Below are 72,089 nucleotides of genomic sequence, written 5' to 3'. Positions count from 1 at the left end.
ACTTCTGAAGCTCTGTTACAGTGACAGTTGGGTTCTTGGTCATGTCCCTAACCAAGGCCAGTTACTCAGCTTTGCCGGTCGGTAAACTCCAGGAAGAGTCCTTGTGGTTCTAAACATCTTCCATTTCACAATTATTGATGCCACTGTGCTCATGGGAACACTCAAATCTTTAAAAATGGTTTTATACCCTTGCCCTAATCTATGCCTCGCCACAATTTTATCGCAGAGGGCTAAAGAGTTCCTTGAACTTGGCTTGGTTTTCGTCCTGAAATGAATTATGGGACCTTATATAGTACTGGAATAGCAAGGATCTTTGTTTTTGCTATACACTGCAGACAATTGAGTGTGAGGTCAAGACAGATCTGAATTTCAGCTTTTATTCCCTGGTATTTTTATCTAGATTTGTTAAACAACTTAGGACATCTCACTTTTGTATCAGACTACCCAATTTTTAGGTGAGCAAAGGTATTCTGATAGGTGTTTCTTGTTGCCAAGATCCTGCTAGATTGATTGGTTAGACAAGAAATAGTTCTGAATGTCTGCTCTTGGTTTTAGCATTGGGTTTTGCCTGTGAAGACTGCATTTGTGTTAAAAAAAAAAAATCCTGAAAAAGAAAGAAACTGCTGGTGTACTTAGCAACAGAAATCAAACTGGTTGACGAAGGGAAACAACAGCAGTTGATGACAGAAACATTGTGAGTGCTGTGAAGAAAAAACCCAAAACATCAGACATCACAAAGAATCTCCACAGGGCAGGGGTGAAGGTATGTCAATCGCCCATTCGAAGATGATTTAGAGAGAAGCAATATAAAGGTTATACCACAAGATGCAAACCACTCATCAGTAGTGAAGGTGAAATTATTTGCAAAGAAGTACAGTGATAAGCCACAACAGTTCTGCAACAAAGTTTGAACCTCTACTAAAGTGATGGAAAGGCCAAAGTGTGGAGAAAGAATGAATCTGCTCATGATTGACAACATACAAGCTCAGCTGTGAAGCACAGAGGAGGAAGTGTCATGATTTGGGCTTGCACTGCTCCTCAAGTGGGCTCACTAATCTTTATTGATGATGGAACTCATGATCCCCCCCCCCACCTCCCTCATCACTCACATGACTTTGTCTCCTTCTTTGAAAAGAAGGTAGATGCCATTCGCAATTCCTTCTCCCCACCATCTCCCCCTGCTGACCCTCCTACCTTCCCTGAAGAGGGCCAGAGTCACTCCCCTGCTCAAAAAACCTACTCTTGACCCCTCTGCTCTGAACAACTACCGGCCTGTCTCTCTTCTTCCCTTTCCATCTAAAACTCTGGAACAGGCAGTCTGCTCTCAACTGTCCACTTATCTTCTCCAGAACAATCTCCATGATCCCAATCAGTCCGGCTTCAAGAGTGGCCACTCCACTGAGACCACCCTGCTTGCAGTCACTGAGGCACTCCACTCTGCTAAAGCCAAATCCCTCTCCTCTGTCCTCATCTTCCTCAACCTGTCTGTCGGCCGCCTTCGATACAGTCAACCATGAGATTCTGCTCTCATCGCTGACTGGGATGGGTGTCACAGGATCTGCACTGGCATGGTTTTCCTCCTACCTCTCTGGTCGTTCCTACCAGGTGACATGGAGGGGCTCAGTCTCTGACCTTCACCCCCTACAAACTGGAGTCCTGCAGGGCTCAGTTCTTGGTCCTCTCCTCTTCTCTCTATATGCCATGTCTCTTGGTTCAGTTATCTCTTCCCATGGCTTTTCTTACCATTCTTACGCCGATGACACTGTGCTTCTTCCTCTACAATATACGCCGTATCCATCATCTTCTGACGGAGAAAGCCACCCAGCTCCTAGTCCAGGCGCTCATCATTTCCTGCCTGGATTACAGCAACTCCCTCCTAGCTGGTCTTCCAGCTTGTGCCATCAAGCCCCTCCAGCTGGTCCAGAATGCTGCAGCCCGTCTGATCACCAGTCAGCCCAGGTCGGCTCATGTCACCCCGCTCCTCATTGGCCTCCACTGGCTTCCTATTGCCGCACGCATCCGCTTCAAAGCCCTAGTGTTGGAATTTCAGGCTGCTAACGGGACTGCCCCACCTAACATACATTCCTTAACCACTCCCTACTCCCCAGCTAGACCACTCCGATCTGCCAGCTCTGGTCGCCTTATGGTTCCCTCACTACATGCATTCTGGTTCCTCAGTGGTGGAATGACTTGCCTACCACTGTCAGGACAGCAGAATCCCTCACCCTATTTCGACGCAGACGAAAAACACACCTCTTCAAACTGTTCCTTAAACCTCCCTCCTGATTTAGAAAAGCATCACAAAAAGAATGCCACAGTTTGGTGATGTCAATGGGCCACAGGTTTGATGCAGTTATTGCAAGCAGGGGATATGCTACCAAATATTAAGAGTTATTTACTTTCATTTACTGACTCTCTGTTCCAATAGTATTGCTCATCTTAAAAATGGGTGGCCTAATACCAGGTGCTATGTTCTCAGTATGTATTTTAACACATCTAGGTGTAAATACCAGGAAACAAAAGCTGGAATTCTGAACTCTTGTCTCACTTTCACTTTATTATGGGTTATTGAGTGTAGATTAACGGCGGGATGGTGCAGTGGGTAGCACTGCTGCCTCACAGCAAGGAGGTCCTGGGTTCAAATCCCGGTCGGCTGGGGCCTCTCTGTGTGAAGTTTGCATGTTCTCCCCGTGTCTGCGTGGGTTTCCTCCCGGTACTCCGGTTTCCTCCCACAGTCCAAAGACATGCAGGTTAGGCTGATTGGAGAGTCAAAATTGCCCGTAGGTATGAGTGTGTGAGTGAATGGTGTGTGTGCCCTGTGATGGCTGGCGACCTGTCCAGGGAGTATTCCTGCCTTTCGCCCAATGTATGCAGTGCAAGGAACCTCGGTGTGGTGATGGACAGCAGACTGTCCCTCTCCGAGAACATTGTGGCGGTGACCCGGTCATGCAGGTTCTTCCTATACAACATACGGAGAATCCGCCCCTTTCTCACCCCCTACTCGACCCAGCTCCTGGTCCAAGCGATGATTCTGTCCCGCCTGGACTACTGTAATTCCCTCTTGGCTGGCCTCCCAGCGTCTGCCATCAGACCCCTCCAACTCATCCAGAATGCAGCAGCTCGTCTGGTCTTCAACCTTCCCAAATACTCACACGTCACCCCCCTGCTTACTTCCCTCCACTGGCTGCCTGTCATGGCTCGCATCAAATTCAAAACATTGGTGCTAGCCTTCCAAGCAGTTAAAGGGTCTTCCCCAGCTTATCTACAAAAAATCATCAGACCCTACACCCCTGCCAGACCTCTTCGTTCAGCCTCCACAGGCCGCTTGGCACCTCCCCCTCTCCGAACCTCCACATCACGCTCACGACTACTGTCTGTTCTGGCTCCACGGTGGTGGAACGAACACCCGTTGAGGTCAGAACTGTAGAATCTCTCCCCACCTTCAAGCGCAAGCTGAAGACACACCTCTTCAAGCAGCACCTCTCCCCATCCCTCCCTACCTCTCTGTGAACCTTAATTGTTGTCTCTGTGACTTGCTTTGTGTATCGGTATTCTTAGTTGGCTAGGTAAGCAGTGTTTGGATAGTTAACTTTGGTCACTTTTGCTCTGTTTGCTTGTTTCTTTGTTCTCAAAAAAAAAAAAAAAAAAGGCCCTCATCCTTATCTTTGTTGTACAGGTAGCAGTTGAAATTGTACTTCCCTCTAGGGTCTTTCAGCGAACTTATCCCTGGTTATGGGTATGCACTTTGTTGTACGTCGCTCTGGATAAGAGCGTCTGCCAAATGCCAATAATGTAATGTAAAAAAAAAAAAATAGGCTCCAGCCCCCCTGCGACCCTGTTCAGGATAACTGGGTTAGGATAATGAATGAATGAATGAATGAATGAATGAATGAATGAATGAGTGTAGATTAATGGGCAAAAATGGCAATTTTATCCATGTAAAATGAAATCTACAACACAATAAAGTGTGCAAAAGGTGAAGGGGTTTGAATACTTGCCACTGTATTATACTATTTACAACAAATGCTGATATGACATAACCCTTATTGCTTTTGAGTATTTCAAATTGATGTTATTCTGTTATTTATTGACTATGTATATTTATAATATCTCATGTCTGCTGACTGTTTGTATCTTACAGCTGTCATCTTAAATGTGTTGGGTTCTATTAAATCTGTCTGTGGCTTATTCAACTTTTTGTGTAGAATAGATCTAAAAGGTGCATATCTGATACCATCTCATGGTGCATTTTTGTAGCAGTATTGATTCAATCTGTTTGCATTCTTAAATTGCCTCTCTATATGCAGTTTTCCACGGTTGGTGTTGGATGCGGCATTCCTGACATGCACACGGAACACAAAGTGTCTTTAAAATTAGGTTCAATATGTGGACCAATTTTTACCATGCCAGACAAAATATATTCCCTCCGGATTAAGAAAAAATAGCACTCAATGTGCTCCTTGTTTCAAATGAAACTCTGCTATTTGTTTGTGACCAGCAGTCACCACATTCATCAAAATAGAAAAATTACAGACATTTTAAAGTTTGCCCAAGCACTATACTATACTATACTAGGCTATGACTAAAATGATTGCTCTAATATGTGTCTGTGGATGAATGAATGTGGATGAATGACATTCTCAGATCATTTATAATAATTCAGCATTCCACATCCAAGACATGAATAATAGAACTAGCTTCTCACCAGTCCCGGGAGGCTGTCTGGTTTGAGTTCCTTTCACAGGGCAAAGTGGCCCTGCACTCAGCCTTGGTCTCAGGCCACACGTAGAACCCGTGTCTGGTTTGCTGACTGTGCTCAGGGCATGACCCAGGCTCTGAAGTGGGAGGGGCACTATCATTAGTCAATGACGCATCTTCACCTGGACCAATCAGTTTCCTCCAGAGGGCTTGAGGGAGCACTGTGGAATACCTATGTGAGATATCTGGATACTCTCTGCATGCAACCTCATTTGACCGAAGATGAATTCTGGCTTCAGAAGGTCTCGAATCACCTGCTCTGTCTGAGCAACACCTGCTGATGTGTTCACCTGCACCTGGAATGTACAGCCATAGCTGTACATAGGACAGAGCATTGGGCATTACAAACGCATGCCTCAAATAACATGTAAAAGCCACAGAAACAGGCTACATTGTGCTGACACAATCTACTCAATTTTGGATTAATTGGAGTGCATGTGCATAATATTATTAGCACCTGAGTCAAATACGTATTAGAAATACTGTATATCTTTAAATATTAGTAAGAACTTGAAACACTCCAGCCGATCACCTCATCTGAACATTTCTGTACATTGCTTATTTTTACATTGTTTTTCAAGCAGGGTGTTTATAAAGGGTTACAGTATTTGGCAGTGTAGCATAATTGGATTCGATTCCCAAGAGTGGAACTGCAATTGTGCCCTTGTGCAGGGTAAAAACTCCATTGTTTCAGTAAATATCCATCTGTATAATGGATTGTACGTGAAAAAAATTTAAGCTGCGTAACTCACTCTGGTTCAGAGCATCTGCTAAATGATAGTAATTGTGTGCAAAGAATGAACACTCACTGCTAATAACCTTCTCTACTGTGAAAGTGGATAGGGATACCATACCTGTTAATTCTGGTCAAAGTCAACTGCAATAGAAGGGGGTGAAAATGGAAGTGTTATTAATGGTGAAGAGGACTAGTCATTACATGCTGATATATATACCCTTGTTAACTGCCATTCAATAGCAAGGGCATGACACTGATAATCAGAGGTTCCTATATGAGGTTATATTTGTAATTTGGAGGAGAGCTCACTGTGGAAAATATCTGGCGAAAGAGAACTATTCAGAACATTACAGAACATTCACTTTCAGTGTCACCACCCACACTGAATGAATCTCTCCTGCCTGTAATACAGCAGTATTCTATGACAAAGGCACATATTCACCTTGTTTTCAACCTCTGGGGTCTTAAATTCCATCTGCCTGTAAGACACAACACCTGGTAGTTACTGTGATGCTTTAACCATGGCTATAACTTCATGACAGACATATGTTGCAATATGTACAATATAGTGCATTCTCAAACATAGCTACAGCATAAGATGAAACTTTATGGCAGGAAACGATAGAGACACCCACCCTTGGACTTCAAGTTTGATCACACATACCTCTGGGTCCTCGGCAGTAGTTTGAAGTTTAAAACCTGCATATGATTCCCTGGCAAAGCAGTAAGAAGCTGAGAGGAGGGAACAAGGGAAGGTGATTGGTGTCAATAAGAAAAATATCAGTGCACACAAGTGTAAATCCTGCCCGGTATAAATCTCTTACCCAAATCTGAATGATCTTTCCAGGGTCATAAGCAGCTCCGGAACTCACAGTCACATTCAGGTTGACCCTGTAAAAGGTATCTGAAGCAAAACCCCAAAGCAGCACATTACAGGATAAGATCATGTTCATAACCGCTTTCCATCCGAACAGGTACAGTAAAGAGATTGAAAATGATTTCAGATTTGCAATGTGGCTTCAACACTGATTCACCCACTATATACAGAATAAACTTAACCTAAACCACTTACTAAATGTCATTTTGAATAAATTATCAAGAGTCATTCTTCCTCCCCTTTGTTATTTAATTCTGACAGCAAAAAAAGCAGAGCACAGGGGTTAAGTGACAGCATAATGAACTAAAGCTTTCACCTCGAGGGCCATGAATTGGTCCTTGTGTGATGGATGGGAGAATGTGGGTGGAGCCAAGGATGGTGGGTCCACTACTTGAAGGCCGATATTCTGTTTAGAAAATGCGGTGAATTAAGCCCAGCTTTTTAATACACAGTAATATACGGTGCCCTCCATAACATTATGCACCACATGGCACCGAACACTATGACAAGCCTGCTTTCTTCTTTGTTTTTTTATTTTTGCAGGACCATAAAAACTAAAGCGACTTCAAAATCATGGACATCCATCCGCTGAAGTCACAGAACTGTCTGTGGTCACTTCCATGTTTTCCTATTGGAAGTAAATCTGAATCTGTGCTCTCCACTGGTGTTGAGTGCCACTAAACAAACACTTTGAAACTGTTTGTATGCAGTGCCATATTCGGCTGTTGTTTGATTTCACAGAGTCTTCCTTCTCCCACTGCGGAAGCTATAACAAAAGAGCCAATGGGATGAGTTTGCACCCAGTGCTCATGGGAGTTGTAGTATCATGCAGTACCACTGCAAAGTGACTATTTCAGATGCCTTTTGTAAACTACCAATCTCACTAGAGAATCCTAACAAAATCTCAGTGGACTAAAGAACTCTGCCAGCTCTTTTAGGTACTTTTTTAGCAAACTGTAACCTGGCCGTGCTGTTTTTACAGTGTAGCCTCTGTAGTTCATGAAGTCTTCTGTGGACAGTAGTCACTGGCACATCCACTCCTGCCTCCCAAAGTGTTTCCGATCTGTCGGACAGGTGTTTTGTAGAGGGCTTCCTTGGCCTACTAAGCCCTTTGCAATTTCTGAGTTCACCAGTGCTCTATTTCTTCTTAAGGAGTAGATTTTTGTAGCTTATTCATTATGTTGACAAACAGCATTAGCAGACTCCAAAGGCAATCAAAAGCCTAGAATCAAGACTAGATACCTAAAGTGCTCTGTGAAGCAATTTGTCCCAAACATTATGGTACCCTGAAAGGGGGACTGTTTATAAAAGCTGTAATTTTTCAGTCAACAGCTTTTACTTATTTTTTGTGTAAAGAGAAGCTTTTTTCAGCTTTTGGACTATTGGACAGGACAGTATAGAGAGAAAGGAACAAGAGGAGGGAGATAGAGGGAAAGACATATGAAAATATCGGGCGGATAGTGCTGTACAGGCATAGTAGTAGTAGTAGTAGTAGTAGTAGTAGTAGTAGTAGTAGTAGTAGTAGAAAGACAGTATTAAAAGGTATACTGACCTGGGTCCATGCTATTGGCGGGAGAGCTCAGAGAAGTGGCTTCCATAGTGAAACCTTGTGTAACTGTCACAGGGGGGAGGTCAGTCACAGAGGTAAATGGCTCTGAAAGAAGAGAGTATGAGCAATGGCCAGTCATTAATCATTATTCCACAGATGTGCATGATTCATATCTTTTATCTTTAATTATTGAACATTGATTTTACACATGAATAAATGCAATTTTTTAAATTAAATATTATTTTGCATTCATACATGATACACTACAACCTGACTAACAAATTAGCCCTGAAGAGGGTCTTCGGAGTGCGGCTGGCATCTATCTCATCAACTATCTCAACACTTACCAACAGGGTTGATGACGATGTTGCTGGCTTCTATGGTAATCGTCCAGTTGTAATACACCACGATGAGCAGCTTGAAGACATTTGTCTGGACTTCACTAACATCAGTGCTGGGAATAACTCTCACATGCACAATGCTGTCAAAGCTGGTAACATCACACAAAAACAAACATGGAACACTTACCCTACAACAGACCCCATTATACAAGGATTCCAATATTCACAAGCAGGAGTACAAGAGGGATGAAGGTAATGATGCCACAACCACCTCTTCCTTTTTCAATGTGAAACATGGTTTACCGGAAGAGCATAATCAAAAGCATTCTCTGGTTATCCAAGGCTACAGGCTATCTGGAGGACTCAGATTTTGAAATATTCATTTAAAAAAGCTTTTAATATAGCAGTCTAGTTGCTTGTTTGTGAAGTCATCAAATGTGTTAACGGAAAATAAAATTAAACAAAGTGGTGCTGCAAGTTACGACTGTTTGATAATGTATTCCAGTGAGGGAAAACATAATCTCCTCGGCTGATTGGTTTCTATAACATTCTTATATGCCTAGGGAAAAAGTGTAAAAAATGTTTATTTCATATCACATTACAACACTCATGAATCTTACTAGCTTCGGACAGGTGAGATCCTTGATTCTCTTCTTTCCTGAAAAATTGAAAAAATGCTTTTTAAAATATGAATCAACATCTCTAAATATATTTTTATTGGTGAATAAACTGTGTTATTCATCTATCAAGCATTTCATCAATGGAAATGGAGGTCTTACCTGACCTTCTTCTCGGTCTGTCGTATCAGTATCAATACTGTCCCTTGAGTAAACCGGGCTGTGTGAAAAAACAAGAAATTCAAAACGTGCTTTCACCTACATTCATAAAAATACTTCCATAAAAAAAACCTTCCATAAAATCTCATCTAGTCTATAAAATTGAACATGGCATATGGCATATGGGGTGGTAGTGTAACAAAATGTTTAATGAACCGGGCTCGTATTCCAAAGGTTGTTGGTTGTTGGCTGAGGCACTGTTGTATCCATGAGCAAGGCGTTAAACTGGGAACGTGCTTCAGCATATATCCAGTAGGATGAATGGATGTTATTTAAGTGTAAGTGTCTTCAGTCAGCCAGAGGTCCTAATAGCCTCTTTATCAAGCCCCCAGGTGACCTGAATTAACCATGTAAAAAACTGCTTTAATGCATCCATTGCTGTGCTACTCATGTGCTGTGTAACAACGAAAGCAAGCAGGACTGAAGACATGCCTTTTGCATCATTTAAACTTCAATCTGTGTTCACTTTCCTTGCTGATACTGCACTTATTAGATCAACTCATTGTTTTTCAGTCTGAATTAGAAACTGAATTGTATGATCACTTGACTGTGTTGGAGTGCCTATGGAGGATGACCATTGAAATAAGTATAAAGCCCAGCAGGTCACATGGTGGAGATGAACTGGTGGCCCAAAATATAATGCATGTTTACATTCACTGAGAAATGTACTATTTTCTTACCTTGAAAAAGATATAGACACACTGACCACAGACATGGTGGGGTAGTTGTTACGTGTTTGCTGAAGCTGAAAACCATCAAAAAGTCACGAAATTTGTCAAAACGATGTATGTATTTGTTGCATGCAATAATGAAGTTTGCATATCAAATCTGTTATTTTTGCATTATCTGATATTAATGCATATCTGATATTCTTACCCAGTTATTCACAATCACTTTGGCAGCTTGGGTATTTGTGGTATCACCATCCCAGCGGACGATGAGAACCGTCATTTGAATTTCAAAGAAAGACCAGGCTGAAATTAAATGTAAAAATATTCATCATCAGAACAAATCAATAAATCAGAAATCAATTGTTAATAATAAATGTTTTTCACAGAAATGAATATAAAATCACCTGTGCTACATATCACTCTTATAGGATCCAGTTACATATATTGGGCCTATGGGCAAACGTATGGAAATATATGTACATATGTCCAGAGGTCATCATCTAGACCAGGGGTCGGCAACCCTGGTCCTGGAGAGCCACAGGGTGTGCTGGCTTTTGTCGTTACTCAGCACTTAATTGATCGATTAAAGCAGTGGATTACACAGTTAACTCGCCTCACCTGGTTTCTTGGGTCTGAATCAGTTGCTGGTATTAAGGCGAAAACAAAAACCAGCACACCCTGCGGCTCTCCGGGACCAGGGTTGCTGACCCCTGATCCAGACCAACGTTACAAAACTACATTTTGTCATCAGCCAGCAGTACTCATTGTGTCAATATGACAATACAGACACACTGTACATGGGAATCGTCCACACAATATGTGATGTCTTTACATGACAAGTACACAGCAACAAGACTAACGTGTTGCTGGATTTGTACTAAATATTATACTTTTCAATTTATAAACAAAAAATAATACAATATTCTAAAGAAAGTATTCCATTTGTCAAAACAAGCACTGAAGGTCAGACATGGTGAGTGCTTTCTGTATGAATTTTCACTCTGGCTGTTCTTTTATCTCCAAATCAGCCGTACAAAATTCTCCTGAAGTAGGCAATATAAAACTGCTGCTTTCAATATTTAAAAAATCACATTCAAAATCTGAACTGAACAAAATAGGAAGATATGATGGCATTTATTTTCTGTGGATCTTTCTAATATTAATATTTGAAAAAATAATAATTTCTTTAAATACCAATAGGAAAGGAGAGAAGAACAATGAAAAAATATAACTGGTGTGACAGAAAAGAAGTGAACTCCATGAGGTCATGTTGAGAACAGGTGGCAGGCAGCACAGGGGTGTGGAGCAGAGGAGAGGACAGGCAGAGAGGACAGGAGCTCCGTGGAGCAGAGGAGAGGACAGGCAGAGAGGACAGGAGCTCCGTGGAGCAGAGGAGAGGACAGGCAGAGAGGACAGGAGCTCCGTGGAGCAGAGGAGAGGGCAGGCAGAGAGGACAGGCGCTCCATGGAGCAGAGGAGAGGACAGGAGCTCTGTCTCACCGCACGTCAGCCCGGCGTTGAGGATGGGTGGGCAGCCGCTGGTATTCCAGTCAGTGACGCTCCAGCGCACCACCTCCCCCTCAGTGCAGCTCTGGCCTGACAGCTGCTCGCGGCTGCGCTCCTTCCCCCACATGCGGAACAGGGACACGGCCCCCTCGAACCTGGTCCCCGTCTCCACCTCTATCTCCCGACCGTTGAAGCCGTGGGACATGCCCAGGGTGAGGACGCCGTCGGGGGGCAGGTGCCGGGGCTGCCCCTCCCCCGGCCCGAACACGGAGGCGTTGAGGAGCAGCTTGTGGTTGACGTAGAGACGCAAGCGGCTGCGGAACCCGGACCAGGTGAGGCACACGGTGTGCCAGGCCTGTAGGGGAAGGCTGTAGGATGCGGTCCACACCTGCCCGAAAATACACACCTGCAGGCCATCCGCTGTCCCCTTCAGCCCCAGCTCTATCCGTTCCTCGCCCCGCTGCTTGTACACGAACGCCGTCCAGCCCGGCGATTCAATCTGCTTCCACATGCTCAGGCACACGCTCACTTCTTCCAGTGCAGGCACGGCACAGCCTGCATTGAGCTGCCAGAAGCTGCACCTTGGGTCCATGAAGTCTACCTTGTTCCCCCATAGGCTGGAGGTGCCTGACATGGTCACAATTTAGGTACCAAGAACAAAGATACATTTTTAAGAGAATCATGCCTAAAGCATTTTGTACAGTCTTATTATGATTATGAAGAATCATGTAAAGTAAAACTCATTACACGCTCAGTGATCACATTATTAGGTAGACCCGCTTTTTGATGCAAATATTTAATCAGCCAATAATGTGGCAGCAACTAAATGCATAAAAGCATGCAGCAGTGGTCAAGAGGTTCGGCTGTTTTTCAGACTAAATGTCAGAATGGCGAAGAAATGGTATCTAAGTGACTTTGACTGTGGAATGTTTGTTGATGCCAGACAGGGTGGTTTGAGTATCTCAGAAACTGCTGATCTTCAGGGATTGTCACATACAACAGTCTCTAGAGTTTTCAGAGAATGGTGCGAAAATCAAAAAACATCCAGTGAGAAGCAGTAGTACGGGCAGAAACATGTTGTTAAGAAGAAAGGTCAGAGGAGAAGTCCAGACTGATTGAAGCTGACAGGAAGGTGACAGTTACGCAAATAACCACACATTACAACAGTTGTATGCAGAACAGCATCTCTGAACACACAATGCGTCAAACCTCTAAGTGGATAGGCTACAGCAGCAGAAGACTTAATAAATCTAAAAATAAGTATAATAAATACCTAATAAAGTGCTCACTGAGTGTATATTTGCACACATGATGTGCTGTTCCATAGTATGTGCATAAGTTAATAAATAAATAAAACTGAAACATAAACACATAAAAGAAGAAATGTGTTCCAATATGAACTGGACTGAAAACATTATGTTGTTCAGACTTATGAGTTTGAAATAATTCTTGGAGTTATTTAAGCATGTACAAAAATGTATTGCGAATTTAACCTCAGCTAGAATACAAAATAAACAAAATATATTAGATTTGTGCAAATAATACATGTGCAATTATTATATGGAACGGCCTCAGGAATTATTGGCCCTTAATAAAAGCAAAAAGATATGTTATGATCAAACATAACTATATACTTTTATTTAAATACATTTCCTCTCATTTTTCATTATGTTTCATTGAGTTTTTTTTTTAATGTAAAAATGATTGGCACCCCTAACTAATATTGTAAATAAAATCAAACAAAGTGAAAACGTCAATAATATTTTACTCAATTTAGCTAATCTTGGTATACAGGACCTATATTATGTTATTCCTTAACTTCCTCTTTCACTAGAGTATAAAAATGAAGAAACAAGAACAGACAAATCTAATTGATCATCACAAGTCTGGTTATGGGTACAAAAAAAAATACATAAACAGTTAAACAAACCACTTAGCATTATAAGAATTGGAGAGGTCACCAAGTCAAAAAAGAACCAGAAATTGGTACCTCCATACCAAAAACTCCCTTTGATGGGTGGCACGAAGGCAGCCCTTACTGCGCACAATAAACAAAACCAAGCATCTGTAGTTTGCCAAACCTCATTGGAATTATAACTGGAAGAGAGTGCTATGTCAGATGAGACCAAAATGTTATGTTTTGTCCACAAAAGAGGAATACATACAAAGAGAATCACCTCACACCTACTGTCAAATATGGCAGTGGCATATTTTGGAGATATTTGGCTGCCGTAGTCCAGTGGGCACTACTTAAGATCAATGGCATCATGAATTCAGTCCATTTTGGCAGAAAATCAGGTTGTCTCTGCTAGGAACCTGAGTCATGGTCACTGGTAGATTGTCCTGCTGGACAATTACTCAAAACATGCATCAAAATCCACACATAAATGGTTAAATGAAAATAACATGCATGTTCTGCATTGGCCATCTCAGTCTCCAGACTTAAATACCATCAAAAACCTGTGGTCTGAACTGAAGAGGGCAATCCATAAGCACAAACCCAAGAATATCAATCGAATCTGAAAAGTTCTGCATGGAGGAATGGATAAGAAATTCCCTCAAAATGTGTTCTCGAACCTTATCACAAATTATAGGAAAAGACTGTCATGGTTGTCATCTTTGCCAGGGGTGTTTGCAAACGTATTATACCAAGGATGCCAATGTGAATCTGAAAACTTTTTTTGGGGAAATATATTTTATATTTGAAAAATGTAAAACTTTGGTTGAGTCCATTGAATCAGCACTCTACTTTACACATTTCTTAGTTTACAGTATTTTTGTGCATTCTGCATTTATCAAGGGTGCCAATAATTCTGGAGCTCACTGTATATATTTTCTGATAGAACATGTTTAAAGAGAAGATAGTATACGATGACTCACCTGAGTCCTGGAGACACACACAATTCATCATCCAGACAGAGATAAAGATATAACTGCATTTCCTGGATGTCTCCATGACCAATCTTAGCACAAAAATAAAATAAAATAATTTAGCTTTAGTACATTCAATCCATGTATAAAATCCGACTTTATATTGAGTAAACATATTGAACTCATTCTGATATTGACCCTTGTTTATGGTTGCCTATTACATTTTAAAGCTCTATAAAATGTAAAAACAAACATGAATTTAGTTCAAAGAAATCATGAATCTACTGTTCTAATATAGCAAGTTTCATTACCTACCAGTTTATGAGTCATCTGTATCTAAGTGATGTATAACTAAATGAACGAAAAGATCAACCTGCTGAGTGAACATAACCATTTTAATGTTCATGTATGCCTCCCACATAAAAATATAGGGTTATCATTAGCAATTTCTTAATCTTCTTTCGGGAGACAAATATTTCAACCGAGGAGTACAAATGTGAACATTGTAACATGAATTTAACAGTTAAAAAAATAGGCATTTGACAATAAAGCCACTTCGAAAGAATACTCATAAGAAAGTTACAATACCAGAAAGTGCGTCAATCAACATTGAATCACAAATAAATGAAAACAGCTTTAAGGGAGTTAATTCCGGTGACTGATGAACTTAACAAACGGTGTTCATATAGAAAAAAAGAAGCACTGGCATTTCATTTTCAATCTAAATGAAGGGAAAAATGTTGTCAGGTAATACATTAATGTTGTAACGTAAACTCGCCGTGTTTCGATTAGTTCACCATGTTCCGAACAGCGCAACTTTCATGACGAATAATTTAAAAAAGCAACTGTAATCATAAACCACATTCCTCAGGAGAAAAACTAACGTTACATTTGAACGTTAACTTCCCCGTGTTCTGGTGAGTTTACGTTCGTTCCTGATTTTATACTTCTTTATGGAAAGCAGGATACATGCATATCACATTGATCGTATTTATATGCTGTATACTCTATGCTATATACAAAATGCAAAAGCTAATTAAAGTTTCACTCAATTATTTCATTCAATTATTTTAAAAAATCAAGGAACATATTGCATAGACTAACAAAACCTACTTACCAAAGAGAAACTCGCGTGTGTAGGATATCACCTTGGCACAAAACCACACAGCGTAATTATAGAAAAATAAATCTTGCTCCCAAATTAGCAATGGGCTGAATAATTGTGAAAACGACTAAACATCGTAACTCTTATCTTTCAGATGTTGATCTGCGCGCCACTTGGGGTTTCACGGTCGATTACAGCGGTTGGCTGTGATGCCGGTCTGCCGGACACACACCTAGAGACATTACTCTGTGAGGGCAGCAATGAGTCCACCCCCTCAAAATATTTCCACTATAGTTATTCATTAAACATAGGTTTGAGGTATTCATGCACAGTATGACTTTACTGTGTTGTTCACTTACCGCATGCACCTAACAATTCAGTCATCTGTACATCAAAATTAAATATAAGTTCCATATGAGGAAATTGATCACTACAGCTGTGAAGTGTTAGGCTATATCGCTAAAACACAGCAGTAAGGTTATGGTTTTTTTTAAGCACCTTGTGCTCTATTGCGCCACTGTGATTTAATTGGGCCGATACTGAGTTTGTTTGTTTGTATCGATTAAATTCGGCAGCTATATAGGCACACTTGATATATAGCCTATATACACTCACTGAGCACTTTATTAGGAACAGCTGTACACCTATGCGATTATGTAATCAGCCAATCGTGTTGCAGCAGTGCAATGCTTATAACCATGCAGATACGGGTCACGAGCTTCAACTAATGTTCACATCAATCATCATAATGTTGAAAAAATGTGATCTCAGTGATTTCGACCGTGGCATGATTGTTGGTGCTAGACGGGCTGGTTTGAGTAACTGCTGATCTCATGGGATTTTCACGCGGAACAGTTTCTAGTTTACCCAGAATGGTGCGAAAAACAAAAAACATCCAGTGAGTGGCAGTTCTGCGGACAGAAAGCCTTGTTGATGAGAGAGGTCAGTACTGAAGGACCAAACTTGTCGAAGCTGACAGGAAGGTGACAGTAACACAAATAACCACACATTACAACAGTGTTATGCATCTCTGAAAACACAAGAGTCAAACCACTAAGCAGTTTTGTTTCACATTTTCCCTGCAATAGCGGCACCTACTGTATTGACCAAGTGTATAATAATAATGTTGCCTCTAATATGTTTATTTATCTACTACATTTCAAATAATGGCTACATTTAGAAGAGTAGACCTACATTTAAATATACAATTATCTCATCTTTACCACACTTTCAAATAATATTAAGAAGTGCTTTCCAAATCCAGTCCAGCAGCAGGCTGATGTAGCTATTGCCGAATCAGAATGTTATCCAAACAATTGGCACTGTTAGGCTTAAAAGGCCTTTTCCTATACAGCTGCCACTATCATCACATACAGCACAGCAATCAACATCCTCCAGTAATTTCCTTTATTAACACATTTCTCATTAAAGTAAACTGTGATATCGGTATATCTCAATGCATTTTATCCCCACTATAAATACATTACAACAGGGTTCCCAAACTGTGGGTCGGGACCCAATGTTGGGTCGCTCGATTTCAGGATGGAGTTGCCTGAAAATGTTGAAAAAGATCAAATGTAAATTTTGTCTCTTTAAAATATTTGAAGGCAACTACATGTTTAACATTACAACAACCAAACTATAATAAAGCAATGAAGCAGGAGAGGTTGTGGTATATTTCCAGTATAGTCATGGCTAAAGGGTGTTGTTAGGCACAAGATGTGTGTGGGTGGGGTGTTGAGGTTGTGTAAGTTTGTGAACATTAATTTGGTAATGGTAATGGTCTGCATTTATATAGCGCCTTCAATTGATGCTTTTCATTCACCCATTCACACACCAATGGTGATTGGGTGCCATGCAAGGCACCATCCAGCTCGTCAGGGGCAATTGGGTGTCTTGCTCAAGGACACTTCAACTCACCCTGGGCGGGATCAAACCAGCAACCCTCCAACTAGAGCTAGATGACTGCTCTTACCTCCTGAGCCAATGTTACCCCATTGAGAAGTCATGTTCAGCTTCATGGCTGAGGTCAATGATTATTCGGAATTTTACTGCAGAAAGACAAGTGGTACTGGAGCTTGCTTGTGATGGGCATACAGCTGTCAGCTCTAACAGCATTCTCTGTAATCATAATGCAAATGTATGTACTGTAGGTACAGTGCATTAATGCTTGCACCTAGGAACCATGCTGAATAGATGATGTAACAAAAATGAACAATCAGGCAGGAAAGGAAACAAGCTGACAGTATGTTAAAGACTGGAACAACTAATGATAAAAAAAAATAATAATAAATTAGACACCAAGTTTTGCTTTCTTTGCTGTCTGGTCACAGCTGATTAATTCCACAATTGAAACACCTTTATGAATTAGGTTTGAAGTGTTTGCTTAACAGTTTCTTCCATTCTTTTTTCTTCTTGGCTCTATGGGATTTTGTGCTTTTCCTGAGAAGAGGCAGAGATAACAAGATACTGCACGGTACCTTATTGTAAAGTAGTCATGTTTCCCTTTGGTGATCTTGGTCTCAGTTGAATGCATTGTTACTGTAGCTAACTGTTACTGCACATTGATTCAGGGGGGGAAGGCAAATTCCTTTATGAGTGGTTACTTTTTCTGTGTTTGTGTAGCCTGTTCACTGGTGAAGCTGTCAGCAGAGCAGCTGTGGAATGTATCAGCAATCCTTCATCTTCAGGTGGATGCATCAATTCTAATTGTAATGCATCATTGTGATTTGCCCGTCATTTTTTGTCAGATAAATAATTGTATAACTGAAAAGTGAGTATTGGTTATCTCTGGTTGAAAGGGGATTACATACATTACATTTTAATGTAATTATAAATTAATCTGCCTTGGGGAGCATGAGTTTATTTCCAATTTGGCATGGTTCAAATGCAGAATATACACCCAGTGAGCAATTTATTAGGTATACCTGTACACCAGCTTGTTAATCCAAATATTTCCTCAGCCAATCATTCAGTAGCGACTAAATGCATAAAAGCAAGCAAACATGGTCAAGAGGTTCAGCTGTTGTTCAGACCAAATTTCAGAATTGGGAAGAAATGTGATTTAAGTGACTCTGACCTTGGAATGGTTGTTAGTGCCAGACAGGCTGGTTTGAGTATCTCAGAAACCGCTGATCTCCTGGAATTTTCACACACAACAGTCTCTTGAGTTGAAACTGACAGGAAGGTGACAGTAACGCAAATAACCATGCATTACAACAGTGGTATGCAGAAGAGAATCTCTGAACACACAACGCGTCAAACTTCCACTAAGTGGATAGGCTACAGCAGCAGAAGACTTAAGTCTAAATAAATATGTCTAATAAATACCTAATAAAGTGCTCACTGAGTTTAGATAATACTAGGTATAAAGGAATTGCACATTTTATTTAGCACGACAGTGCATTGATGCGCTAGGCGTCGCTATCCTCTCAAGGATGACAAATAGGTTTGCTACATTAGAACTATGGTCTATCGCTCCCATCACTCCCGTGTTTCTCCTCGCGCTTTGCGCGCACCCGTACGAGTGGTGGAAAAAAGAAAAAACAAATACCGGGGAAAAAAACATTTCTAGCTAAAGATGGCGGAGGTGGCAATGTCTCTGAAAGGGATGAGAGCGCAAATGGGTAAGACATTACATTTTTATAAGCAATTCAAATGATTTATTCTGCGTGTCGTGACTGCTGGGACGACTTACATGTTATAGTGGAAATAGTTGGCATTCATTTAGCTTGTTGGCTAAGTTTTTTTGGTCACTCCGACAGTTTATGTGGAAGTCCGTCTGCAAGTTTGCCAGCTAAGTTAAGAGAGCTGCCAAACTTTTTCTCATTGAAAGTTTCAAGCCAAGTTATCCACTTAATGTTACTCGTCGCTTTCTGATATGATCGCTCTCTTGTCTTATTGGATAACCTAACGTTACTGGACAAAGCCAGGCCAAGATGACTGAAGCATAAATAAGCTGCACTGACCGTTATTTCCGACGGTCCTAGTAACGTTAGACACTATGTCACTTTTTGTGGCATGCAAACATGTTCCACATATATTTATTTAGCGTTGACACTTGCTAAGACTGCTGGTTAGAGAAGCTTCCACGTAATAAAAAGTAACTTAACGAACGATAGTTCCTTAGATCTGGCCCAGTTCGTGGTAGCCAGATCAGCCCAGTGTGTTTGCTAGCTAGCTAGGTAATGCTGCAGTAGTTAGCAGTGTATCAGTTAGTAGCTAACTAGTTAGTGAGAGGTGACAGGGGCCAGCTGAATTTGGATGACATCGCAGAATATGTTGCGAACCAGTTCACGGATTTTGCATGTAACTTAGCTAGCTAGCTATAGGCATAGCTATTGTGAATGCCTAGCTACTTGGTTAACGCTAGCAAAACATGTAACTGAAACAAGATTATACTAGCTGCAGTCTTTTCCGATTCACAGTAAAAATATGCAAATAAATAGTCAGCTAACCAGTTGGTTGTCTGGGCTGCGAATCTGTCGCCTAAATTTGTCAGATTTATAACTAGCTAGCTATCAGACGCGTTCGTTTTAGATAAACCATTGTACACGCACCTTGCTAACGAGCGTTAGCCAAAATAAGAATTTAATTAAGGCCATAATTGGCTTATTTGATGTGGTCAAAGTTCGCGAAAGTGTTGATACTGCTGTGCTGATTTGGACATTGTTGTACCTAGCTAAAGTAGCTAACTATTGATGCTGAACATTATAACCCATTGTGTAGCCTTCTCAAACTTTTCAGTTGTCAGCTAAGTTAGCTGCTATATCCTGTGGTTATTGAATCCAATCTCTCACGCTGTGGTCAGGATATGCATCCGGGAAAGACGTCTATCTACAATTATAATAACTGATGTTGAAAACCCATTGAAAACGTAGCTAATTGTTGAGAAAATTGAGTGGTTATAACTCATTTGGGCAGATTTCAATGGAACGTACAATAAGACGCAGACCTAGCTATGCTTTTCGCATAAAGAGGGATCTGGCAATAGTCTTGGTGTTTTAGAATTCCTCTCTGTACACTAACTATGAACGTGAAGTGAGACAGTGTCATTGTCTTCCATTAGTTATTAATTTTAAGAAATGTATGCATCTCATATTCCAGCATCACTGCTTTAGGAATGTGTTAAATGTCATATTCCTATCACTGCTTTAGGAATATGTATCCGCATGTCAGCACTTGAGGAATATGGTGATTGGCAAGCTTCAAAGGCCTATGAAGAGTATAGCCTGGCCATGTTGCTACATCAAGTAAAATTATTTGGACCAGTGTTTAGGCACAGTAACACCTTCTCCTGAACATCTTTCTCATTTCTTTCACTTAATAACGTGTCCAGTGAAAGAGATGCCACACTGTTCAGAAAATGTAATGTGAGGCAAACGGGTGCACAGTCATAGCGTAATGTTAAGCGAGGAAACATTCTAGTTTAGTTAAACTTTTACAACAAAGCCCTTTTCTGCTTCTCTCTTGTGAGTTGGTCTCTGACTCCCCATTCAATAGAAGCTATAGGGAGGCATGCACTGTGAAAGCGCATATAAACAATGTATTGACTATACTCAGAATTTCAGCCGTCTTTGTCTCTACATTTTTCCTGTGGTGACTAGCTAGTAAGGTCGAGGCCAGAAAGGGGGAGGGATTCAGAACTCGCTGATTGCCATGAAGGACCAACAGCTTGAGCCCCTGTAGCTGGCTCATGGTGTTGACGCAGGGCGATACAAAACTAGCAGCAGTGTTTTGTGAAGGGCTGTGCCACACATGTTTGCAACATGTAGGAATCTCAAGCCATGGTGTCAAGGAAGTAACAGGGCCACTCTTTAAAATGGCTTGTGTGTGTCAGGCATATTTGCAGAGCAGTCAGCCATATTGCATGTCATTACCTTAAGCGCGGTACAGTTGGGTATAAATGAGGGTACTTGTATGAGTAGCTACTTCCCTTAGTTAACCACATTAAAGCTCTACAAATGTTTGTAGGTAGGTTTACTGCATATTTTTCAAATGTAAAGTGAACTAATTGGCCACAGTAGATTAGACTTGCCCATGAACCTTTTTTATCTACAGCATTAGCAATGGTAGTTCAGTTTCCAGTGGTTGCATGAACGCATTACCTTTAAAAACGTTTCTGCAGGCACATTCTTTTGAGTTCAATGAAAAAGCTTAAAATGATCCATCACAGTAAATACATTTTTAATTTCATTTGGTTGATTTTTCCATCAGGTAAAAATTTTGACGTGTATGTAGACTATATTTTGTATTGTGCCACCTAATTTGGTATGACGAAAAAGCACATGGTTGGCTCTAGGATGATTAACAATTTAAATAGTGCAATGCATTTCAGTCACACTTAAAATGCTGTGTGCGTATGTTCTTAGTGCAGAGGGTACGGTCATAGCCTCAGGTAGACCTGTCAGTTCATGGACATGAGTCTGAAATCCACAACAGAAGTATTTGCATATAGTTGCTGGAACATGGATTGACAGGCCTTCCACATTTGTTTCTTAAGAGCATGCTGTGTAATTCATGGTGACATTATTGTACTGCCATTACCTTAAACCATGTACAATTAAAAGCAGCCCGTTTGGCAATTTGAGTGATTCTTAATTGCACACTATTGTGCACATATGATGGAAATGTCCATTCTACTGAGACATTATTTCTATGCATTGGATAAGTAATTGTTTCACTGCTATATCTCTGTGTAGGTGGTTGAGTTCTTTACTGTACATGGGTGCTGACTACTTCCTCTCCAGACTGCTTCGTGCGGAAACTTGCAAATTAATCTCCCAGGAGACAGCTGGCAGTGTCTGTGATTTGCTCAGGTTCCCCATTGGAATCAGTAGACACAGACAGAGACACAATTATTATTAAATTGATTGCTGACTCGCCCTTTGAGTTTCTGAAATCACAAAAGCATACGTACAGGCCAAATGTCGACCTGATACCTTTTGTCCACACGCATCCCATCGTAATTTTGAGTTGCCAATCTGTGTTTATTATTTTGTGAACTTCATTTATTTAAATTGGCGTTTACAGGGGCAAGCCCTCTCTTTAGTTTTTCCTTAATGATGATGAAAATGTGTGTTGTGTGGCATTGGAGAGGTTCCCCTTCCCCATGTTGTGGATATAAACCTCTTTAAGTGATGAATGGGTGACTGGAAGGAGGCAGTGACAGGGACCAGACTGTCTAGAGGACACTGTTCCCCGGCCCCCGTCCTCATGCTCGCCCGAAGAGCGCGCTCGCCCTCCCCGCTGTGACGGACAGCTCGCCGTCTCCGTGACGCTGTAAATAGCCGGGCTTTCGCGGCTGCTTGAATGCGTCCCAGTAATCCGGGACAGATCTGCTTTTGTGCGTGCGCGGGGCGGGCGGAGCGAACGAGCGAGGGAGGGAGGGAGGGCGAACAGTCGCAGCTGCGCTCTGTGAAGGCCCGCATTGTTGGAGATCACAGGCACGTCCCCGGCACTGCCAGCTGCAGCACTGAGCCTCCTCACTTACCGCCGCCACCGGCACTGCAGTCAGAGCCCCGGACCCGGACAGCACACAGGGTGAGCTGACACTGCCGCATGGGCCTGTCTGTGTTGTTTGTGTTTAGGTTTGATTGTGGTGGTCTGGCATGCAGCCACCCTATGCAGCTCACTGCACTGCTGTGTCTCTTCTCAAGAGAGCCTCTATGCACTGCAGATGCTTTGGGTCTGAAATTGGGCTGCAGACAGAGCAGTACACAAAACTGCCTACAGCTTACTGCAGTGCTGACCCTGGACGTTAAAAAGGGAGACGGTTACCTTGATAAAAACTAGACAGTATGTGCGTATGGATTGTAGCCCGTTTTTGTTTTGTATGGTTAGTTCAGGTCAAAGCACATTTGCATTTCCTGTTATAATGCAGTAAAATTAATGTTGACGAAATACTGTCTGGTTGTCTGTCCTCTGTTTGTGTCCGTCTGAGTCTTGCGTTAGCCCAAGTTTAAATGTTTTTGTTTCTGTTGCGTCTCAGAAATGCTGTGCAGTAGCCACAGCAGGATAAAGTGGATTTTCTGTGTCTATCGTTGCTTGTATTAAACTCCTCTTTAATACAAGTGAAAAGTGTAACTGTTAAGTGAAATGGGGAGAGACTGTTATTATTGTATTATATGGACTGTGGTTATAAGGCTACATAGAATCATATTTGCTCTGTATGCATGTTCTGAGTATGATGCAGGTTAAAGAGTATAAGCAGGCTGGACTGATGTCTGAGTTTTCAGTCTCAGCATCTGGAGAGGGAGACTGAGATGGTAGGATGCAGGGGTGTTGGTGGTTGCGGTTCTGATGCAGACTGGATCATGCTAGGTAAAGACATTTAGTGTAACTTACACTTACAGAGACAAAATTGAAGTTGAAATTGAAGAGCAAATCTCCTCAAGGTGATTACAATTTGGTTGCAAAAGGAAAGGCATTGAGGTCTTTCATTGGAACATGGAACAGATAGTGGAAAAATACTAAACATAACACATGTAATTGAGTAAAGATTGCATAGATTTGATTGGCTTGAAGCATGATTTGTTATAGAGGTCCGCAGGTATGCTACTGCATACTGTCTTATAAGGCGAGTGATTTATCATTTATCAAATCATTTCCTAGTCCTTTTAGACCACATATCATTCTTAAAAAAATAAAAACAAAAGCATACTCTGCTCATAACAGCAGACTATAGGTGTAGGGTTTGAAATAAGCCTTTACATTTCTGTGTAAAATCTCTTCCTCATTCCTCCTCTTCTTCTCATTGATGAAGGTGGAGCGAGATCTTGCACTTTATCATTTTGCTATCTGGGCCACATCAGGGTGTGGTAGACTAAGGCAGAAACCGCTGCCTTACTCCTCCTGCTACTCCGCTCCTCCTAATGTTGAGTGTCTGGTCTGTAATCATCTCGATACTTTTCATTTTGATCGGTTAAAACAAATTCAGTTGCTGCGGGGAGTCATGCGGGAGTGAGCGATGTTGGCACGCGCATCACTTGTGCTGTCACGGGGCTGAGGCTAAGTGAAAGGCACCGGCACAGAAAGAAACTGAAATGGAATGCAGCCACAGTCATTGGGGATAAGGTGCATACAAAGAAGCCGGTCGCAATTGTAGTTGCCACAATTTAACCTGAATTTCTTTGGGAAGGCATAGGCTATTGATCCTTTATACATGTTATGAAAGTCATTTATGCCGAGCGGTTTGTACCGGTAATGGGTTGGTTTGGTCTGTGCTAGCTGCGCAGGTGGCACAGGAATGGTTTGGGCTTCATTGGGAGGCCTGCGTTCCCTGGCTGTTGGTTTGCAGCTGGTCTGCATTCCGTACGGTTCCCCCCCACAGCAAGGAGGACAAGGGGCTCTGCATATTTATGAGACTGTCAGAGCTGCCCCTCTGGAACCCTGTCGACCAGAGAACAGCCCAAAACCTGCTAGCCACACTAGTATCCCACTAATGTCATCTATTTAATAGGTATTCACGCATATCCAGTGGTGAGAAACAGGTTGTACGAATGTTCATTAATCATTAACACTTTGAATTATTTACTAAACTATGCAAGTGTTAATTTACCGATGGTTTCTCTGCAGATATTTACAGTTGAAGTGACGTAGGCTGTCTTATTGGTGTTACTGGTGTTGTGCTGAGTCACTAGTTCTCCGTCTAGTGACCTGACTCATAAATGTCTCATTGGCTGTAGCGTGAGCCAGGGACCGAGTGTCTCAGCCAGCAGGATTGTTCAGATCTCACTGTGCATTAGTGGCTCTTCTGGCTGCAGTTCACCTGCATCAGCTGCACATTTAGTGTACTCCTCCACTTTAGTGAGTGACTGCTACTTTAGCTCTGGAGAATATGCATGCTCATTTGCACTCTCCTGAATGTTATTGGACAAGCTTAAATACAATTGTTAACATTGGTTAAAAATAATAATTGTTCACACCACTGTAGCTCGCTAATATGGAAAGGATATAATTATTTTAAAGGGGTAGTAATGTTAGCAAGGAGATTAAGTATAGCCCGAATGGGTAAGCATTGGCTATAGGCTAATGGACTGTATGGCTGATATCGTCTCTCACCCACCCAAAGCAGTGTTGGAAATTGGGATGAGTCATGTTTGTTTTGAGCATGTGATTGGCCATGCGATCGACATGTGATTGAACCTTTCAGCCTACAAAGGCTACAATGTTTTTTCCAAGCAAACAAATTTCAATATTAAGGCTGATGTAACTGATTATATAATATCTTATGTAGCCTAATAAAAAATAAAAAATTTTAATTAAAAAAACATTTTATCATCATCTGAATGTGCTAAAATAGGCCTTTTTCCTCTAACCGCTAAATAAGGCCTTTCACAGAAGGAACAATTTGACACATGATACACAGGCAGAATACTGTATTGCTCAAGAAAACATTTCTGTACCTTCAGGGCCAAGTCAATTATATAATATATGTGTTTGTTAAGGATCTTCTTTTTCTTCCCAATGTGAGTTTGAAAGTGGATCATAACATTGTTTTTAATCGGGTTATATTTTTCACTGTATCTTCCTCATCCATTCACTTTCCCTGCTCAACCTACTAATGTAAGAATATAAAAGTTAAAGAAAGTAAAAATTAAAGAAAGTAAATAGTTTCTCTTATTTGTTTTCCTACTTCTTAGTAATGGGGTCAAGCTATCAGCTAAGTCATGCGCGTTTTCATGGGACAACATGGTAATTGTCAGTACTGAGGTGCTTACGCTCAAAACATAGACTGCGCACAATGTGTTACTTGGTTTTTTTTTTTTTTTTTTTACTTAGTTTCGGCCTCCTGTTTTGACTACTTAAGTGTCAGCCAGTATGTGCTCCACCATCTTTTGTTGGTCAAAGCAAAAACAAAAATCTCCATGCTTACCTCTTATGTGAGCTGCCATGTGATAAATAATGTGACCGTGGAAAGGTGTTTGATTATATTTTGTAATTCTTCAAACATTTCAATTATCAAAGGTCAGTTCAATTACGTCAGTGACCCCGCAGTCACAGAAAGATAGGGGAGCTACTCTCTGGTACTATATTGGTTAGACATGGCATTTCAAATCATGTGACAAAGCAAACAAAATAAAGGTTTTCACCAGGACATTAGATTGGAGAAAAATAATCTGTTGACCACTGTCTATTTATTCTGGGCTGTATTAATTTGACTGTAATAATGTGGCATTGTTCCCTTTGGTTGGAGCGGGGCCTGCATCATATTCACTGTTGTAACAGTGTCAGTCTAGGGAGCCAGACGCTGGGGTGTAAATTCACTTAAGATCAAGTGTCTGCTAGATTCACATGCAGAGACTCTGTGGGTCAGTTCCAGTTTAAACTGTTCAATGGTTTATTACAGCTGTCAGCGTTGTATAGTGTGCAGATTAAGACCTTGAACAGAATCTTTTGTGCTGTTGGGCCTCAGGCAGAAGAAAGGTTTGGGACCTGTGATGTTTAGAGGACAGTACAGTATGTGCACAGTATACCCCATGGCAAGCTTGTCTATGAGATCTGTGTGCAGCATCATGTGGCCAGTATAATCCAAGAGAAAAACTGAATTTTTGGAACCGGTGGGTGGCAAATCAAAATTAAGATGTCTGTGGTTATGGATGTTTGGACCATGGTTTGTGCTACCAAAAAAGTACTAACATTCTGTGTAGAATAGATATAATAGAATAGAATAGAATGTTTTGGAGCATGACTTCCTGCAACTGAAAATTGTTTTGAGCTCAGCCAGCAAATGCAGACGGATTCCAACCGCATTCCCCTCGGTGATGAAATGCATCCGCAGTTGTTAGTTCAACAACAAAATGAAATGAAACATCTGCCCCACTGTGACGCAGCAGACAGTAATGCATCCTGGCCAGGACTCGATCCCGCACCATGCCGTGTACTGCACACTGAAGCCCAGCGGTTTAGCAGCATTAGCCACATTTTCAATTCTGGCTCCACTACAAAACTTATATTTTGTCCATCTATGTTTTTTTATTTTTTTATTTCTTCTACTAATCAATATGATCCAGACAAAAATTCAAGTTGATTTGTGTTTTACAGTCATTTTGTACTGTATATCAAGTGCGTCTTTGCTTCAGAGCAGAACTTGCAGAACTTGCTCTAATGATTTTCGTTGAGTGAAAATCGGCAGCACCCTGGCATATCCTGATTGCATCCAGGTTGGAGAGAAAGTTGAACTGGCTTAAATGTTGGTGAGAGGTCACTCAAACCGTGTTAAGTTTATCAGAATCAGATGGTCCTATGTTCACTGGGTTTGTGTTTTGCCTGATCCTGTTCTGTATTGGAGAAACGCTTGTCCTAGATTTTTCTAAATTCGATCATCCAGATTATTCGCTTGTCTGCTCTAGTCCTGTTATGGAGAGAGTTTCCGTCTGTCGGTTGCCTCCCTTTGTTCAATTTTGACCGTTTTCCTGTTTGCACATGTTGGTCTGCGTAACTGCAATTCTCACAGCTACTGTACACTGCAGAGAACCAGGAAAACGGAGCCAGCAGTGAAAGTCAGCAGAAAATTAAAAAAAACTTCAGTCCCTGTCCTTCGCAGTTGTTCCCCGTCAGCAGTCTGTGGACTCGCTCAGTGAAGTGAAGGGGGAAAGCAGCTCGGACTAGAGGGAGGGTTTTGGCCATGGTGCTAAGTTGCTATTTTTCCTGTTGCTGTGCACAGCTGTTCCTGTTGCCGTTCCTGTAGGTTTTTCATTGTAGAGTGCAGGAGATGGAATGAGGGTGGGAGTGAGAGGCTCTGGACGGCCCTAGTGCCTGAGTTAAAGAGGCGGGGGAAGGAATGGAAGTAGAAGGTGGGGTTTCTCAGTCAGGAAGTAGGAGTGGTGGTAGCAGGGCATTGTCTTCACTTTGCTAAACTCCTGGCAGGGCCTACCCCACCCTGGGTCCGGGCTACAGATCCCATGCAGGGGCCGGCTACTTTCCCACACGTTATACTTCTGAAACTTTAGAGTGCATTTAAACAGATGTTAGCTAATTGTGGGGCAGCTCACTGCTCACTGTCCCTGTAAAATGCATCTGAATTGTGGCCTTTATGCATCTCCGACAAACGTTCGAATGCCAGCAGGCCTCCACTGTGAAACGTCTTCCACCGTTGGCTCTGGCAGCCCTGTGTTTTACACTGTCACTGCGTATTAATGGCTCCTCTCCTCCCTCTGCCCTCGCTCTCCCAGCTGCAGCTGCGCAGGCGCAGGCAGACGAGCGACGCAGCCAGGCCTTAAGCAGCACGGGCTCTGAAGAAGCCGAGAGCCCAGCCAGCTCCACAGAATCCCCGGGAGCCCGTCCAGGTACTACTGCCGCTTTCTTCTTTCTTCTCTCCTTTTTTTCTCCCTTTCTCTCTTTCCCCTGCTCTCCTTTGTTTCACACAGATTCTCTCTCTCTCTCTCTCTCTCTCTCTCTCTCTCTCTCTCTCTCTCTCTCTCTCTCCCTCTCGCTCTCTCTCCCTCTCTCTCTCTCGCTCTCTCTCACACATTAGCATGATATTACGGGCACACACTTGCACACGTCAGATTAAGGTGCTTTCTATTAATAATCTTATCCACCGTGTCTAAAGCCGGTGCGTTATTAATGCAGTAAGCAACAAAGACAAAGCAGGAGCTACTTTAAGAAGCGGCTTAATATAGGCTATAATAACTGCAGTAGGAAGCGTGGCCTTTCGGGGGATTTCATATATGTCAGCGCAGTGGCTGAAAGAGACTGCATATGCTCTTAGCAGTAAGCCTTGGACAGATTTTACTGTTGTTAGAAATCTTGAAAGTGCCGCAAGGGAACCTGACGCACATTACAAGCATGATGCTGCAGAATGGGACTCAGTGAGCCTTTATGCACTCCTCCTCTTCCTGCCGGTTTGGCGCTCCCGTCTTTTGCAGTCTCTCTCTTACTCCATGTCTCCCTTGCTGGAGTTTTTATGTGAACACCCAACAGCACACACAGCTTTTTGTTGTATTACATTATTGAATTGCTGTTTATTTACTGTGCTGGCAGGCATTCGCCACTCGGTAAAACTCATGCTGAAAGTGAATCGGAAAATTGAACAAGACTGCTTGGTATACACTGGCGTCTAAAATTTGTTCAAAAAGACCAATCAAGTTGATTTGTGTAGGCATCTGTCAGGCATGTGTTTGCAATGTTAATACACAAAGTAGACAAAATAAAGCATTGCTATTAAGGGGCAACAGAACTGATGTCATAAACAGTGAGTTAGTTGAGTTGGTAAGAGGAAGTGGTCTTTGCCTGAGGTGAGTATCACAGTTGAGCTGTAAAGATAATTAGTATTATTAAGCTATGCTAACAGCAGTCCCTGACCTCCACTGGGTGAGAATGACAATGACACTGTGCTCTGTCTGTTGGCAGTCATCGATGGATCCGCGCTAAGAATAGACGACAAACTCAGAGTAGCAAAGGAGAGGAGAGAGGAGCAAGACAAGCAGCAAGGTAACCGCGGTGACCTCGACCAAAGGGAACGTTAAACACTACATGCCGCTAATCTCCCAAAGTCCGGCCGTTCCCCCACCCTGACCTGAATCCTGACAACGATTGTCCTGAACTTTCAAACACAAGCAAGTGCCTGTTTGCATATTTAGTGATTTGATCATTTTCGATCACAAATGCAGTTAATGAGTTCAGCGATCAACAAAATGAACTCTGTTGTAATTCAGAGCAGGGTGGGGAAGTTGATATGAATCTCTGACTTCTGACTATGGACCTCTGTCCCCAGTCAATCAAAAGCTTCATCCGCTCAAGATAGTGAACACAGGTGAGAGAACCGATCACAGCAGTGCTATCAGACTACAATGGGAACTCTGAAGTTGACCGTTAACACAGTGTCTGAGTGACAGGGGTGTACTGGGGCTCACGTTCCCCCTTCACTCTCAGCAGTGCGCTGAGTGATCGGGCAGGACACTGACCGGCGGCTGCTTCTGCTCGTTGAATTTACCCCTCTCCAGTGACGCGCGAGTCTCAGATCCAGGAGCGCGAGCGCAAGACCAAGCAGCAGTACGAGCGGCAGATGGAGGAGCGGCAGAGAAAGCTGGAGGAGCAGCGTAGGAAGGAGGGGCAGCGGAGGGCCGCCGCCGAGGAGAAGAGGAAGCTGAAGCAGGAGGAGGAGAGGGTGGGTCTTCCCAAACACCGGGGAGGTGCACAGTTCATGGACGGGGAATCGGAAAACTTCACAGCATTGCCCCAGCATGTCTTGCGAACAGCAATGCAGTCCCTCAACCTGGTATTCAAGGGCGTAGATTTAGGTTATTGGTGGAGAAGGATCCTGTGTTCCTGTTCAGTAGAGTGGCAAGTTAAATGAAATTGCCGTCGCTGTTTTAGCACTTGTGGATACCCTTCCAGTTCGAGTTGTCCTCTTCCGTGATCATGTTATGCTGAATTGTTTGTCGTATGCAGATTTGATCACACATCTCCTGGGTCATGTGCCAGTTGAAAGGTTGAGGCAACTGCAGTGGTGCTGTAATCAGATATTTGTGGAGTTACAGAGGAATCCTTTTAGCTGGGTTTAGCCCTGGGGACTGATGTTATCATGTGAGTCAGAGCAGGCTCCTGCTTTGTAGACTGTACTTCCTTCCCTTTAGCCTGTGTGCAGATGTTTCCCTGACCGCCTCTGCTGATTGCTCTTTGGCAGAGTGTGGAAAACCCATAACCTAAATCTAAACTTAACAAAGTAACAGGAATATCACCCAGGAAGGATAGGTTTCCTTTTCTGTCTGTTTTTGTTGACCTTTGTGTGTTTTCTGACTCGCCCACTCTGGTTATAGCTGGGAAATGGCTTTTCCAGTTGTTTTTTGTTGGAACACTGGTTGCTGTTAATGGGTTGTGACTCAATGCCGAGCTGGTGTAGGTTTGTGTGAAATTCTGCTTATTGCCAGCAGTCGCTGCTGAATATGTCTACAGGGGTCTTACAAGGTGTGTAAAGTACTTTAAACTGATGCCCAGAAATTGAAGTACTGGAATTGTTTTACAAAGTGTTTGAAAAGGTCCTCTAGTGGTCTAGTCTCAAAAAATGTTATGTGACAAGAATTTGTTCATAAAATGTCATCTATGTTTTCTGTAGAAAAAATAATACCAATAAATTATCTTCTACTATTATATTTTATGCTTTTAGGAGAACCAACACATATTTCAGTTACTTATTTGTGCTAGTTAATTGAAAATTGGGAGATAGTGCTGGAATAAGTCCTTGGAAAATCCTTTAATTTAATTTCATGGTGTCTGTGTGGTTTGTGTGGTTTGTGTGGTTTGTGTGGTTTGTGTGGTGTGTGTGGTGTGTGTGGTGTGTGTGGTGTGTGTGGTGTGTGTGGTGTGTGGTGTGTGGTGTGTGTGGTGTGTGTGTGTCTGTGTCTGTGTTTGTGTGTGCGTGTCTGTGTGTATGTGTGTGTGTGTGTGTGTGTGTGTGTGTCCGTCTGTGTGTGTGTGTGTGTGCGTGCGTGCGTGCGTGCGTGCGTGTGTGCGTGTGTGCGTGTGTGCGTGTGTGTGTGTGGTGTGTCCGTGTGTGTGTGTGTGTGTGTGTGTGTGTGCGCGTGCGTGTCTGTGTGTATGTGTGTGTCTGTGTCTGTGTGTGTGTGTGTGTGTGTCTGTGTCTGTGTCTGTGTGTGTGTGTGTGTGTCCGTCTGTGTGTGTGTGTGTGTGTGTGTGTGTGTGTGTGTGCGCGCTTGCAGGAGCATTATGAGGCAGTGTTGCGCCGCACTGTGGAGCGCAGTCAGAAGTTGGACCAGAGGCAGAAGAGGTGGTCCTGGGGGGGAGGCCTGACCGCAGACTCTGGTAAGGAACCTTTCCCGCAACGTTAAAGTCCTGCAGTGCTCCTCGTCTGATGTGAGCCTTTGCTTTTCATGCTCACCGCGTCTCGCGCCTCCATTTTAAAGCGTTTTCATTCCCTTGTGTAGAAAATGTGCTTACTGGGGAAACCTGAGCTAGTCCACAAGTCTTCAGTCAGCCTTTCACAGTGCAGGTGCTGAGCTGGGGACTGTGCTGATTTCTTCAGCTGGTAGACGGTTTTCTGGAACAGTGGCTGGAGCATGGAGCTTTAATGTGTCTGGATTCAAACATTCTTGAATTCTAAGGAGCTAATGTTCATCTGGGTGGACAAAAGTGCATCTACAGAACTGTCTTTTTATTATGTTTCCTAAATCTATTAATTCCATTGTACTTCTCACTTGTGATAGAGGGTGTCCTAGTAGTGCCATTTATCCCTTCAAGCACTGACCTAACAGCACCTATTGAGCATCAAAAAAAAATATTTTACTACTGTTGTTTTATTAATACAAGACAGATATTTTAGAAATGTTATCTTTTGGAGCAGGCATAGGCAGCTCAATTTAATGTGGTCTAGTAGATTAAACAGTGGTGAAACATTTTACATAGGGACACCAGAACAATTGTGATTCATGGGCCTATCAATAAATGTAGTTAAAATGACAGGTCACAAAACGGATTGGGCTGATTTAAATAATTAAGGGCAGACATTAGCTTGAAATCCAGAATGGGATACAGCCCCCCCTTACCCACCCCCTATTCTGGAGACTGCTTACATTGCTTTTATATGTATAGAGAAGAAGGCATTATATTTTACTATAAGCACTGTTTAAAGCTGCCTTACATTTCAGTGGCTCTTTTTTGATGATTCACTGCAATTTTAGAAGCTGGCCGTGATAGTGGTATCCTACTGATGCTGGCAAAGTTGTCAGTTCAGTCTCAGCCAGGATGTGATTAAGAATCCAGGCTCTTCTGCCTCCATTTTAAAGTCCTTCTTCTGCAGGTGACAGTGGTGGACCTACCGTAGTCACACCGTCCTCTCCAGTCAAGTCTCGCAGGAAAGCATCCACAGAAGGTGCTTAATGCTGGCATGCCTGTTGGGGAGATTGGCTCCGTCCGCCCCCCCCCCCCCCCCTCTCCCACTGCTTTACTAATGGCTCTGTTTCGCTCAACTCTGCCTGCTTTATTCACATTAAATATGCCCTATGGTAATTCCTATTACCAGTGTCACCACCTTTTCTTCTTTCCTCAAAGTACTTCCAGGTCAGGGGTCACATGACTTTGGGCACGTCGATGCATTTTTCTACTCGTCAAAATGTGTATTTGTGCACATTTTATTGAAAATTCTACCACACGTGTGGATTATACTCATTAATGTTTTTGTTTCAACACTTGTTTACTAACAGATGTGGTCCTACTTAATTGCTTGGCACTCAACCTTTGTGCACTGAGATTAAACATGCTTTGTTTTTCACCAGCAAACAGAATGGCTTTAATTGACAGCTGTAGGAATGCAAAATGGGACCTCCCCTGAAATCCACTTCAATTAAAGAAAATGGGTTACACAGAAGGTCTCCATTGACCAACGATTTTCCATCATTTAGTGAAATATGAAATTTTAGGCAGATTACAATCAATGCTGTTAATCTAAAAAAAATGCATTGTTAAATACTTGATCATAAATCATGGAAATGTATGTATATGGTATATTGCAAATAATAGGCATAGATTCTTATATCATTTATTTCTCATTGTGATGAAGTGAAATTGATGGCTGAAGAAACCTTGCAGTATATGTACCAGAGTCAGAACAGTACAGTTCTGCTCTGATTTTGTATGCATGTTCGTGTATAAGCAATCACACTGCCCACTCCAAATTCGAGCATTCAGAAAGGCTCAATGCTTGGTATGCGTTTTTAGTTGCTGTGCAGTCAGTAGATGTAAGGGTGCACTGTAGCTGAGGCCTGAGTTGCAGGTGGCTGTAGACTGTGCCATTTCCCTATTCCTTCCCCACCCCTCCTCTGATCCTGGTACTCCCATAAAGACCCTCCTCCTGTCTCTCTATGTCTCCAGTTGATAAACGCTCTGCATCAGCCATGAACCTCAAACAGCAGAGTGACTCAGTCGTCAGTAAACGCTTGTCCTCCTCCTCTGCTGCTATTACAAAGTCTCCTGAGAAAAGTAAGTCCTCACTCTAGTTGTACCAGCCCCGTATTGCGCTGTCCCGGCTACAGACGCATCTCCAGTCGGCTACATCTCCATGTCCTTCAACTCCTTCTCCTCCCTCAACGTCTAGGGTTTTCGGTGACACTTTAGTAGGAGGCAGGCCCTTGTGGAGCGGCAGTGGGAGGCTGGTAACCCAACTTTGATACACAGCTCCCCCACAGGCCAGTTTTACAGAACCGGTTAAAATAATGCATGTCGTGATTTAAAGCCACCCCACAATTGCCCGGTGCATTCCAAGCGATCCAGAAACAAGTCTCCAAATCACTGCATTGTCCCAGACTCCAAGTGAAATTTACTTTCCTTTTCTCTTCAGTTTAATTGTGCACTGGGTTTTGGTATTTTACTTTTCATCTTTTTTTTTTCAGAATGACTCAAAGCATATCCGCACAGGTTCCCCAAAGGGCACACATACACTTTTCCTCCCTTTGTTGAGTAGCTCGTCTCACTTGCTGATCAAGGCTTTTCTTAATGATTGTTTTTTCATCTTTGCTTCCTTTTGTTAGTTTTGGGTTGTTTTGGCACTTTCCTTTTTATCAAGATTTTAAGCACACACAATGTGTGGGGTTAGAGAGCAATTTGTAATTGTCTAGCAGATTAAAAGTATTCCTTCTTTGCTTCAAGCAGTAAGAAGGGGTGGTGGTGTAGAAAGGAGAGTCTCATCTCCTACTGTGTTTATTCCAGATTCTTATTCCAGGAATGTTTATGTTGGTCAGGTGGCTGCGTTATAGGTTCTGAACTCTCTCTGTTCCTCAGGCACTAAACCGAGGAGCTCCTCTCTAAGTCGGTTGCACAACAACACTTCCCATCCTGCAAAGGACCCCCTTAAACCGCCTCAGGTGGAACAGACAGGTGCAGGAGAGCTTTCTTCCTCAATCTCTCTTTCTCTCAGCACACACCTCTTACTGAGATCCCCTACGAGCCAATGTTAGGGTCCATTAAAAATCCAGAACTCAGGGTTGCATTGAAGCTTTTGTTGACTTCTGCTCACAAGTCATTGACTGAAACTGGTTGAGTACATATTCAATTTAATCTCAGATGTATACATTTTGTTTTCAGTGAGGGTAAATCAGTAAAGCTTTTTAATTTGATTCCATCATAGAAGCACTGGGGCTAATACTATTACTTGTGGCATTAGACACAAGTATATACATAAATAGTCATTTATACAATTGTGTGCGTATATAGAAGGAATAGTGACTGCCCTGCAAGCTTTTATTATGTAGCAATATAACTAGCTCTCTGTCATTTTAGCTAGCTTTAGACCTGTCACTGTGGAGTATGTCCATCAACCTGAAATAGACTGGTTTTAAATATGTATCTGAATTTGAGTTATTTTGAAAGTGAGGTTAGACGGATACATTCCATCAATGGAGGACTACTTTCTAATTTGGCCTTCTGCCGGATTATTAGAATGTTACAGTGACTACAATGATTTTTTCATATTATCCTGTTGAGTCATTTCATGTTAGTAGTCTTAATATAAAGTAAGAAAAATACAAATCTTGAGTGTTAATTATAGGGACTTGGTACATTTCCCTTGTCCCCCATGTCATTTCCAACTCATTTACATGATTGCCCCCGGAGTGACCCTTGAGGATTTGTTTCTACACTACAGTTCTAAAGTGTGGCTCTGAATATAAATGTACTTATGTAAATCAGAAGAGGCAGTAATGCTCACCTCCCACTGTCCTGTCTGTAGGCCCCTCCCAACAGAAGAGGAGCTCCTCCCTTTCTTCTGGGGTGGGGGGCAAGTTACTGCCCTCCCCAAAGATTGAAAGAAAGGCGATAAAGGACGAGCAAGGTGGTTAGACTACAAATTTTACATGCTCCGTATATGTCGCTCGACTCTTTTAAAACCGCTTGCAAGTCCTGCCAACTGTTCTGACTGACTCCACTTACTGCACTCACCCGCCCTTGCTGTGATCTGTAACGGGGAGTAACTCATTGTTAGGCATTAACCAGCACAGATCCACTGATCTTTAAGGGATATGGATCGGCAAATATATGGGCACAGTCAATGTGTTGACTCATCCATATTGTAAACATCTGGTGCCTTGAGCATGACCTCTGGTTTAGATGACTACCACAATGCCCGCAGTATCTGAACCAACTGTCCACTTGTAGTTACTAATTTCTGTAACCTGCTGTGCTACATCCTGTACACATCTCTAAGGCTGCAGTGAAGGGTACCTAACACTCTTCTCTGGTTAAATCCCAGGGAAAGTACCATGGGCTTTTAAAGAGCATGTGCTATGTGCAATTAACAAAACCTTTGTCTTTTAATGGAGAATTTTCTATTCTAAGTTCTATTCACAGCTGCATGATATAACCCTTGTGAAAATTGTTGATCACTCTTTCTGGACTGACACAGTTGCTCTTGAACAACTTTTGGGAGTTATTTGTGACCTTTGTGCCTTGCCTTGTGCCTTGTTTTTTTTTTTAATCTTCCTTGTTCATAATTTGTCACCCTCAAGCATACCATGTCTTTCCACAAGATTACAGGATTTGGATTGCATGACAGTGGTTTGATTGTACTTTTCCTTGCAGGTAAAATAATACTGGCTTTTACATTGTTCACTGTATGTGTCATTGATATCCCAGGATTCCAATGTGGAAACCTGCAGACACAAACAGGAAGCCAAGCATGTCCTACTTGCAGCATTTCCCCCCATTCCTTGTAACATACTTTTTGCGAAGTGTTAAATGCAGTGAAGACTAACTCCTCTGTCTCTAGGCATTTGTTGAGAAAGCTCATTTATGTTAATAGAATTGAAGAGGTTTGTATTTTGAGCATTTTTCCTCTGCATGCCTTTGCATTAAAAGTACAGAGTCGCCTCTGTTAGCTGGCACCTGCGTCATGCACTGGACTTTGCTGAGCAGCGTGGTGCCGGCGACATCGGGACAGGGCGGCCCATCCCCGGCACAAGCCAGAGGGCGCATCCTCTTTAACGAGGCCCCTAATTACACACCAGAGCTCCACTCCCCAGCTAGTTCATAGAGCTGCAACTGTGATGGCGTCTTAATTAGACCCTTCCTGAAAGGGGTCTGAAAGCACACATCAGTTGTGTCTTCAAAAAGATGAGAGGTGTCCTTTGTACTGGCTCACTTTTGCTTTGTGGAAGGAAAACACGGGGTTGAGTCAACTGTTTTTTTTTTAATGCAGTTTGTTCCCAGATGTCCATCATCTTAGGTAACCAAACTGCCCCGGCAATAGGTAGAAAAAATGAGAAAAGGCAATGGTTCTGAAGGCAAAAACTCTTTTATCTGCTGCAAGGTTCTGGTCATGGTCCAAGAACAGGCTCATAGATAAAGCCCAGTAGACAGCTGGCTTGTTTCTGTCCTCTGTTACTCTTACAAGCGTAAATTATAGCCTTCCAGCTAAAGTTCCCAAGAAAACGGGAGTTTTCAGTCAAAATATGAGCCACCTGTCAGTAAATATATTACATTACCTCCTCAAGGAGATCGGGTTCTGGTGTCAAATTGAACATTTAAAGGACATGCGTGTAGTGAGATTTGTGGGGTGGAACCAGTTTGAACTGTGAATCCTATTATTCTCATTTCACCCTCTGACCTGTGAGTTCTACTGGAAAGCCCAGCATTGCTAATGGCGTGTGACTCGGTTCAGTCAAAAGGCTCTCATTCCCATGGTTTCTTCTTTGGCTTTCTGTGATCGCCCTCTCCAAGCTGGTGTGAGCCGCCCTTTGCCTTCCTGTTCCTTTGTTTGTTTTGCACACGCTCAGTTCTCACCCACTTTTCCTGTCAGGATCATGGCTAATCCAATCTCATTAGGCTCCAGCAATCCTCCTCCTCTGTTTCAAACCAGGCTCTTTTGTGTCACCGATTAGTTCAGTCATTCTTGCTTCCTACATCTCACTAATACCACCATTTTCTCTCTCGGTGGGTTTAACTCATGCCTCCACTCCTTCTTTTGTCTTTCTTTCCACCCCCCTTTTTTGTGTGTCTTTCCTTTTCCTTTTTTTTTCCCGTTCTCATGTGCATTCCGGCATCGTAGCTCGCCGACCCCCGGCCACGCCCCTGGAAAACAGCGCCCTCAGTCGCCTGCTCACGTCTACCAAGGCCTCACTAGCTAGGAGCAAGAGCAGCGCTGCCCTGTCAGCGGAAGGATCAGACCCCCAAGGTAATTCGAGATGGAGATAGACGTGGCGAGAGGATGTAGTCCACTGGGAGTCTCCCGTCTGCTCCCTCTTGACACCGGTGCCCAAGCTGGTGTCACGTGGTGATCGATTGTATGGCTTACTGTAGGTTCTCACAATCGCACATTCAGGTAATGTGCCACAGACAACCTGCGAGACACAAGACATTGCAGCCCTGCACAAAGACTGTAAGGTGTCTTGCCTCAGTGGATACACTTGCGCAGATAAACAGATTAGGAAGTTGGAGGCATGCAAGGCTGTGGTTTTGGCAGCACTCCTGTTGTGATTGGTCCTTGTCACCTGAGCTGGAGAGAGCGGTCACTAGGACAGAGCTGTAGGGTGCTCCTGGGTCGTTGACCGTCACCAACGTGCACATGCATAAGGAAGTGTGCTGCACATGCATCAAGCTTCCTGGGAGATTTTCCTTTAAGTAGATTACCTGCAAGCCGGGGTGCACAGCAACAGGAGGAGATAACCAGAGACTTATCTGTATGACTCCTTATTAAACCCTAAGGCTGCTTCCCTCTCTGTGCAGCAGGGTCATCACCCAAAAGCAGCACTGTGGGGACGTCGGTTGGCAGCTTGCACTTTATTACATAAAACTGTACAAAGCCTTTTAAGAGAAATACCCTTTCTGGTCTATTAGTGAGCTTCGGTGAAAATGAGTAAATTTGTAAATTGGTGTGCAAGAGTGTAAGTTTCTCCGCTGCACATTCCCGAGAGGATGTTTCCGTTGCCTCGTGCTGGCCCTGATGTCATCTTGTAGAGCCTATTACTGGAAATGAGATGTCAGGCTTTTTCTGAGATTCCCATCCACAGTGGCCGTATTACAGAAAGCTGCAATGTTTTTTTTGTTTTTTTTACAGAATTCATAACTGTTCTGATGGGATCATTGGGCTAAATTGAGACCACTGAAACGCATTGTTCAGATGAATTCTGTAATTTACCTTAAGAATAAGCACCAGTATCCTGTATCAGCAAGGGCTTATGGATCAGATTGATTTATACGCTTATCTCTCATGGCTCAGTAAACAGTCAGAAATGATTAGTGTCTAAGTCGGTGCTGGCAGTAGATATAGCAAGTCATCCCATTTCCTCTGGAAAGCATTCGTCAGCAGTAACGGCAGTAGAACCAACACTGCCTTTTGTCCTGGGGGAAGCTAAGTGCTTTTCAGGGGTAGTTTTTTGGCCATTGGCCAACTTTAAAATAAATGTTTTGTATTATGTGTAGATTGATACAATTCCTCTATATGTGAAACATTACAGCAAATTTACATATTTTAAACCGCATTTGTTTCTTTCACACTGCCTTCTCAGTGTTACCTTGCCCCGTCCTATGTTTCTAAGTTTACGAACTCGATGACATCCTCTTTTCCCTAAAATTGTCTTAATCTTCCTCTTCATTTAGTATGTAGGGATTGTTATTTGGAGGTGTGCAGTGTTGCCCTGTGTGGCTGTGTGGGTATAGCCCACCAGTGAATTAGGATGCCAGGAAATGAAATGTTATTTACTGTTTGGAGCAGTAATTATGGGAGCAGTGATCATGTAAGGAAATCAAATAATAATTAGAATTGCAGTTTTGTATTCTCAAGAAATTCTACCTAGTTTGCATTTATGGTTGCTGCACAACAGTACGGAGGAAAATATTATGTTATCAGCATCACATTAAAATTGTCATGTTGAACTACAAAACTAGACTGATGTTGCCCTTGGCTGTCCTAGATCTTACAAGCTAAGAACTCAAAAGTGTGGGCTAGAATTAGATGCAATTTATTCATCTAGATTCTTCTTTTAATCATATGACTTGCATTTGGCCTGCTGGCATTAACAAAGGCCCTTTTCCCCTCATTGCCATCTGAGAAATAACTAGAGCTCTTCTGTGTATTTCCAGTGCAGCATTCAAGCTCACATAGCTTGGATGGATGCTCTTTTTTTCTCTCGAGTGTAATGTAAAAGGTTTTGATTTGATTTAGCCAAGCCATGTCACTGCAAATATTTATTTTAGTCCTCAATCAATAACTGGGTGGGGTTAAGCAATATTATTTTTCTAGCCAAAACACAAAGTGGTTATCACAGCTCTGTTTGGCCTTTCTGCAATCTGCCTTTGATTGTGTGTAAGATATATTGATATTTGAGAAGATTAAGTGCATTCTTTGGGTGTAGAATTACTCCCACTCATGTGTATGTCTGTGAGAGACAGCAAGGGAGAGCACTGAGGATTCTGTCACTGGTTAGATTTATTGAGTGTTGCTCTGTGTTTGTGTGTGTGTGTGTGTGTGTGTGGTGTGTGCGCATGTGAGAGAGAGTGAGAGGGAGGGAGAGATGGAGCACTGAGGATGCTGTCACTGGTTAGGGTCATTGAGCCTTGCAGCTGGAGTGTCACTCCAGGCCTCAGACAACATGTGATCTATCCTGCTCTGACCATCACTCTTCCTCAAACCCCTGCAGCTTTTTGTGTTTTTGCTTTGCCGTCTGCTCAAATAGCTTGCCGGTCCAGTTTTCTAACACGTACTTGTATTGTATTGTGTCTCGTCCTCTTTCCTCATCCTGTCCACCCTGCCTGTTTTGCTGACCCACTGGGCTTCTCCTCCCCCTCCCGCTGGCCGCGCACCCATGACATGTCTTTTACCAGAGTCTCGCCTCTACCCTCGTTCAGCCTCGGCCAGCCCCCTGCACCTGTCCCGGGGGCCCCTGCGCAGCCACAGCACCGACCGGCAGAAGGGCTCTGACGGATCCGCCCGCAGCTCCCAGGTGAGCGCTCGCAGTCGGGTCTGAGTGCACCAGTACTGACCAGTCCATGATACCCTTTCAGGCGAGCCAGTACCATAGTTTGCACACGTACTGCGTGATGGCACACTCGCCTGATGGAACAGACCAGTTGAGCTGTGCACGTCTTTAAGCTGTCAGTAGACCTGGAGAGCAGCCATGTGCACTGCCGGAAGCTCATGGAGGAGGGGATTTCATAAAGCCTTCATCTAGGGGCAGAAAATATGTAAAGTAGTTTCAAATGCCCATCTTAATCCAAGCTAGGTGGAACACCATGCACAACCGGTTTTTATGGTATCATTCAGTTTTCCACTAAGGCAAACTTGACAGGATCTTTCTGTAAGTATTCTTTGGGTTTTATTTGGATATCTGACCAAAGTGATGAATCTTCGATTGAGATCTTGACCCTGATATCAGCAGTGCAGGTTATAATAAGAAGAGAAGTACGCCTCCAAACGGGCAATCCCCTGTTCCGGTAACCGCTGCTCACCATCACAATGTCCTTGTGAAGCACATCCATTTCCGCTCTTCTTCTGTTGACATGAACGGGGGGCATTGTCAACTCCAGAGACAAAGGCTCACAATAGCTTGAGCCCGGAGCAGGGTTCAGCTGTGTATGCTGTGTTAAGCAGAGACGGCCGCGCCCTGACACCAAGCGCATGGGAGCTAAAGGATAAGGCCTGAGGAGACCTCCCCCACTGTGAGCCAAAGCGCCCTGGGGTAGTCGCAGTAATAGAGAAGAGGAAATTAGGTGCACTAATTAGGTGCTGTGCTTTGAAATGCTAATAATAAGTATACAGTAGTTAAATATTATTCCTATACATATATGTAGCAACTTTAACATGCATTTGAGCTCAAAGCATAGATAGAATTGAGAATAAAAGCAAGGAGTATGATGAAATGGTTAAAGCCATATGAAAAAGGACTGAACCTGCTACAGTTGATAGCTAACTTTCAGGGAATGTGGAAAAGCAGTTGGGAAGAGTGAAAACAGAATAGACAAATTAACTGTAGAAGATTCATATAATGTCTTTTTGTTCATGCATTTATACATTGGGGAATGTCTGAGATTATCTGAGTGTGGTAGAGTCAGTCATAATGAGATGCAGTGGGGGGTACAAGGTGTGATGGTGAACAGAATTTGCCGCTCTCTCAGGAGGTTGGCAGTGCTGCATCCATTCCTTCTACTCAAACTAATCACAGCACATGAGCTGCAGAAATAGATGAATATAATTAGGGCTGCCTACTGCTCACCGCCCCCCACTTCCTGAGGTTAAGAAAAGGCCCGTAACGCTCAAAGCAGTCTGAAGTGCTCTGGGTCTCGGCACCCAGCTAAAACCAGCCCCGAGACTGACATTTCGTTTTGAAATCTAACGCTACATATCCAATTACCTTTCCTGTTCTGATGGCCTCTCCGGTGACGCCACGTATCCGCATCAGTGTTGTTTTTCAGGGCACGGAGGCCCTTTCTGCGGCTCACACTATAGGATGGTGCGCTAGAAGCGCAGGCTCAGTTTCCTCTGAATGAATGCTGGCTGATGGGTAACTGACGGCATGCTGTGCTATTCTCCTCTCGCTTCCGATCTCAGAAAAGCGAGAAGCGCTTCTCGTCCCCGGGGACCAAGCGGCCGGCCTCGCCCTCCAGCGGTCCCAGCCGCCGGCGCTCGCCTTCCCCTGTGTCCCCGCCCTCCAACACCAGCAAGAGACCCGCCTCCCCCGCCACGGCCAAGTAAGACCCGGTCACACACGTAGCGCGGGCTCTTTACACGACGTTAATCAATTCTGGAGGTTTAATGTCCTGCAAGATTTAATTTACATTTTAATTTTCATTTCCCTAATTTGGCACACCTGATTCTACTAATTAGCAGCTCAGGGATGAATGAAGTGTGTTTTCTTAGGGTTGGAATGAACCTACAGGATGGTATTTCTCCAGGAACAGGGTTGGTTTAGCTCATTGCTGTTCTGCCCTTTTTCTGAAGGGTTGAGAAAGTGTGAAATTGTATTGGCGCCAAACCAGAACTGAGCAGCTCCGATTTGCTTACATAGTCAATTTTCTTCCTGTTTAGCACTAGTAATTTGCGTACATCAGAGACTATCATAGCTTTAGTTTAACAACCCTGGCTGTCGCCAGTGACCTTCTGTCCCTACTAGCTCTTGGTCTCACCTCTGTGAGCAGTCATATGCTGTAGATTTGATATGTGAGGAACATAAGAATGCAATACACAGAACATTCAGCCCCTAACATCCCGTGCTGCTTTGAATACCTAGAATACCTAGGTCCTAGAGGGTCTCTGCATCTACTGCATGACCAGACAAGCGCTACCATGGTGTGACAAAATTCCACCTGTCTTTTCCACTCAACTCTTGTGCTTTAATTTTGTGTGCACTTTAACCCTTGTGTTTTCCTCACTTGTCAGGGTCAAAAATGGTCCTATCCAAGGTGAAAACCTTTGTTTGTCTTTCTTGTGCTACTCTGAAGTAAAACAACTGTTTGGTGATTTATTGATGATTTGGGGTTTAAAATTCAGTGAAGGCTTTTATCACAAGGGGTGCAGCAAGGGTAGGTCATGTTTGACCCTGGCAACACAAGGGTTAAAACTCTCAATCAAATCTCCTCATAGTCTCACTTTGCACAACCTGAAAAGATTAATCTCAAGACAAACTAATCATACTAGTAACCCATTTGGTTGAAATCAAACCTGGGTCAATTACATCTCTTGGATTCAAATACTTGTCAATGCTTTACTGAGCTTGTCTGGTGTATTGAGTCCTATGAAATACTCTCATGCAGACCCTGCTTTCTGCTCCTCTTGGTTGGCTCAATTGCACCAGGCAAGATAAAATAATCGCCTGAAAGTATTTAAATCCAAAACAATTATGTAATTGACCCAGGCCAGGTTGAAATTCTATGCACTTTTTTAAAAGGGTTTATGTAAGTTTGGTTTGTGGTGTGGCGCCCTCACAGTGCTTCGCTATTCTCTACAACAGACAGAGCCCACGAAACCGCCCCCCTTCGCCTAGCTCAGCCAAACAGAGGCCCCCGTCCCCACAGCCCAGCTCCAGGCCCCCTCCCATCCAGCGCCCGGCCCTAACCCCCACAGGGCCCCCCACCCTCCGCAAGAGGGACTCCAAACCGAAAGACAGCACCCCAGGGCAGCCAGTCACCCCCCAGCCTGCAGAGACCCCCCCGCCCAGCAACGCGCCGAGCGGCAAGAATAAAGATGGTGAGTGAGCGGGGTGCGGTGTGTTCCATCCGATGCGTTCACTCGGGCACCAGCACGCTTTTCACCGGTAAGAGTTTTTTTAAATCCCCTTTCCAGCATCTGAGCTGAGTTAAGAAGAGTTCTCCTAAAGAGAATTTATCTCTCGTCAGAATGCCTGTGGGCAGCAACGCTGCACACTTTGCCGTCAGCCAACTTTCAGCACGGAGGCTAGAATTTAGGAAGCGGTTTTCTGTTAATGACTATGCAGTTTTAGAGTGAGGTGGAACCAGTATTAGTGAAAGGGCGCTTGTATTTGCTAGTCATTGACAATTCAGAAGTAGCCATGTAAACAAATTGCTACGCATTTTCAGTTTGTCACAGGCAGATACCTTGTAGTGTGAAGGAACCCAGGTTTTAATATCCCGGACAGAAGCCAGGGGGTGCAGAATGGTGGGTAACAGTTGGGCCCTGACAGTGGGGGTGACTGCGCTGACCTCACAGCCCATAGGAAGTGACATGGCAGCACAGTACAAAGAAAAGCCAAGTCAAGACCTTCCAGCTGCACTTTATGCCAATGCACCCAGCACCATCTGCTGGGAACACAGCTGAACTGCAGCGCTTGTGTAGTCATGTAAGATTTCGGAAGCTTCCTTTTGTTCCGGAAGTAGACAGACAATATTGTGTGTGTGCTCGGCTCTAGCTGTGAAAGACAGGTTTTAGAGTGGGGATGAGTGGGCTCTCCCCATTTTCTCCATTAGCGTCTCACTTTGAGGGAGGCGAAAGAGTTTTCTGTGAGTCAGAACGTGGCGTTGCTAAATCTACTGACCACAAACTGACTGCACCCTTTACGCTGTGCTCAAAGCACATAATGCAGTGGTTTTGCCCAATTAATTTGTTATACAGTATTATATGTAATGTGCCCCTCTTCATATTTTATGTCAATTTTTTAAAGCATATTGTGATTCAGATCCATGAATAGTCACTTCAAATCTTTGAAACAAATGGTATTCTCTGTTTTCTGTATGTATTGCTGTCCCGAGCCACTTGTATGTCAAAAATTCTACTTTAAGAGTCAAGAAGGAGTGAAAGCCTTATCGGGAACATGGCATATGTCTGCCCACCAAGGTTAGCTTCACGTGAGTTTTGCTGGTGGCTCCAGTTAAATCCCGGCATTCCGACCTGAATCCCAGCGCTCCGGCTTGAATCCCAACACTCGGGCTTGTTGCCGTGGATCATTCCAGTGCTGCTGCGTGTGACCCAGCTGTCAGCCTGAGCCCTGCTTCTGTCTCCCCACAGACTCCAAGGCCATCGCGGGAACCACATCAGCCGAGGCCGCCGCCAAGATGCTATCTGAGAACCGCCGTCTGGCCCGGGAGCAGAAGGAGAGAGAGGAGCAGCTGAGAGTGCAGAGGGAGGAGGAGGAGAGGTGCGGCTCAGGGGGGAGCAGCGGGGAGAGGGAGGGGCATAAACCTTTATTTTAGGGTGCCCCATTGAGAGCTAAAACTTAATATTTTGAGCTAGCCACGACAAGGCAAATGCAACAGAATCGCAGAATCGCAGACTTCATGATGCCTTATATCCCAGGGGGCATTTTTCCATAAATGCAAACCTCTGCAGAGAAGGTAAAACCTGATTTAAACTATGCACAGTCAAAGCAGTGAGATAAGTGAGTGTTCTTAAGTGGGATAAGAGCTTCAGTTTTAAATTGAATAGCGGTTGAAGTTGAAATTTTGTCTTTAAAATATTCAGACGGAATCGGAAAGTGTCAAGATTAGATAAGTGATTTACTCTTGTGTCGAGCAGTTTTATTTCTAGTCAGCTCCACTGACGCTCTGAAATTGCTTGAGGTCCACAGTAAGAGCCGCAAATGATTGTCTGTCCCCGTAGGCTGAGGAAGGAGGAGGAGGAGCGCGTGGCGGAGGAGGAGAGGGTGCGTCGGGAGGAGGAGGAGAAGAGGAGGGCGGAGGAGAGGAAGATCCTGGAGGCGCAGCAGGCCCTTGTGGCCGAGGAGGAGCGAGTGAGACTGGAGATTGAGGAACAGGAGAGACAGGCCGAGCTCCAGAAAGAGGTGAGTCCCCTGACTGAGTTAATAACTGTGTTAATAACTGTGTTAACTGCCCAGAAAACCTGACAGATTCATGGATGCAGCTTAAAACAACAGGAGAGCAACCATTGCAGTGAAACAAATGTATTTATTTGGTATTTAGCTTTTCCAGATGGCTAGGTACTCCCTAGTAAAGGAACCCCCCCATCGGGTTGTACTGTGTGATGATTAGCATTTCAGCTGAAAGAATTATTGTTTTGTTTCACTGCAAATGTTGCTTTCCTGCTGGTTTTTTTATGTTCATAATTCATATAATCTGTGTGATTCAGTAAGTAAAATTAGTACAATCCATGTTGACCCAACGATTCCATGTCATAATGAGAATTAAAAGAGCTTGTAAATTGTTAGTATTTGATGTACAGAAGATGTTTTGATTGGCCGGTTGATTGACTGAGCGCTTGACCCATCACAGCGCGAGGAGGCGGAGGCCCGGGCCCTGGTGGAGGCGGAGATGCAGCGGCAGGAGAGAGAGAGGATCATGCAGCAGAACCAGCAGGAGCGCATGCAGAGGAGGAAGGCAAGAGGCTAACGCTAACACTGTCCGCTGCAGTCCCTCCATGCCCAGCTAACTATGTTCTTAGTGTTACTTTAATGTTTTTTCACTGTTTGACACGATTATGGCCACTTTGTGAGAATGTCTTGTGTTCGCTGGGTTCTCACCTCCCTGTGTGCCTTTTCAGAGAATCGAAGAAATTATGAAGAGGACAAGAAAAACAGACCAAAATGATTATAAGGTAAAAGTAAATTACCACCATTCACACGGTCTTAAAAACATTCTGTTGCATCTCAACTGCAGGCATGCATCTCTGAGGACTGAAAAGTCATTAATACTGTTTACTGCCAGACAGTTTGCTCACGCTATTCATTTTATCCAAGTACCCACGTCTTTGTGCCATAATTCAGATGTTCGATCATCAGGTGTCAAATTCATTTTGATCAATCCGTTTTTGAAGAAAATGACATTTTTGTACTTGTAATTGAGATACCACTTGCAAGTGGTCCAATTCACTGGCTGTTTTTCAGCCTCTACAGGACCTTTATTTTGCTTTGCTGTCCACTACTGAGAACTGTCCTTGGATAAAAATTACGTGTTTCATCCAAATGCAGTACAGACAGAAGCCACAGGTTCACAGGGCACAGAGATTGTTGCCAGGTTTCAAATCACAACATTTGACATTTACTGCACATTTTGCATCGTACGGAACTGAGGTCTGGCTTTCGTGCTTTCGTCTGTTGCAGAGAGACGATGAGAAGGGCATGCTTGATGAAAATGAGGAAGAGGACAGCGAGGCCAAAGGTACCCATCTTTCTGTGTGGAAACAGCCTCTGACATCTTTTTAGACTCCATATTAAACTGCAGCCTCTTTGTGCAGACGACGACCCAAAGGAGGGGGACTGCGCCTATGGAGAGGCGGAGTTTGAGGCAGAGGGCTGGAGCCTCCAAGATGAAGGGCCAATGGCAGAGCAGGAGGGGAGCATGATCAAGAAGTCGGAGATGGACAACAAGGAGAACAGAAGCATCTTGTCTCAGAGGGACCCAGGGGCTGTCAGGTATGTGGCAGGTGCACATTCCTCTCCTCTGAATAGAGAGCTTATTCAGGCTGAATTTGCCCTCCGCTCAAGGCAGTCGACTTGAGTACATTTGACCAGTCGTGCTTCAATATTTGAGTATTAAATATTAAATTTTAATTGACCATATGTCAATGTGGTGGCCTGTGGAGATTCATAACCTCCTGAAAAAGATCATTTCATGTTTAAGTGGATTGGGATTTGAGTCACATATTCAGTCCCAGGTGACAAAGGGCTTCATGCACCTGTAGATAAGAAAAACCATGTAGTACCAGAAGTAGAGACTGAAGTTGTGAAAGGCATTGAGATGTATCTTACATCTTCGCCCTTCCTTTAACCCTCTCCCCTCTCCTGTCTCTCTCCATTCCCCGCAGCCCGACGCCCAAGGCCCTGCTGGTGGAGGGCTCCGAGTTCCTGAACGAGGACTCCAAGATGGGGCTGCTGCCGGGCCTGAACGGCAGGGTGGGGCCCTGGAGCTTCGAGGAGCTGATCGAGCTGGGCGTGCATCCCAAGGCCGGGCCCCTGATCAGCGCCGACGGGGGCCCCGAGAAGTCCAGGGTGGCTTTCGAGGACAAAGGCAGCGCAGTGGGCACCCTCCACTCAGGCCAGCCCATCGAAGCCCTGTCTGGTGAGGAAGCGTCGCGTTTTCCCGTCCCCACGCACACGTATGCACATCCTCATTCGCCATCAGTTCTCAGCACACTGCAATCTGCATTTTACACTAATTCACTTTTTTTGCCATAATACATCCACTCAATAATTTTTTTGTTGTTGTTCATAATAGTATTATGACACTTGTAACAGAAGCAGGATGAAATAAGATGATATTCTGTAGTTATGACCAATGCATTTTTGCAAACTTTAGTAATACACATATGAGTGATTTATGTTTTATTTACTAATTTTGTGCAAGCTACAGTGGCGTAGGCAGAAATAAATTTAGGGGGGTAAACCTGTGGAAAAAGTCGGTAGGCCGACTAGGATGTGGAATACATTTTCCACATCCGCTATGCCTCGATCTCGGAGCTAATCCGATGACAATACTGTATTACGGCAAACGGCGATCGTCGTCCTAACTATTCAAACTCGTACAAAAACATGATTATGTAAATACAATCAATATTACAGTAAGACTAAGCACACGACAATGAGAACACAGGCTTCACATACACCAAAACCAACAATGTAACACCCTTCCCTATATACCCTGCGTCCGCTCGTGACAGGCACAAGTTATTTGCCCTAATTAACAGGAGAAAATCGAACGGCTGTGATATAACCTACAAAAACAAGACCTGCGAATTTAAAAGCCCATACCATCAAACATCGTACAATATATAATTATTCTCACACAGGCAGATAATAATTAGCTATTCAAATACAACCTTACCACAGCGGGCATGAACAATTGAGCTTTTTCATCTCTTTAATCTTACCATTGGCGGCTTGTTGCGAAAGAGGTAGTGTATTCCGAATCCACTTTTCATTATAATCTTATAATTTTACCCCGGTAATACTAGCCTCCTTTTTTTCCCACGTGCAGTGACGTTTTTTATGAAAACTAATCAAATGTAATATGTTCCTCTAGATATATATTTAGTAAAGATATCTCGTTTTTGAGTTCTCATGCAAACGAAGCGGTTTCTTTTGGATCCTGCAATGTTATGACGGTTGTGTGAATACTATGATCTATAAATAATTCAAATGCCAGACAGCAAAACGATTGGCTCAAAGAAATAGCATAAATAATGTTGCCATGGTTCAAGTTTTGGTCATTGCCCGTTTTAATCGTTTAAAAAAGAACGCAGTAGCCTACATTTCTGTGTTTTGGCTCTCTTTATCTGCGAAAAAAACGCAGAATTCTACGTTAACGCGACCCCTGAGAACGCATCTGATATTGTAGGAACAGTATGAAGAAAGATTTCTGTTTCAAAACCTGTTTGTATATATGACTGGTTCGGACATATTCTGCCCTTTATCTTTCTTCCTGGAGGGCCATGGTGCTTTTTAAAAACTTTTTCAAACCTGTACTTCAAATTTTACTGCGGAAGCTAACTGAAGATGAGTTGGCCCAGGGGACTCCGAATGGAAAGCTGAGACACTGCAGCCCCAGGACATGAGATTCATTATCAAAATCATCATCAAGTTGGAGATGTAATTATGTGCTATTATAGAGGGGTTTAATAACGTTTAATTGCATTTTTATCACAGATTTATACAAAATATTTTACCCTTCTTCCAATATGAAACTGAAAATAATAATTAGCAGGTAGACACTTTATATTCTAGATGGTATCACTTCACATCTGTCATGTAACCAATGTGCAAAAGTAATTCTGCCTGCCTCTAATTCACTTAATTGATGCGAGGAGCATTAGAATATATTATGTGGACAGACTATGAGGGTGATGTCTGATCATTTCTTACCAAACGCATCCCTGGCAATATGAGATATTTCATCCCGGTCTTGAGAGTGAAATGGAGTAAACCCTGCTGTCGTTGTGTTGTACTGTGCTGTTCCCTCTCAGAGATGTGATGCTGTGGACCTGCAGAAGGACTGCGATTATCGCTCTCCCAGAGCCCTGTCTTTTGCCCCCGGAGGCCTCCCAGCCCCCATCCCAAAGATGCTTCGGCTCAGCACAGAGCGCGGAGATTAGGATTTCGGATTGCTAACTTTGCACCTCAAAGAATAATTTAAAACAAGCTAAAAAAAAAAAAGAAATGCTTCAGGGAAAACGGTATATTCCTTCAACGTGCTTACTTACTCTTGGGTTTCTCACGGTCATGTCTGAACATGAACTGAGTGTTGTGTTTTTGTTTTGTTATTGTGTTATATATATATATGGGGGGGTGCATAGTGTAATTTATTCAAATGGCTTCTACCCTGCTGTTTTCTGCTCACTCTGTGTATTCTGTAGGAGAAACAGACAGACGCAGACTGTGTTTGTGAGGGAGAGCAGGTACATGAGCCTTGAGCAGATGTGCGTGTGCAGGCGTGGAGATGTTGGGTATGAACTGAAATGTCAGAAGTGACAGGAAGGTGACGTCTGTTAAAGAGGCCACTGCTGGCTCCCACCTCACTCTTCAGCCAAAGAATGAAGGCAGACACATACAGTAAAAGCCTGATGAAGCCATTGCCCTCACTCTCAAACGCACAGACAAGCTGTCCGGGGTCCATTTTAAAAACGGCTAACTAGCCTTCGCTATACAGGTCCTGAGACTTTCCCCTTGTATGTTGCCTTTTGGGAGTGAGCTGTTATGCTGACACTTGGGTTTTGTAAGGATGATTTATGCACATAAGAAATGCAGGTCCTGAGCACAGTCCCCTCACAGACAAAACAGCCTATTGCCTGATTCCTTCATCCTGACTCGCTCTATTCTGATCAACTGTGAAGGGAGTGAGTACAGGTGAGAAGCCTCAAGTCTCTATATCAGCAGACACTGTATAGTCCAGTAGGGGGAGCTCTACAGTCACAACTGGGGCTAACTCACTGAAACACTTTTCTATTGTCGGACTTTTACTTTTTGCCTTTAGTTTTTTATGTAAGTTAAGATTTTAGAAATATAAAAGAGAAAACCAGTTAAAGTATGTGCTTTTGTTTAGTAATTTTTTCTTTTATTTTATGTTACTGTTCTTGGAACTTCTTTTGCAGCCATTGGTCTTTATTATTAGGGTTTGTTAAGGCTTTTTTTGCAGGTAATACTTATTTTTATATTTATTCTTGACTGTGTAATTCCATGTTTCAATTTGAATGCTCCCTGAAAGAAACTGCTACTCAGCTGGTAATATGTGCATGAATGAAAAATATCTATAACCTAATACTAACCATAATAACACATACTGTTATGCGTGAATGTTAATATGTGCACAGTTTATCACTTTTCCAAAAGTCAACTCCCCATCAAAAAAAGAGAGGTTTTCAGGTGTTCTATGGGGGGGGGCTTAGTTCACATTAGCCATTTACCACACTAATAAGTGTCAAAATAAGAGCATCTAAAATGTTATACAAATATTGTTTCTGTATGAAAACTACTTTTTTGTATGTCGTTACATTTAAATATTTCTGCACTAACTCAAATGGTTTTGAACATAGTTCATTTTGTCTGTGGCATACCATTTCATTTATTATTTTTTTCAATGTAACATAATTTGGCTCTCCATTTATATATATTTTTTATTTTAAAATATATGTTGGCATATTTAAGTATTTTTATTTTGTATATAATCAGTATTAGGCTATGAAGCCCCATGTGGGAGAGAGGTGTAGCTGAGGCTGGGGTGTTGGTATTCATTGTTACTGTATCATTTTAGCACGTTCCATAGCTTCAAAAACCCATGCTTAATCCTGTTTAACCATTCATTCACCATTCTCTTTGCCAAGGGTTTCTTTAGCAAAATCACTTTCAACTTTCATTTTGTGAACATGGTCATCAATGGCCACCATACTACTTCTTCACCTTCTGTTTACATGGTTAAGGGCCGGAGTGAGAATGGATGTGGGTTCTCTGTGTGCAGAACACTATTTTGGTTGTGGTAACTGCCTGTGGCCATTGACTTTTGATTACATAAGAAAGGGAATGGTATACTTGCTTCAGCACCACTTTAGCTAACATGAACAAAGAGGGTGAGAGAAGGAGACACTATTGTCCTGTTGTGGGGGTATTGGCCTGTTCTGCCATTAAAATGCCATTAATGGGTGGAGGTCAGGAATTCTGGCTTTGGCATTGGTGTTGTAAACCTCTTAAGAGTACTGAACAGCATATCAGTGTACACACCTTTTTATCCGAATGGTTATGGAACGTTCCGGAAATAATGCAATCTTTGTAATGTTGGATTCTATTCTGTATTAGTATCAAGGACTGTGACTGAAGTACTAGTTTGCATTTTTTAAATAAGTTAGTAAAGTAAAGCTTGCATTAATTGTGCTTAGACTCCCATTGGGACATGTTTTAGAATGTGTGTTTTTTTTTTTTTTGGTAGCATGTTGTTATATTGGAAACAATCTGCTACAGAAAGTATTCTGGTAATGCTCTCAAACCAATGAGTGAGTTTTGAGTGAACGCACTACAGAAAGGAAACCTCTTGCTCTAGGTCAACAAAATATGTTTAGCAGATGTGACTGGTTTCTACATTAAATGTTTCTGCCTTTAAGTGTAACTTGGAAGAGTGCATCATCTATTTGTGACGTTACTCGCCATATTAAAACTACTGTACCTACAGAACATTGAAGTAGAACTTCTTTCAGAGGTTACTGTTTCAGATAGTTGAACAAGAAAAAAATACTATTTTAACCCCGCACTGCAACACATGAAGAATAACATTAAATGTAGAGGTAGCAGAGGTTGTTTTGTAAAAGACTTACTACACAGATCGGCCATGCAACCGTGTTTGAAAATTGATTAGGCTTCAGCTTAGAAAGAAAGATTCTGGAAGTGATATGAACTTGATATGAAGATGCAAAGCTGGTGTGAAATGTAAGCCATACATTCTAATGCCATGTATGATCCTTGTGCTATTACATTATTGAAAATGTATTATATATATGTTTGCATTACCGGTGATGCATTGTACATATTTGATTTGGAATGGTCACATTGCAGAATGTTTCAGTGTTTGCATTATTTCAGGTAGATGGTCTGTGTCACATGTTAGTCTTTTTTCATTTTAAGGAAAGCGATTTTCAACAGCATATTTCCCAGAGGATAGTACTGATGGTTGTAAGTAGAATGAGGAAGATGCTGAGATGAGTGCAGACTGTCTTCACATGTGGTCTCTCCTGTTTGGCTGTAAAATTTTATTAAAAGTACATATGACATTAACATTAAAAACACTGCAACAGTGGTATGCACTGAGGCAACACTGTTGAATTATAAAGGTCTACGATGCTACATTAACATTAGGGGCACAGCATGGGAGGAATGAGGAGCCCAGCACTGAGGCTTGCCCTACATACGCACTGCATTTGCAGCCAGTTCACCTTTGAGCTTCTGGGGCAGCTGACTGTTGCTTGTAATTTGCTGATTGTGGAAGAGACATTTGCCTTGGAAATGGCTCATTGAATTGGATTTATCTGAAGTATGTAATTCCACGGAGAAATATGAAAATGGATTAATGCTAATCCTTCTGGTATAGCGCAGTGTATCACCAACTAATTATTTCTGCAAAGAAAAATATAGAGCAGATGTGTTTTTAGGACCTATTTAAAGACACATTTACATTCGAAAATAATTTAGCATTTTTAATTATGCATATGATGGAGGATTAAAAATCATTTCCTTTTAGCTCTGTTTTTCAGTGAAGAGAAGCCACTTTTTCTTTGAGTTGTTTTTGAGACTGAATCAAGTATGTTCTAAAAATGGGGAAGCAAGTCTGTCTGGCCGTAGCCAAATTCCAGTGGTCTAGCTGGTATGTGCATTAGTGTTTAAAGGAACACTACAGTCGTTCTTGGTTTGTAATGTTTTTCCTCACCTGCTTCGCTGGCATGTGACCTCAGCGGATATAGCCGTTTATCAAGTGGCAGAGATTGTGATGTGGATGTCTTGTTTGCTGAAGTGGCCATGTTCAGTTATTTCATGTGACTCACAGTGAAAACGCCCTGTCCAAGACTTGAAATTCTCTAATGTAGTTGCTGCTTATGCTGAAATCTTGTAACGCTGAAGACCCAGTGCACATCTCGGTGGTATAGAGTTCACTATTCTTAAGCTCATAATTGTTGCTACAGTTCTAGATATAGCAGTGCCTTAGTATGAGAATAGGCTATGAATAACTAAATGTATCGGATTAAATGTGCTTACCTTGGCCATGACAATCACGTTGCCCAATGAGGGCACGGAATACATTGACTTGAGCTGTGCGGGTGTGTTTGAATGCCCTGTCCACAAGTGATATTTGTAAATATACCTCCTAAGTGTATTGATGAAAATCTGTTTAAATAAAGTTTTGTGAAATAAAACCGTGGTGAAAAGTCATTATTGTCTCAGGGGTTTAATAAAAGGACGACTTTGCTTTGGAGAGTATTTTAATGCATGTTGTACCCTATGTTCTGCATTACAAATTTTTCTGAGGAATCCCAGACTGCCATGAAGATTTTTGGACCTTTCCATAATTACAGTATACAATGCTATATAGACACAACATAAGCATTGAAGAGAAACAATTTCAAGATAAATGAGTCTATCCACTTATCTACTATAGACTCACTGAAATATGTCTGACTAATGTTAAATGTTAAGCATATCCAGCATGTTTATGAGCGAAGTAACCATAGCATTTAATGTTCAGATTCATGGTTTTTAAAACCTCCACTAACGCACCAATTTCAGGATTGCGCATCCTTGATGCAGTCTAACAGGTATTCAAATCCTGAACTAACTTCTTTTGAAGCATTGACCGTTTCATACCAATAAAAGCAAATTGCTGAGTAATGTACATACAAGTTATGGAACAATGAAGAGTATATTGTATGTGATAACCAGGCTGAAAAATTAAGACCGACAGACCGATAATAGCTGAGATTTATGGGTTGTTAGAGAGAGGAAGTTAAACTTCCTTATGACTCCCTCAAACTGCTCACATGACCAATTCTTTGATCCAAAGCTAACTCTCATTACATTGATGATACCCCTGCAGTGGTGAAACACTGACCCTTAAGATGGTCTTTTCTAATTATTGCATTTCTATCATTTGCCTCAAAGCCTCAAAACCACAGAATAAATCCTCCCCCCTGGTTTCGGCTTATACCTTCTTGGCACAATCGGGGCAGTAGATGTCTTCCCCGTTGACCACAAAGTGCTTTTTTGCCAGACCCAGAGAGCACTTTTTACAGTTGAAGCAGTACTCGTGCCAGGACTTGCCCTCGTAGTTCACCACATTGATTCCCATCCCAAACCCTGCAGGGAACGATACAGAGGAGGTCAGTCCATCAATCAAATATAAGTGTTGTTACTTGTAACCAGGTGGTTGCAGCCCTTTACTGTAGAAATGTCCTACCCTCCAGTAAGGACAAGTAAGGACTTGCCCTGTCCAAAGTCACAATGGAACAATGGGGAGAAATCAAGGTATAGGCGTGCCTTCAGCTGTTCTTTAAAAATGGCAACCACCAATTTTGGTTTAATAAGTACTAGAACTTTAAATTCTTTACATCATCCCAGGATAAATTTCAAGAAACACCAGGTAGATAACTGGCTGGTAAATGCTTGACATGACGAACAAAGAAAATCCCTGGGTTGTGTGATGTTCAGAGAAGAATCATATGAACCCAGAGATTTCTCTAGAAGAAAGTTCTAGACCTAACCCCCGAGAGAAGGTGTATGTGTGTTGTACCTGTGATGGGGCTTTGGCATCCACAGCACTTCTTGGCCACCGTGCTCTTGTAGCAGTCCACACAATAGGCGTGTTCCTCGTGGGAGGTGAAGCGTGTTCCGGCAAGAGGCTTTCGGCAGGTACGGCACACAAAGCACTCCGAGTGCCAGGGCTGGTCCTGGTAGGTAACTCCACCAGAGGTGATGGCCTGCCAGGGAGAAGGCATGATATCAGCCAGGAGCTGTCCTCTCCAGACCCACTGCTGCTCATATTACAGCTGTGATATGGCCAGTTATACATTTGCTTGAACCAATCTATTTGTCACAGTAAAAGAATGTCATTGTGTGAAATTATAACCCCACGCCACAATAGAAATCTACCCATGTGTACGCATAGCCCCTGCTTGCAGTGAACAAAGGCATGACAAGAGTGTGCAGTACCTGCTTGCAGTGAACACAGTGCTTGCCAAACTTGCGCTGGTGGCAGGGCGCACAGTAGACGTTGTCACCCTTGGTCAGGAAGCTCTTGGTGCGGATGGGCAGCTTGCACTGGTAGCAGGTGAAGCAGCTGTCATGCCACACGTTGTTCTTGTACTCCACGTTTTCATCGCCTGGGGAGGACACCTCTGTCTCACATGATCTGCTGCAACAGGATCTGTGTGACTGCGTTCAAGACTCATCCCTTTGCCACACAATTAGCCCTGCTGTGAAGTGGCCACTGATTTATATGACTGGATTATTAGCACTTGTGGTTCTGTACCTGTTTTCTGAGTGTGAAATGTTCATAATACTATGCATTTGCTACAGTTGTTATTTGCCATAATTTGTCTTGGACAAGGCCACCTACTGTGTGAATAACTGTATGTAAACAGAGCAGTATCCTCCATATGTGGTTTATCTACTGTATTATGGTGTATATGTACTGTGCATGAGCCGAGTGTGTGTGTGTGTACCACACCTGGCAGGACAGCTTTGTAGCAGCCATGGCAGCGTGGGGCATCCTCCCGGGAGCTGCACTTCCCACACATGATCTTGTCATCCTTCATGCTGAAGGACTCTTTGGCCAGAGGTTTGTAACACTTGAAGCAACGGAAGCAGTCCTCATGCCAGTAGCGGCCCTTGTGGTGCAGCTCCTGTGAAAAAGGTGCTGTAGTCAGAGTCTGCTCCTCTTTTACAGACAGGGAAACAGACTGGTTAACTGCACATACACCCTGTTCCTCTTTAATGGGCAGGGAAACATACACAGGCAGACAGCACACAGTGTACACCCTGTTCCTCTTTTACAGACAGGAAGACGCACACAGATAGAGAGCACAAATCCTGCTCTTCTTTTACAGACAGGTAAAACACACTGGCTAACTATACTTGAACCCTGTTCCTCCTATACACAGACATGGGCACTCACAGGCTGACAGCACATACACCCTGTTCCTCTTTTACAGACGGAAACACACACACAGGCTGACCGCACATACAGACTCACTCCCAGCATCGAGACTGTGGGATTGTTGTTGCATACAGAACACAAACACAATGAGGGCTGAGGGATGGGTGGCAAGGACGATGATGAAGGAGCACTCCAACCAATCGCTGCTCACCTTGGAATCTGTGCCAATGGGGCGGTGACACTCAGTGCAGCTGTTGGCACAGAACTTATCAAAACAGCGCACACACACAGGCCTCTCGTCCTTCTTTATGTATTTCTTCCCATGCAGGTCGTCACGGCAATAGAAGCAGTCAAATCGGTCTGTCATGGTGGCTTGGATCGCTCAATGGGCCTGTTCAGACAAAGACACACACAAGACATTCACTATTGACTGCTTACCTCAGATGTAGAATTAACAAGTGTTCCTGCATTTACAGGAAAGCATAAGCCATGACAAGCATTAAAGGAGAAGGGGAAACGAACCAGCCTCAAAGCTGAAAATATTGTGGCATTATTAACGATAATTACTATCAAATCAGATTTTTTCCCCCTCAATTCTGTGATAAACGTTACTAGGGATGTGGAATTGCCTGCACTGTTGATGTTTCACCACTGAGGGGCAGAGTAAATATTTCATTTTCATTTTCATAGTCTCTGAGCAGACATTCTTGCACACAAAGCACCTTTGCCGACCTTTGTGTGGGAAGGCAGTGTTGTTGCCCAGCATTATTCGTTATGACACAATAACGAAAGATCTCCAAGGTAACACTTCAGTGCTTAACTCTTAAAATACTATATTTACAGACTCAGAACGTGCAGATCATGGGTTTGAATATCCCAGGTGGAATGCTGCTATTGCCAATAGTAACTGGCCCAGTAATGCACCAAAATATGAATGGTGCAGATGGATTGCTAACATGGAGGGTTGTCTGCAGTGAAAATAATGTAAAATGACCTGCTGGCGTACTGTATACCTACTGTTTCAGAGTAAGAAACAGCATACAAGTCTCGTACTTGTTCTTATTCTACATTACTAACACAGTTCCAGTCTGTTAATCCTGGAGCAGCTAGCGATTATCCAAACAGCCTCAACCTAGTTCATTTGCCGTGCTAAGGCACATACCATATGTGTGGTTGAACCTGATACATGCTTTTCTGTGCGCACTTTCAAAAGGAAAACCTGCCAAAACTAAAATAATAGCTGTAGTTTTTTTATTGTAGAATCCATCCCACCGTTGTAATTAAACATAGCTTTTCAGAGGCATGGAGAATGAATCTGTGTGAAAAGCTGCCGATGAAATCATCAACAGATGTCTCTTCAAACATGGGACTCCACCGCATAGCAATGTGCTGTCAGATGATTTCTATGCATTAACTCGCTGAGCTGGAAAGCTCAGCATGTTTTTGGAAATCTTAGCACATCCCTCCCTTTGCCTTTTTTATTTTAATGATAGCATATCATGACCTGCCATGAAAACACAGGCCTTTCCCCAGACTGCAAGATCTGAACTGTGTTCTGGATCTCTGCACATTCACATACCAGAGCTCCAGAAGATGTCTGGGAGGGAACGTCCATTCATTGGAGACTCTGTACCAGAACAAACCTCTTGTAAGGCACTCTGTGCAGCTAGAGCATGGCCGAGAGCACTCTCGCAGTGAACCGCAGTGAGGTGCTGAATGGGTCCCCTCTCCTGCTGCAGTACTGGGGCCCACATGTTCTAGGGCGGAAATATTGTTATCTGACTAAAACTGTCTCTGTTTCCTCAATCGGGTGTTAATGATATCCTCAACCTTTCGCGACTTCTTAGCTACTGAACTCGGAGTGACTTAGTTCACCAAGTTACCATGGAAATATTGGAAATATTTATACTCGGAAAACCCCACTATTTGAGGATAGATTCAGAGGAAGATGTGGGTTGTTGGCATTTTAAACTCTTTAGCGAATTATCCTCTTAGCCAGGACAAACCACTGCCCATTGCTACAGCTCAAGCTGGGGTTTGTCTCAAACAGGTACTAAAAGCCAGTTTCTCCCCTGGCATTCAGGGGGCAATGCATTTTTCGTTATCATTCGCAACCAGAAGATGGCCTTGCTCATCGCAAGAGCACGCTCAGTCCTAACTGGGTCACAGCCCAGCAGGGAAGAGATGGAGGCCATTAAAGAATTATGTACCTAGCACATCTCATGTCCTTTGTGTGGAGACAAATCTTGCTGGGTCTTGCTTGCTTTTCTATGTAGGCAAGATAGGATACTGAAACCTTGAAATACAGGCATTGTTTTGACAGGACAAAGCTTCCCTAAATTAGCTCGTCTCTTACAGGAAGGGAAACTGGAACATGATGTAAGCTTGCTGAATTACATTCAATGGCTCTCTTTTAGGGCATCCAAGGTCAACAGTGTGTAAAGTGTGTGCATTCAGGAGCACGGAAGACTAAACTGATGCCCACTTCCATGATAGGTGACACCCAAGGTATCAGGCGGAAGAGAGACACAATTGTGCACAAATGTATGAGAAGGAACAGAGCAAAGACAAGACTGGATCAGAGAATTCTGAAAATCACCAAATAGTTATTTGTCCTCTGTTATGTGACACAAATATACGGATCATGGCTCACTGTACCATCCTTTAATCATAATAGCTCACAAAGGGACAGTGGCAGCCAGCATATGTGAGTCTACTGTAGCACAGCCAGAAATGATCATGATTTGCATAGAAAATCAGGAAATGGTACTCTCAATTAACATCTAATTTGAAGCTCTGGCTGCCCTCTAATTCATTTCCCCAATCACAGCAATCACTGTCTTATTCAATGGGAGTACACAATTTCCACCATGTTCAGTCAGAAGTAATGTGGAGGAAGTGTGCAGATTCCAGGCAGGTTTGCTCCTGGTGGGTCATTCAGACCAGAGCAACAGAGCCAGGATGGCTGCAGGAAGGAAGCCAGTGTTCTCATTCCTCCATCAGCTCACCAGTGCAAATGAGGCAACAGAAGCAGTGTCACTGCTACCTGGGAGCCTATAGGAAGCCGTTCTGATCCATTAAATGGAATGAGAAAGCTGAGGAATGGAATGAGGAGAAAGTCAGTAACTTCACAGACCCCTCAGCTCCAAGCCTGACAAATTTTCCCAACTCCTCACAGGCTAACACTCCCCATTGTCCACAGCACATGTGAATGAAGTACAAAATAATTAGGGGCCATGAACAAGGAGAAACAGAGATAGAGGAGGATAAGAGCGAGTTTGAATTCCTTTGGTATGACCTCAGAAACATTACAGTATTTTGGAGCGCAGACAAGGATCATAATAAATCTGTCACTTCACTGAAATATGACAATGAGATAAACCATTTAGTATGAGCACAAATGGTAAATGGTAAATGGTTGGCATTTATATAGCACCTTTATCCAAAGCGCTGTACAATTTGTGCTTCTCATTCACCCATTCATACATTCAAGGCACCAACTAGCTCGTCAGGAGCATTTGGGAGTAAGGTGTATTGCATAGGGACACTTTGACACACCCAGGGCGGGACTGAACCAACAACCCTCCAACTGCCAGAAGACTGCTCTTACCACCTGAGCCAATGTCATCCCACAAGTGCCAATTAAATTGATTTGATTGATTACAATTTTCGAGTGACTGTCCCATGCCCCAAGATGAATGTGGTTCATCCAGATAATGGGCAGGAACTTTTAGTTGCCAAAAAAAACAAGTTTCATCACAGTTGTATGCACAGAATTTGGAGCATTTCATGAACTGCATGAAGTGCATAAGGAGACAGGTTATGTAGCTTTTTTAGCTAATAACCATACATAATGGAATGTTTAGGCACTTCCTCATTTTAGTGAGTTTAGTGCATTATATGATGGGAAGGCAGATGTGAAATTACATTTACCCTACATTTATCCAAAGCAACATGCATACCAAGGTCATAGAACAAACAACTGAACACGTCAGATAAGGTACAATTCATATTTGATTGACTGACTGACACAAGGTATATAGGCCAACTCTGTAACTACCATACCAAGACATCTACAACTTCAGGAATTACAGTACCAAGACAAATATTCAAAAGTCCTAATATCTTGTTTGGGGAAATGCCATATTGCTAATTCTAACAATCAGAAAGCGAATGCCCTCCAAAAGGGCCAATGATTCTGATTCAACTAATTAACTAATCTTCAAGCAATCAAGTAGATGCCTTAATAAAGGGCTAAAACGAAGTAGCACATTAGCCCTTTTTGGACACTATTGGTCGCCCCTGCCTTAAGACCATATGACCTGACTGGTTTTTACAGAGACAGAGGATACACACAATTGTCAGTACTGCACATGAGATAGCCTTAGTGCACACTGCTCACTGCAAACCTAGCTAAGCAGGTTTAAATACTGTGAATGAATCCAGTGATCAGCTTTAACATACATTAGTCTATACAGAGACAAAGATAGATTTGGATTTAAGTGAACCTTTTTGAAAAGGCTATATCACACATATTTGGACCTGCCTCTTGATATGAGAGAGCTTATCTTCATGACATGCACAGAAAACTATTTGTAACTCTGGCCAAGAACTGCGAGTCAGTAAATTCAGTTTCCTATTCAATAGAAGTGGAAGCCTAATTTATGAAGATTTTGCCAGACTTTTCCAGACAAGTGACCTTTTTTGAAAATATTTCTGAGATACGCAGATTGTAGCCTGCACACAGGCCAAGGTCAAGGTGCTATATACTGGTAAAAACACAGCACACCATGCACTTTCTCTAATATTTGCTGTCAAGTTTCCTAGCAACGCAAATATGTTTTATTAGTAGGAAGAAGACTATTCATCACATGGCTGCTTCAACTGGATCAACAATCTGGCCAAACAAAAAAGCGTATTATCCAAACGCTTCACACGCTGATCTTTCCTGATAAGAGAAATGGGAACAGCAGAAAAATTTCAGGAAACTGTGTCCTGGCTAGAAAGAGCAAAAAGGTTCAATGAAACTTAATTAAGGTTCAGAAGAGAATGATATGGAAATGGACCTGGCCTCCCTTTCAGACTGAATAGTGCCCTCCATTCCTCATCAACCACTTAGCAGTTCATAAATGCAGAATAATGACCTTAATCAGAGGTATCTAATTAAACTAAACCAATAAGTGACTCCGTAATAGTCTGGATTTTCTTTGTTTTAACATCCATCTGGTTCTAATTAGTAATTTGATTCAGCCCATTACTAGTGACTTCATATCCTGCTATTTAGCTCCACAGTAACAATCTGTTACCAACAACAAATAAATATACATGAGCTATATGCAATGGAAAATGTGCTATTTCCTGATATTAAGCACTGTGGTCTAGATTCTCCATTTAGTTCCCCACTACCTCTCCAACACATTTTCTCTGTTTCCTCCAGCTGCAGAAATACAACTAACATTTGTTGTAACCCTGAATATCCACTGCCCTGCATCCACTGAAAAAAATGTAAAAGTAAAGATTTTCTCATGCCATTGCCTTGTCCTTGCCTGTCTGTCATATATTTAGGTCAAATGTAATCAAGATGCTACATTCTTTGTCTTTGTGCACACAAGGGTGTGCATGTGCATGTATACAAGTATGTATGGTATGGGCATGTATCTGTTAGCATTCTGAAATGTTGACAGGACAAGTAGAGAGCCCAGGATCAGAGAAATGGCCACCCACCTGCTGAGTGCTTTTGTCAGTGGGGGAAAATGGCCTGGCATATCGACTCGAGCATTACACCGCCCACACACCTACCATTTTAAAAATGTGCATTTTCAACTGGGCAGGACAGAAAAGCATATGGGACTTTACCAATGCAACAATGTTAGGACAATTTTTTCACTCACAGTTAAATGCACCTTGGGACATCAGGGACTTGGGGCATTGTTTTATTAAACTGACGATTTGTTCTTTATCACCCTGCATTTTCAATCAACATTTGAAACTTTTTAAAATAGAAGAACAGTATATCAGTGAAATTCAACCCTCCATGGATTCACCTTCCTCCTCGCATGCCGATCAATACAATGGGCAGACTGGCTGGTTGATTTTCTCAATTTTGCTAAATCTTGGGACATCTGCTACTGGAATGTAGCACTAAGCTCTCAATAATACATTTCAAGAATTCGCTCCAAATTAATCTCTTTCCGATATAAAATGATATAAATATTCTTTCTCATTCCATTCATACACTGCCAGGAAAGCGATAAAGTGTTACTTGTCTTCGCGAGAGGAGACTGCAGTCTGGAGGCCTTGCTGTAACCAAGGGCACTGCCAAGTCACCGATGACTCCTCAGCCGCCATAATTATCTCTCTCCCCCTCACAACTCCAGCTGGGTCTCAGAACAATGGCCGCCATTCAACCGGTTCACAAATAAGCCCTTTGCTCCCCAACTATTATTGTTCAATGCCGAGCATCGCGAAACAGGCACATTTTTGTTGGAATTGAACAAGTCCTCTCGGAATAGCAAATTGGCAATAATAAACGCAGCATATTTTATTTAAGCCCCTGGGATAACAGACGCCCTTTAAAAGAAGATGGAGGCGACGGTGATGTGGCCGGGTGCCCGGCGACCCCAGGAGTCAGCATCTGGCCCACAGTTGGGTGTGAGGGTGGCCAAAGCAAACAGAGCTAGAGTACACTGGAGGCGTGAAGGTGGCACAGTGAGAGAGTCTGCCTCAGACCTCACCGCCCCCCCCCCCCCCCCCCGTATCTGTCCAGACACTGTCTCACAAAAGTAAAACATCAAGCTCTTGTTTTCCTTGCCTGCAGTGGACTGCCCCTCCCTCTCTATCTCACTCTCTCTCTGAACTCCATCCAGTCCCATTTGGGTTACCGTTTTCTTCCTTTCATGGGGAGGGTGTGGCCTCTTCACCATGGCCAGTGACCGAGATGAAAGGGAACTAATTGGAGGCCAAGTACAGTAAACACCACACATTCTTTAGTGCATATACACAAAAAGAAACACACACATACACACTCTCTCTCTCCCTCATACGCTTGTCCAGCTCGGTCAGTCTATCTCTGCCAGGCTGCGTGTCATCACCGATGAGGAAAGGCAGCAGAGGTCCCCTGGGGGCTGCAGCGGGTAAGCTCTCTGCAGAGGGTGGTGTGCGGGTATGAGCTCCTCACACAGGAATGTGTGAGAATGAGGAGACGGGGGCAAACAGGAAGCCCGAAGTGTGGAATCGCACAGCCAGGCCTCCTGCCATTAACAACCACCAGCGTTTCACTCCGCTTTGTCTAGACTCGTTAACGGGTCACCTTCATTAGCACAGCATAATTCACTGTGCCCTTCAATGTGCTTTTTTTTGGATGAAGGGGAGCCATTTTCATTTTATAATTAAAAACAGAGCTTCACTTAAAGTGACAGCGTGCCAAAATCGAATTGATGAAATGGAAAACTCTTGGCAGACTGCGAATGTATTTGGAAGGCAACAGCTTGTAAAATTGAGTAAGGACTCGCATGCATGACCTCCCCCCTATCTGAAACGAGTCTCACTGATGGTTTCTACAGCTGCCCTTTGAGTCCACAGTCAGTATTGCCTCAGATAAATGGATGTTACGTCGCTTTTGTGTGCCCGCGTGTACCAAGACTCTCTGCCCAGATTCACCACAGCAGGGCAACAAAAAGCTGTCACCAGGACAACAGACCAACACTGGAGTGAGTCACACTGGGGTCCTGAGTGATGGCTGCCCTCAATCTGCCTGTAAAAACAGGTTTTAGAGCAGTGGTTTCCCCAAACTCAGCCCTGAGGCAGCCCTGCGTATGCTGGTCTCCATTCCAAATGCTATTGCAGAATTTTAACAAGCTGTTAATTTTTCTTAATTAGGCTTTTTGTATTTAGAGGGATTATTTGCCCTCTTAAGACACATTAAGTGAGAAATGGCTATGCATGCAATGAAGAATAAAATCCTCATGTTCATATTGTGCTTATTGTGCTAGACTGCAGACAATTACACATAACTTGGCATGAAAATTACCTAATTAATTAACTTGTTAAAATTCTGAGATTGTGGTTGGAAGAAAAAACACGCATGCCCCAGGACTGAGTTGTAACTACTGGTCTAGAGAAAAAAGGTGTCCTCTCTAGTATAAAGGCTGGGACATCTTGCCCATATACCATGACAGCAGGACACTATATCATATTGCATACTGCACACTGTACACTCAGAGTTGCGACCAAAGCTGGGAGAACTCACAAAGTGGGTTTGGAAGAGGCGATGACTGTTGGCTGATCTCCACGCTGAACTGGTCCATGCATACCACACCGATCACAGATCTTTCGATTACTGTTATTCTGTTCTCCCGTTTTTTCTGCAGACCTATCCAGGGCCATTCCGCCTCATTCGCGCTCTTTCGGGGTGCACCGCACCACAGAAATTAGAGATTACATAATGAGGTCCATTTCCTCTTGAGTTGGGTCTGTGTGCCAAACATCATAAAGGCCTAAATTGAGCCAGACGAACTGAAGCCTCCCAGACCACAGCAATGTCGGTTCAGGCCACCGCCTGGGTCTAGATGCACAGAGTCCAGGGTTGAACACACGCTTAGATGGGGAAGGGCACCAGAAGGTCACAGGTCAGGAGCGGCCTGTAGCGTAGTGGTTAAGGTACATGATTGGGACCCGCAAGGTTGGTGGTTTGATGCCAAATGCCATTCATGTAATGTAATGTCTGATGTTCCCTTGATGGAACGCTGCCATTTAAAGTACCTCAGCTGCATTGAGAAATGACCAGAGGTGCAAGATAATTGCTTTAGCATAGTGTCACCCCAGATGAGGCTGCTTACAATACAACACAAAGACCACAAGCATTGTGTAGGTGTGGGCTGAACTCGAGACAGAAAGAGGATCCTTCCCCCGCTCCATCAAGCCACAGTGTCACCAGAACCACAGGGCCAGATTCAGTAGGAGTGAACCTTTTCCACTTGGAGTTCGCTGCTGTTCTGACACCATGGCTCAAAGCCGCACACACAGATTACAGCCTCACTGCAAGCCAGTACAATGGTCTGGACCACACCTGCATGACGCACAGTCTCAAACCCACTTCCATGGAAGGAAGCAAGGCATGATGGGCGTCAGAGGAGCCGATTGGCCCACAGGGTCCAATGAAAGAGCTGCATCTCCTGCTTACTTCACGACCCCGGGCAAACTTTCCTAACTGTACAAATGAAAAACAAGCACAGAGGCATCACCAGCCTGTGGGAGAAGAGGTCACAGAGGTGTCAGATGACCTCACACACTTCAGAAAAAAAAATTTAAATATAAATTTTTTTTTTTTAAAGTGTATGAATGCCTGACTTGCTACAATGCCAAATAAGGATTTATAGAGGTGTGAGCTCACAGGGGTGTTTAATATGACACAATGTTTGTGCTGCTGTGGAGGAGAACAGGCCAAGCTCGCTGTGGGAGGCACATGTGCTAGTCTACACTGATCCTTGTCGTACCCAATTCAAGGAGGTTTGCTCAGTTGGGAGTGTATGTTTATTTAATCTTATTGCAAAGCAAATCACAATGCATGTATGTTTTCAATTGTTCAGAGGACGCTTGTTAATGCACACACACCGACAGACACACTCATTTTGCAAGCTGTATTATTGGTATGGGAAGTTAATGTTTAATGGATTCAAACAAGTCCACTGTAAAAACCCATACTGGTGAAAAGGGCCAGGTTTCCTGGGAAAGGGACAGTATTGGCGTGGTGAGGTCAGTGCACAGAGGAGACGTGCTTCCTGCCACGGAGCCCGTTTGTTACCGCAGGGCCTGCTCCACAGGTGCTCCTGTGAAGTCATTACGGAAGAATGACATCATGCACTTGGCTGAACACTAAAGTAGGTAATGAAACAAGCCCGAGTCAGTTTTGGAATTCAATGCGTGTGCCTGTGTGTGCGTGCACACGTGTGTGTGTGTGTGTGTGTGTGTGTGTGTGTGTGTGTGTGTGTGCATGTGCGCGCTGTGTGTGTGTGTCTTTGACTGCATCCATGGTACAGTGAGAGTGAAAAGAGACAGACAAGGGATGGGGTTGATGACAGATTTACAGATGGTGTAATAACTCAAGCGCTCCCCTTCATCCAGATCTTGCTGCACAAAGCTGCATGTTTTGCCACTCAGACATGTACAGAAAAAAAGAAACAGCCAAAGAATTTTCATTGTTTTTTATATCATGTGACTTGACCTGTACGGCCTCCCAGTAGCTAGAAACTGTTAATAATTTATTAAACAATGATTTTTTACAGTGCTGAAGGTTTGTTGGCAAGCAAACCACGTTCTACTTCTGAGATTATCAACTTAATGTGTTGAACAACAACTTGAAACTTTACCCACTATATTCTCACTGCTGTAGACAAGAAGAGGACTACATTAAAATTGAAAAACACAAAAATAAAATCATGCTCTTACTCAGGAGAGAGGCATCTTATCAAATAGCACCATGCCCCATTAAGAATGGCATGCATACATTCCATTTTAGGCAAGTATACTCCATTAGTCATCCCCATCTATCCTGCCAGTCCCAGTCCCAATATTGTCTGTTTCCCAGATGCAACATATAAGGTAGCAGACAGTGCGCTTTACAGTGATACCTCATGTACCACTACCCCTCTCTTACCTACAGTAGGCTCCAAAATTATTGCCACCCTTAATAAAAACGGAGAAAAAAAGGCTGCATAAAATAATCGACATGGATAATGATCAGTATTTTATGTTGAAACATATGAGAAAACTAAACCATTTTACTTGGATGCATTTACTCAATGTTTGAATGTTTTTCATTTCGTAATCCCATTTTTTCCCGAAAACCACATGTGCTAAATTTATTGGCACTCCTAAAAATGATTGTAGATAAAATCTAATAAAGTAAAATTGCAATACTTTTAATTGCAATTGCACAATTGCAATTTTACTTTCATATAATTAATCTCAGTCTAAAGGAACTATATTGTGTCATTCCATCACTTCCTGTTCCAGTAGAGTATCCCTTTGTCAACCATCAGCATGGGAAAAGTCAAAACAGTCAATTCAGAAGACACACATGGTAATTGACTATCACAAGTTGGGTAATGTGTACAAAAACATACATAAACAGTTAAACATACCACTTAGTATTGGAGTATAATAATAATAAAAAACTTAAAACATATTGAATGGTTTCAAACTTGCAAGTGCATACTATCCCTGTGGACGGTAAGGAAGATAGTGAGGGAGGCCATAAGTAATGCTAGGATCGCGGTTTCAGAATGGCAGAGATTGGTTGTGTCTTGGGGTCTCAAAAAAATATAAAAAACATAAAATGGGACCTCCATACCAGCAAACTTTGGAAGGGTGGCACGAAGACAGTCAATGTGCACAAGAAACAAAACTAAGCATCTTGACTTTGCCAAACTTCATTGGGATTATGACTGGAAGAGTGCTTCCAGTGACAAAATTTAACATTTTGGCCAGAAACACCATCAACATTTTTAACGGCAACATGGGATGCATACAAGGAGAAGCACCTCATACCTACTGTCAAATATGGCGGTGGGTCATTGATGTTTTGGGGATGTTTTGCTGCCTGTTGTCCAGGGGCACTATTGTATCAATGGCAGTTTTTTCTTTAAAAAATGTAAGAAATTGGTTGATTCTATTGAATCATTAATAAACCCCACAACTTTATGGTGGGAAATAAAGCTTATGTCAATAACTATATTATTATTTAGTTTACAGCACTTTTTTGTGCAGATTTAACAAGGGTGCCAATAATTATGGGGCCTACTGTATGTGCCTACTGTATATACTCAGTGCCTAATGTTGTCATTCTGAATCTGAACCTCCGGCATGGTGCTAAACACATTGGTAATCGTTATGTCAGAGCATGTAATGTCCATGTAGGCCTTTTTAATGTAGAGCTGTTATGATGGAACTGCTGCTATATCCACCAATTCACATGAAATCTGAAAGAGGCATAGTAATGAATGACAAAAATGAAAGCTCCTACTGCATATCCTAGCATAAGAATAATAGAACTATTATACTGGAGGTCCCATTGGCCCACTTCTAGTGTCCACTATTACTTTTCCCCAACCCCAACTTTGGCCCAGGTTGCCAAGAGTCAAGTGAGCCAACAATAGAGACAAAATGTTGTCAGATATCTGAATCTTGCTGAACAGCAGAACATAGTGGTACGAGGTAAGTATGAAAAGAGGAAAGACTAAACTAAAAACAACATGAACTACAACATGAAATGAAATTTACTACAACAAGAAAATAATCCTGGTATAGAATGAAAATCGGTATATAATGGTCATCTTTTTTTTTCCGTTCCGTCACTCATCAGAAATGAGGAACAAACTTGCGGACTGATGTAATCTGTCCCCAATTCCACGGAAATTCCGTTGGTTTGCATAACTTTGCCAGAAAGACCCTCTGGAATGAATACAACAATTTCATTTGAAATGTGTTTACGTTTTCTTAATCAACGTAACCCTCGTAGTAAAGTGGAAAACGAGTAAATTATGCATTGAACATAAAACTACGTTCAATCAGTTACATCAGGTTTGCATGTCATCTGTAACCATTAAGAGCTGTTTCTTTGCCGAACGCTTTTGAATGCTTCTTGTCATTTCACGTGTAAGTGTACGCTCGAGCGCACCTGGGTAGATCATTCACGGATGAGGGCTTAATATTAAAAAGTTATAAAGTTAAGATATAAGATGATATAAGATGTCCAAGATGCATTAATAAATAGTTATTTGAGAACTGTATAGAACATGTTATTGAAAAGAAATAACTTGTTCCTGCGTGCACTTTTTAAAAAGAATGATAACTGTGCCCTGCGTGGACTTTTTACAGTAAAGTCTATTGTGAAATATGAATGGTTCCTACACACTGAGTTGAAGTCTATGTATTTCATGAATTCCTTTCGTTGTAAGGAATTTGTTTAATAGTAATGATGGCCTCGGGACGTAATCTGTAGATTCTTCGGCAACTAGCCTACAATAAAATGTTGAAAATGCATTCATAGCCTTTTTTCCACAAGAAAATTAATGAGACCGAACGACAATTAATACGCAGATACAAGTAAAGATTATTTAAAGATTACTATTGATTTCAACTCTATGTCTAAAGCAAAATGACAAACTCACCGGATTGAAAATGAAACGTAGAGGTCCGGGGGACGTTGTCGTCGTACAGTTGTTGCTCTCTACTCGTCGGCTGAAAAAGAGGCACGCCGTTAGCATTGGGCGTTTAAAGCAAGAGAGGGGGAGAAAACGTGAGTGAAAAAAATCACCACAGGATATGATCAAAAACCAACAAACTACATTCATGTCAACAATGATCTCAACCAAGAATGTACAATGATTGACTGTATTGTTTGCACCAATTTTGGAAAAGTTCACACAAATAATTTGCGCGGGCATGCGTAAAGTGCATCACAGTGGGCTAATAACCCTTTCTTTTTTTTGCTGTAGTAGGCCTACATTTGTTACATATAAAAATAAACAAATTTGGATGGATGTTAAGTGATAGTATTAACATTTTAAGGGAACAGGCTGGACAATGCATTTTTAGAAATACATTTGCATTGTTGACTTATACAGGTATAGTGTCCTCCATAATGTTTGGGACAAAGACCCGTTAAGTCTGGAATTGCTTCTGATTTGCCACAATTTTAGATTTGGAAACACATTAAAGTACACATTTTCATATTTTATAAATTTTGGTTTCACCGTGTAGAAATGACAGCAGTGTTTATACATAGTTCCACCATTTCATGGCACCATAACATTTGGGACACTTGGACACTTTGTGTTTGTAACTTCACAGGTGTTTGTAATTACTCAGGTGTGTTTAATTGCCTCCAGAAAGCACGTACGAGAGAGCTCTCACCACCTAGCCTTCCCTCTACAGTCCCGGCCAAAAGTTTTGTTGCATGAGTGGACAAAAGTGACTATTGCTAATTACCCAACTCTTAATTAGCTAATCCGGTTAGGAAACAACACAAATTCATCATAAGTGTCTAAAGTTTATTTAGATACTAGCAAAACAAAAATTTCATAGATGCTTATAAGGTTTATTGCTTGATAATGATGAACAAGCCCATTTCTACCTGGACAAAAGTCTTGTCGCAAATCAAATTATAATCAATAAATTTGATCTTTCTCAAAAAGTAAATAAAATACCAAATGAAAAATCAGTCTAGTATTTCATCATGTAAGAAATTAATATCTTGTATGGGTTCATTTGGCTTGCAGAACAGTTGCCATCCGGTTTGGCAGAGAGACCTTGATCTTCTTCCCCCTGAGAAACTTCATAGTGGAACCTGAGGTACGGCAAGGAGCTCCATC

The 72,089-nt window shown here is 42.7% G+C and overlaps 2 protein-coding genes across 7 annotated transcripts; one reads left to right on the top strand and one right to left on the bottom strand.

Annotated features, from left to right (window-relative positions):
• Positions 1–18,748: 18,748 nt before the first annotated feature.
• On the top strand, positions 18,749–54,982 carry LOC133132452 (ensconsin-like). 6 transcript variants are annotated; one of them, XM_061247899.1, is made up of 21 exons: positions 18,749–18,875; positions 28,425–28,538; positions 29,605–29,685; positions 30,198–30,361; positions 31,914–32,016; positions 33,011–33,082; positions 34,081–34,188; positions 34,987–35,082; positions 35,933–36,034; positions 38,246–38,371; positions 41,044–41,138; positions 42,743–42,882; positions 44,142–44,377; positions 45,653–45,782; positions 46,244–46,424; positions 46,873–46,977; positions 47,141–47,194; positions 47,700–47,757; positions 47,834–48,011; positions 48,404–48,657; positions 50,558–54,982. In XM_061247899.1, exons 1-21 carry the CDS (start codon positions 18,830–18,832, stop codon positions 50,563–50,565), a joined length of 2,451 nt encoding a protein of 816 aa, XP_061103883.1. In that variant the 5' UTR covers positions 18,749–18,829; the 3' UTR covers positions 50,566–54,982. The 6 variants fall into 6 exon arrangements, with proteins under 6 accessions (XP_061103883.1, XP_061103882.1, XP_061103885.1 ...); XM_061247898.1 differs by having other exon boundaries at positions 41,020–41,138; XM_061247901.1 differs by lacking the exon at positions 38,246–38,371.
• A 48-nt stretch (positions 54,983–55,030) lies between these two features.
• On the bottom strand, positions 55,031–70,987 carry LOC133132451 (four and a half LIM domains protein 1-like). Its single transcript, XM_061247897.1, has 6 exons — positions 70,887–70,987; positions 57,929–58,108; positions 57,289–57,463; positions 56,772–56,941; positions 56,353–56,539; positions 55,031–55,919 (listed from the first exon to the last, which is right to left on the bottom strand). Exons 2-6 carry the CDS (start codon positions 58,082–58,084, stop codon positions 55,765–55,767), a joined length of 843 nt encoding a protein of 280 aa, XP_061103881.1. The 5' UTR covers positions 58,085–58,108; positions 70,887–70,987; the 3' UTR covers positions 55,031–55,764.
• Between the last annotated feature and the right edge of the window lie 1,102 nt (positions 70,988–72,089).

Source organism: Conger conger, chromosome 7 (assembly GCF_963514075.1).
Source record: "Conger conger chromosome 7, fConCon1.1, whole genome shotgun sequence".
Classification (NCBI taxonomy): Eukaryota; Metazoa; Chordata; class Actinopteri; order Anguilliformes; family Congridae; genus Conger; species Conger conger.
This window is presented reverse-complemented; position numbering and strand designations above follow the sequence as displayed.

Coding starts and splice junctions, on each gene's coding strand:
- LOC133132452 (XM_061247898.1), top strand. CDS start 18,830: ATGGCGGAGGTGGCAATGTCTCTGAAAGGGATGAGAGCGCAAATGG. Junction 18,876..28,424: donor AGGGATGAGAGCGCAAATGG/GTAAGACATTAC, acceptor TCGCTCTCCCAG/CTGCAGCTGCGCAGGCGCAG. Junction 36,035..38,245: donor GGCGATAAAGGACGAGCAAG/GTGGTTAGACTA, acceptor CCGGCATCGTAG/CTCGCCGACCCCCGGCCACG.
- LOC133132451 (XM_061247897.1), bottom strand. CDS start 58,084: ATGACAGACCGATTTGACTGCTTCTATTGCCGTGACGACCTGCATGGG. Junction 57,464..57,928: donor CCATTGGCACAGATTCCAAG/GTGAGCAGCGAT, acceptor CCTTTTTCACAG/GAGCTGCACCACAAGGGCCG. Junction 55,920..56,352: donor ATGCCAAAGCCCCATCACAG/GTACAACACACA, acceptor CGTTCCCTGCAG/GGTTTGGGATGGGAATCAAT.